Below are 70,680 nucleotides of genomic sequence, written 5' to 3' on the forward strand. Positions count from 1 at the left end.
GCTGTACCAGACACAATGGAGAGTCTGAGCTCTGTCTGCTGCATGGGCTGAACCTCTTCTATCAGCCCCTAACTGGGGCAGGATTTCATACATAGGGCCACATGTTCTGGCTGTTTTGCAGAACAGATTGCTCCTCTAGTTTCCTATATTCAGGGCACAGGCTTGAAGAGGAAAACAAATAAGTAAGAGTAGCACCTCAGGGTGATGTAATACAAAAGGAAACCATGGGCAAGGTCTGAACAAGTGAGGAGAAGTCCTCTTTTGTCTGCCCTTTCACTTGAGACACCCACCCTGGATTGCTTGGTTTTGTGGTGCTGAAGCACTTGCTGTGTCCTTTCAGCATTCACAGTGCTCAAAACTGAAATCCAGATCACCTTTAGATGCTGGAGGGAACACAGCTGGGTGTCCCAGACATGCAGTGACACCGAAAGCCAGAATGAAGCTTCGCCAAATCCTGCAGGACCCCTTCCCCCTTAAAAGGATGGAGGCTCACAGGCACCGTGGCCACTCAGCACCCTGTCAGATGCCGAGTCCAGGGGTTCAGGACCATTCTGCTTCTGACGGCTCCAAAATACAGCACTGCGCTCTACGGCGCATGCGCAGCAACAGACCTGTTCTATAGCGCATGCGCTACCTCCATAGCAACGTGAGGCTGTACAACACTGCAACTCACAGCTCTACAACGCATGTGCAGAGCCCACAGCAACATGCACATCCGTTGCGAGGGCATGGAGAGGCTCTATGGCGCATGCGCCCACCCCCTTTAAGAATGCGCCGTCCCCTCTGCAACACGTTTCGATCTTGTTAAGTCCTTTTTATAATATAGTGGATACTGGCCTATTATTTTAAAAGTCTTTCTTATATGTAAATGCATAAATTTTTAAATATCTATATAAAAATTAAGAGGTATAGTGCCTCACTCCTCACAATCATACCTACAAATTTACATAATTTTTAATCTCTCTCCACCTCTTCCCCTCTCCACTAAGAATTTTCAGGCTTTTCAAGCATTCAGGGCATTTAGAATCGAGGCAGCAGCACGGAGGACTGATGGGGCGGCACATGCCACTGCACTACTGCAGTAGAGACGTATCCACACTGTGGCAGCACAGAGCACAGACAGGGTGGCACACGCAACTGCACAACAGCAGTGCCAATTACACACACAGTGGCAGCACTGAGCACTTCCCTGTGCGTGGGGAGCGGTTCAGCCTGGCCATGTTCAGAATTTTTTCTGTTTAAAAGAAAAAAAAGCCAACACATACACACAAAGGAAAGCCCCTACTTTAAATTTATATCTACCCAAGTTATATTTATATTTCAAACCCCTATGTGATTTTTATTTTTATTCTAAAAGCCCTTCTACGAGGAGATACAGGGGGATTATTTCAAAATCTTTCTTACGTATAAATTAATACAATTCTTCAAAAATCAAAACCTTTTTAGCATTCAGGGCAGCAAGTACCCTTTTTTGGGGGGTGCCCCCATCCCTCACTCACCTAGTCCTCTGGTGCATCATCTCCCTGCACCATGTGAAATCATCACTCCACCCAAACTCTCCCACTCCTTTTGATTCAGCCCCCAAAAAAAGCACAGACTGAGGAAACTACCCAGCCAGCAGCTCATTATTTTAACTCTAACATTTATTCCATGTATATATCCCCTCCCCCCTGCTCCCTACCTGGTGAAATTGAACATTTTCTAACAACGAGGTGCTGTTTTACAAGAGTGTTTTTTGTCGTTTGGTCCCCACCAGCTCACAGCTCTTACGCTGATTATTTCCGACACAAAAGCAGTGTTTACATTGGTCCCTCAGCTCAGACACCTTTTGTTCCTGTCATGACTTCGAGATGTGTGCTACAGGTACATGCTACACTCCAATTCATGATTTTGACTGTTTATCTTCAAAACGTATTAGTGCTGCCTAGCAATATTGTCAGGCTTTTGCACTTGCTCTTCACATCTTGACTGTATATGACCTCGCTCAGGCGTTGATACCAGAAAAGTTAAAATTTATCAAGGAATAGGGGTTGGGACATAGTGGAAATGATGGGGGGAGAGAGACAGAGAGAACGAGAGAGAGGGAGAAAGAGAGAGATGACGAGAACAAGCGAGAGAGAGCAAGAGCGCGAGAGATGCAGGATACCTAGATAGATACAGAAGTGACAGATACATACAAAGAGGCAAATGTATAGATATATGGACCATAGATACTTAGATGACAGATACATACATGATAGAAACATAGATGACAGACACCTAGATGAGAGGTACATAGATAAGGAGAGGCAAATGAACACTAACCTCATCCTAACCTCAACCACTAACCCTAACACTATCCCCTAACTTCTAATCCCTAACGCTTAACCAGCTTGGGAGGGGTGGGAGGAAGGGTGGGGGCAGGGGAAGAGTGTTTAAGGACAGGCTGAATGGGAGTACTGTGCCTGTAAGGGGTGTCTGTGTGCATGGAGGTGATGCATACACATCCCCTCCATATGTACACACATGCATGAGGGATGTGCATGCAAGTGTATGTGCATGCAGGGAGGGGAATGCAAGCGCGTGCACACATGCTTATCTGTGTGCACACGTGGGTGCATGCATGTGCAGGTAGGTGTTCAGGTTGCTGGAGTCAGTTTGGCCTCTCCCTTCCTTCCCTCAGCCCTCTTTTCTGCCAACTGAAGGGCTGCACACAGACCATGCAACTGGGATCACTTTGGAAAGAAAGTCTCTTCTCCATAAAGCCCCATAAGATGTATGCCCATGCTCTCCAATGCTATTCTCCAAGCACTGGCAGCAAGCACCACATTCCCATAGTGCCAAGTGTGGGCACAAGGGTGCCAGATGTCCTCCTGCAAGAAGCCTCGAGAAAAGTGCTGTCTGGTGCCTCAGGGAAAACGTGGCAGCTCTTGAATTCACAAGGGGAAGAACAAGGCAAAAGACAGCTGGAAGGGCTTTTGCCCTGGGTTTTTTTTTTCAGGTCATGTGTGGAGTAAGCAGCACCCTTGTGCCCTTTTGCTGCTGGGCCCCTGTGGGCACTCACACACAGATGGCTTCACTCTCACCATGGTCCTGGCTCCTTGCTGCTGCTGCTCTCTCTCTCCATCCTATGGCCAGGGATAACAGCCAGAGCATCCTTGGTAGGGTGGGGGTTGCGTTCAATTGCCCCCACTGGGAGCCACCTGCACTTCAGCTCTTGCAAGCCCAGGGGAGGTGCCTTGACTTGTTCCTCCATGCTTTTTTACACCTTTCTTAGCTGCTGCTTCCTCCTTAAAGCAAAAGCACTCCTGCTCCAGTGATGTAATCAGTTTGGACCATGTCCTTTTACTGGCTACTCTACCCTAAGAGGATCCCTGGAGATGGCCAGTGAAATCTGGTTGAAACAGGACCATTGATGAGATGTTTGCCATACACGGTGTCAAGTGAATTTTTTAGCTACGTTATAAAACCATGAAAATAACTTAATCATAGCAAATATAACACATTCATAGCTGGAGTGAGCTGAACCCAAAACTACACAGGAAAGGCTGATAGAAGAGCAGCCCATGGAATTTCTCCAAACAGCTATGGCCACTGCTGAGAGCTTGTATACTTTGCTGGCTACAGAGACAAGCCCATGGGAAAAATTCCTAATTAGAGGAGACTAATGGTCAGTCTAAGTGAGACCCTGGTCTTTGTTTCTCTCATTTATCCATACATGAGACTCTGCTAAATCAAAAGTGGCTTTTATTCACATGTAACTGCTTACAGATGTTCTCATGTCTTTAGCCAGCGCACTCCCATTTTACAACTAAGGAAATGCAAGGGGAAAAAAGAAATCCCCACTACCCTGTGCTATATTAAAGCAAATCAGGTGCAACCAGAGCAAAGGCAAAAGCTGCTGTTCCAGCACAGCAAATTCTACAGCTTTGGCCACTGCACAGTGCCCTACCTTCCTCTCACTTCTGATAACTTGGCTTACATAGGATGAAAACCTCCCTTTTAATGAAATTGAGCATTTTAAAGAGAAAAACAAGGCTATGACTGATGCTTTACATCTTAAAGCCCATTACCATGCAGCTTTTCACAGCCTATTTCTAGATTTAATTGTAATATCTCATCTCCTTTATTCATATAAGGCTGTCTGGAAATGGCTTTTTACTGGACACTAGATGAGTTCTTGTGTCTTCCTCCATACTTACAGGCTAAGCTCACCTCCCAGTAATGAATTCCCATCACATGGCTTTACCAGTCATCCATCCTACATCATGGCAAACTGGGTGATAACTCGTGGGCTGAAGAAGGAAATGTTTTCTCTGGCTATCTGTAGGGCAGGACTCCAGGAAGACGCTGCTTTTTCATGGGATCATTATGTGCCCATGGTGATGCTGAATGCTAATGCTGAGAGCATGCATGCTTGTTGAGTCATGTCACCCACAGCTTGGTTCATCTTCTCTTAAGAGGAAAAAGGGAAAGAAAGGCAATTGCTTGGGCATATTAGCATGGGTGGTAAATTATCTCCTTGCAGGCTATAATGGTGCTGAGAGGGATGAAGTGGGCAAGGCATCAATGGCCACCATTTCTGTACTCTCCCACTGCATGGATGGCTTTGTTTTCCAAATCTAGGGTAATTGGACAGCAGCACAGCATGGGTGCCCACACTAGTCTCACTGAGACACAGTCACAAGTGACTTGGAGTCCCTCAGGTATGGAGGCTTCACCCGTAGCACTAGAGAAATAGAAGGCTGCTGCCTATAAGGCCTTTTTAAAAAGCCTTCTCTTGGTGGCAAACCATCAACTCACAGGTCAAGAAGCAGCTGCTCCTGGCAAGCAAACACTGACTGCATGCCTTAACTGGGGAAACACTGCAGGGAGAAAGAGGGTCTGACAGAGCCCATGCCAGTGAAGGCATCAAGAAGCCCAGTACAAATCATGGAAAGGTTGCCAGTGACTTCCCCATCTTGAGCAGCACCTCTCACTACTAACTCTCCCCAGGGTCCACATAGGCTGTTCAAATATCTAAGCCTCCAGTTTTCAAAGTTACAGGGGTCGCAGGGTGAAGGCAGCCAAAAATCTCATGGACATGCCCCTCCTTTGAAAATCCATGCTGAAAACATTACTTGATAACTGCTGCCTTTCACAAGCAGTTATGAGTTGTTGCAGGAGACATCATCTCCTTTTTCCTATGCCTTGTGATTCCATCTCTTTCTCCAGGGCATCCTACAAGGAGGGATGAAACACCTTTTGGAGAGCCAGGCAACCACATGCAATCTCACATTGCCCACACAGAATGCATGTCCCATTTTCTGCCACTGAAGCCTATCTTAAACATGCATGAGAGAGAGGTGATTGGTGCTGCTCTGGCTGCCTGATTGAAGATGTTAAAAACTAATATCCGTTAAGAGTTTTCAAAACAGGAACTATTCCCCTACAGCTTGCTAGTTTCCCCTGGTGTCATTGCTCCCGTCTGTTAGGAAAATGACCAATTTAATTGCTGCTTCTATTAGCACCCTTGTATTGCACATGCAAATACATGAACTACAGACTTGAGTGGAAGAGAAACCCTTTCCACCAAAGCAGTGCATTAAGGACTTGTGCTCTCCCCCTGCAGCTGCTAAGCTCGCTGGGTCTGGACAGTTTGATGACGTTCCTTGGCATGATCACCTTTTAGCAGGCAATTTCAATTTTCAGCCTGCTTTCACCATAACCACCTCGCTGCTGCTGTGATGCATGGACTGAGCAGAACACTGGTGTCTGCACATTGCTGGCTCTGTGCAGAACACAGCTGTTGTGATGCCCTAACTTATCCCTAGAAAGAATCTTTTTGTCTTCTTTCATCTACCTTTGGTTCCCACAGGCCTTCATTATGAAGGTTTCAATCAACTGCTGCTGACGTATACTTGAATTCAATATTTGTGCTATTCACAGTGAAATGCTGATTCAGCTAAATGCTTGGCTATGTCAGGATTATTTTGATCAAACTGAATAAGAGACTTGAACAGGTATTCTGCATACTCCCTGGCCATAAAAAGTAATTCACTAATGCAGGGACCACAGATCCAGGGTTCCAGCAGACAGAAGGAAATATTCTGACAGGGCAAGACTTGATCTGACTTCAGAAGCCTTTAAGGGCATCATCTAAGTGGAAGTCAGAGCAAAGTAGCTAAGTGTATCCAAGCAAGATACTTGTGATCCAGAGAGTGAAATGCAGGCTCATTCATTTTGAGTGTTTGATTTTTGTCCTCTTCCCTGGGGACTACAAAGAAATTAGGTTCAGTATTTTTAACTCCCAGAACTCATATCAATGATGAAGTATCTGTGTTAGGATCACCACTGCCCTACATTCCAATGTCTCCACACCTCCTTTGCTTCCTTCCCATAGGGAGCAGACAGTCCTCTCCAAGCCCTGATGCTTTCATCTAGAGGATGGGGAGGATGGGGAAAAGAAAGGAACAGGCTGTGCAGAGCAGCTATGCCTATGGGCTCCCATAGACAGAACTGCCAGCTATCCCATTAGATAGAGTATCTAGATTCATCAGACCTGGGGCTTGTTTCTTGTGTTCTTATGCTATGCAACAGAGCACTCTCATCTCTTCTCAGATTCTTTGCTATGCCTGAGTAATCCAGTACCCTAAAGCCCTCTGATATTACACTTTGGCTTTTTTTTCTGGCCAGAATAATGCAGAAAGAGATTCTGCCTGCTCAACTTTCTGTCCCATGGCTGCAAGTGTCTCTTGATTCTCCTTGTGGTGTTCTTCCCGTATTAGTGCCTTGCAATTAACGCTCCTGGCTCCTGCAGCCTCCCTTGCTCCATGACACTTTTCCCACTCTAAGTGTCACCTTTCCATGCTGTGAAGCCTTTCTTCTGCATCGACTCCCTTCAAGTCTCCAAAAGTCTCTCTACAGCAGAAGGGGGCACTCTCGCACCATGGTCTCCCCTGTACGGGTTGCATTGCTTCACCACACGCTCCGACTGGAGTATGAGAGCTCTGACCAGGGATGGGTCCTCAGTGGGTGCTTCATTTTCTGGTTTTCATGAGACTGCCTATACTTAAAATCCTTCTTCATAAATGGATGGCAGAGACATGCTCCTCAGGTGTGTGTCCTTCTTTAAAGTTGCTTTAAATGGTCTCCAACTCAATTTTGTCAATGGCTGACATGTTCAGCCTGTCTCATCCTTTTCTGCTGTTCTTTCTGCTTCAGCCTGCCCAGCAGCAGTGACAGTAGATGGATGGGGCAACAGTGCAGTGGACTCCAACAAGGAACTTAAAATTAACCTGTCAACAAAGAGGAAAGTGTGAAGCATCATTTTTAACCTAACTCCTTAACCCACCACCAGCTTAATGCCACAAAGGTGGAAGAAAATGGCACCTGTCAAGGAGCGTGCCACTGCTGCTAAACGTGGCATGACTGCACCATGAAGCCTGCGCTCTTCCTTCAAAGTGTGCGTGCTGTGGGCCGCCAAGGACAGAGCCTGGCTAACACTGCTGCAATTTCATCTCTTTGGGGCAGCGCAAGCTTTTCCCGAGACCCCCGTGCCCAGCCCAGCCCACTGCCCGAGGGCTCTGCTGGCCTTTTACCCTCTGTACAGCTTTCCATCATTACTCACCTCTCTTACCCATATACTCAGATTCTGCTCTTTCTTTTTGTTCCATACTCACCAAGGAATGAAACCGTGTCTGCACTATCTCTTCACTTGGTCCCTTGGTTTCTTTGACTGTAATTCTTGCTGCCAACCATTCTCATTTGCTCTGACTCTTTTGCTGCATAATGCCATGTTTCAGAGGGAAAGATGCGGATAGCAAGAACCATTCCTTTTTCTTTCTCCTAGAAAGATATGGTGCAATGATTTGAAATGTGTATGCTTCCTTAAGTATGAGCAGAGAATTGGACTGGTTACCTTGCTCCTTGGGCATCTGCTTCAGTCACTGGAGTAACAGGGACCTAGGGGAGAATGCTGCTGGATGTCAGGAGCAGTCCAGGTTTGACAGCATTACATTACACCAAGAATATGCCCTGGACTGGGGCCTTCATGTGGCATAAAGAAACATTTAGGATCTAGACAAAGACTGGACTTAAGCTAGCTCTTTGCAAGCTGACCTAGAACAGAAAGAGGACTTTATGGTATGTTCTCACTGCAAAACAAGCCAACGCCAGAAAGCAAACTCATCTTTTGGACCCCAGTCACTGAAAGCCCATAGCTGCTAGTACAGGTGCTAGCAGAGTTTTGGCCTCTGCTGAGCAGCAGTTCATGAGAAGACTTTGGTGTACCACAGAGCAATAGCACATGCTGTGGACCATTAGCAATGGACAAGACAGATGAGACCTTTCAGAACTAGTTCTCTAAACCCTCTGGAGACAGATTCTGCAGATTCATGCTTCAAACCACATCACACAGCCTAACAGCACACTGCACAGCAGGCAATGCACACTTCATGCTTCAAGCACTTGCTTTGTCTCAGGCACTCAGAACTGAAAAAGCACACATGCAAGAAAACCCTGTCTTCCATCTGTCAAGGTCAAATGGTCCTCACAGGAAACCCAGCATAAACCCACAGTTAGGAGTCAGGTAATGGGGACACATCTGGTCTGCACTGCTTGGACTCATGGCAGAAAGCAGTTCCTGGCACTACTTCCTTTGGAGTAGGGATGTAGCCAATGCACTAACCATGCCAAAAGGCCAAACAAGCTGCAAAGGATAACCAAAGGGATTCTTGCATGGCAGTGCAGGAGTCACACCTGTCACTTCCCTTCTGTCTTTCCTCAGCCACCAACAGAATGTGTCCAGAAAAGGGCTATGAGGATGATCTGAGGGCTGGAGCTCCTCTCCTACAGGGACAGACTGAGAATTGGGGTTGTTTGGTTTGGAGAAGAGAAGGCTGCAAGAAGACCTTTTTGTGGCCTTGCAATATCTGAAGGGTGCCTACAGGAAAGCTGGTGAGGGACTTTTTAGGGTGTCAGGTAGTGAGAGGAGCAGGGGGAATGGATCCCAACTGGAGAAGGACAGATTTAGATTAGGCATTAAGAAATTCTTCACCGTAAGGGTGGTGAGACACTGGAACAGGTTGCCCAAAGAGGTGGTGGAAGCCCAATCCCTGGAAGTTTTTAAGGCCAGGCTGGATGTGACTCTGGGCAACCTGATCTAGTGGATGATGTCCCAGACCACGGCAGCGGGGTTGGAACTAGATGAACCCTGACAATTCTGTGATTCTGTGATCTCAGCCACGTCCTCACCCCACAAAAGGCAAGAACTGAATATAATACTCTATAAAGTTAACCTGAGAAAGGTAACCTGTATACTCTTACAATCAACTTATCTAATATAACAACTTTGTATTGTTTAAATAATATATCAAACCACTTTATAAAGTGTAACATGCAATAAATACTGCATATATTAAAAATTTATATATGTTATAATATATTTTATGACATTTATACAACATCACCATTATCATCATATTTAATGCCTGTATTGAAAGTATTATAATTTCCTTATAATTACATACAGAAAACATCATTATGAAGGTGGGGAAACACTGGAACTGGGGCCCAAAGAGGTTACGTGGGATGTCCATCCTCCATCTCTGATGTCAGAGAATCTCTCATCCTCTCCATCCTTGAGATGCTCAGCACTTAAATGCTCTGCACAACTAGAAAAGGCCATGAGCAAACTGATGTGACTGTGCCTGCTTTGAGCAAGAGGGCTACACTACAGTCCCCCCAGAGGTCCCACCCCAATGTATGTGACTGATTTTTGACCTCTGGTAGCATTGCAGCTACACAATAAACTACAATATGCACACACCAAGCAGATTGGAACTTGCTTAAGTCTTTTGGCATACATGTTCCTCTGGTGCTCCTCAGATATTTTGTGATACCAGCTGTAAATGAAAGGAAGAAGAGAGAATTAAAGATGAACGATGGCAAGAACATCCTGCCTGTTCTGTTGCTGAACTGTTTGTAACTATGCATTCACCATTAGGAGCAGACATACTTTGAGCCACTGTACTCCGCAAACAAATAAATCATCGGCCTAGCCAGACATGACTAAGGTGGCTTCTCTTTGGCAATATTTAGAGCTTAGTAGCTCTTGAAAGAAAGGCAAGTCTCCAGCTAGATTCATAGGACTCTGAAGTACAAGATGAGGCCCTCTGTTAGCAGTACTAACCAAACGATGAGGTCAGTACAGCATAATAGGGAAAACTGAACTCTGCTACAACTAAATGTCATGTTGATAAATGCAACTTCACCGTTTTTTATAAACAAAATTAAACTTAATTTGCCTCTCAGTAGCTAAGGTGCTGTTAATACAAAACCCACAGAATAACTCACTGGACACAGTTAATAGTCAGCAGACCACATAGGCCAGGCTTTGAAAGCATTTAATATTCACTGAAGTGCTGCTTGTATCCAATTATAACTCACTGCTTGCCATCTTAGTAATTTAAATCTGTCCACTCTTTAGAGAGAAAAAAAATGCACTAATAAAAGACATGAATGCACCTTTTGCTTTTGACAACATTAAAACTAAATGGTAGATCTTGAATGAGTTACTCTGCAAGAATAAAGGTATTAATGAGGTAATTTCATTATAAAGGCTCATCCAAGCCTATGTGAAAACAAGGGAAGTAAATGGAGAGGAAAGCTGCTGAGGAAATTAGGGTTCCTTCCACACTAATTAATGTTTTGGGCATTTAGTACAGGCACCAAATTAACTGCTCCAAAGAACTCCATTGAAAAAAAAATACATTGTTGCCCTGCCATGTAATTAGAAGACAGTACAAGCAGAACACTTAATGAGTATAAAGCCAGCCTTTAACTTACTCTGCCCAGCTTCTGAAAACATGCCATTGTGGAAGCCTAAGTTTAAGGCAGCACTAGGCATACAATATAGGATTGTTTAGGTCCTTCTGTTCGGTGAGCTGTAAACAGGTAGCCCTGAATGAGAGACTCTGAGACTCCTGGGAGGCCCAGATTCCCAGAAAAAAAAAAAAAAAAAAGGAAAGTCTTAAATGCATCCAGAGAAAAGAAAAAAAGGTGAATAGGCCCCGCACAGCTAGCACAGTGAATGCTCACCGCTGTCTTAAGTGATTACATGATGTTGTGCCACCCCCTCTCATTGAGTTATCTTTACACTGCTTTTGTCTCCTCTAATTGGAGCTGATGAGGTGCTAATTGGTTGCTTTTTTTAAAAAAGGACTACTTAAGCACTGGCAAACAGAGTAAGACAGCATGAGTGGAGTTAATGAGGGCTTAGCAAAAAAATAAAACAAAACCCACAAAAAACCCCCACCAACCCAAAAACCCCAACCAAAACCAAACTCAAAGCCACAACACCCCTCCAACAAATACATGGATATGCGTGCGTCCTGTCAGTGTAAACGGCAATGCGAGGGGAACGATGGCATTTAGGCAAAGGGTTGTGAGGATCTGAGTTATGTCAGCAAACAGGCAATACCAGCAATAAACAAATGTCCACTGCTCTGGCTGGCACCCACCATACCTGGCAGGACTGCTTACAAGCCCTGTGCCACAGCACTCCGTGTGACCGGGTCCCCTGCCTGCCTGCCCCAGCACCACGCTGCCAGCACTGCCAGCCAGGCCCTCCTGGATGGGACATGGCCCGAGGGGCACCACTCAGTTGCTGCCTGGCCAGCAGCAGGCACAGAGACCATGCCACTAGAGGTGGGTGCCCAGCATGGGGTGCAGAGCTTGCAAGGCCAGATGCAGGCTCCCACAGAGGACCAGCAGCAGCTATCCCAGGAAGCAAGTGGGAAGCAAAGAACAAATTCTGAGAGATGATCTGTCTGGCCCATCACCAGGCAGATACAGCAGCACAGAAGCTGCTCCTCAAAAAGCTTTTGCAGAGACACCTCGTTTTCTCTCTCCCCCAGGTACTCAGCGCTTGGAAAAAAGTCAAAACTCTTTGCCACCGTTTAAACCCATTATTTATTTAAGGCCTTCAGTTTTGGTCTTTTTTTTTTTGCCCCTAGCTATCTGTGGACACAGAAGGTAAATTCCCTCCTGTTTCTTTCATTTTTTTAATACGGTTTGGGTTTTTTGCAGGATTAACAATCTTCTAGGTTTCAATGGCTGTGCTGTGCCCTCCTTCATCTAACATCTGCCAAAGTAAGAAAAGTCTGCCTTTGCTGACAGGATGTGTATTACATGTCTCCCCTCATTCCCATGCCCTCCTTTGCTTGCAACAGCATACAGAATACTCACTGCAGACTTACTTGGGCTAGCGCCTGGCTCAAACTGTCCCAAGAGGCTGTTGTTATAGGCTGTAACTGAGAGCTCCAGTGTGTTTGAGACAGGAGAGTGTCTGCATGCCCCCAGTGGAAGCAGAGGTGGTCTAATGAAAAGTGGCCTGCTTTTATGCCAAGGCTGCAGACAAAAAAAAAAAAAATTGAAAAAAAAGAGATAAGATGGCATCAAAAACTGTCCCAAGTTATATATCCACAATGGATACGCATTTCCAGGAAGCACGGCACAAAGTGTGAGGTACCTATATTCCAGACACAAGAATGACCTAAGTGCTACAGCAGACTGAATTACATTAATGTCAACTGATTGTGGCAAACAGCAGAAAACATTTGTTTTAGAGAAATATTTGAACAACACCTGCACAATTCATCAGAGATCACAAGGGATAGTTGTGGTCAAGTGAAATGAGAAAGTATTTGATATCCAGTGGCTCATTCCACCTTTTGTGCTGTTATGATGCTTTATAGCACAATAATCTGATTTTCTAATGTCTCTCACGTTATGTAGTGCCTGCATATTAATAGAAAGCATTACCTTGTTCACTTGTTAAAAAGCTCCTTCCACTGCGAATTTTATGTATTTCTATAGGAATAAAAGATGGTGAGAATAGGAATGTCTGAAATTAGGGGAATTCATTTTAAATGAGACAGAAATCTGAAAATTTCTCAGGAAATAAAAACATTGCTCTGGTTTTGCAAGGTTAAAAATGCTTAATGTTCCTTTGGCTTTACAAATTACATTAAAATCCTACACATATAGATAACGTTATACCATCGAAAAGTAAAAAAAAAATCTATTTCAAAATGTTACAGTGCTAAAAGATGCGTTGCTGTCTAGTGAACTAAGAATATTGTTCCTATCATCCAAACTATAGCTGAAATAAATTACCTTAAAAAAACCCAACAGCCACCACAAAAGAACAACCAAACACACCAAAAAAAAAAAAAAAGAAAAACCACTAAACTACACCCACACAAATTTTGACAGTATGAATTTTTTTTTCCTGGAGAAATTATGATTAACTCCAGATGAAAATATTTTTCTTCCCCTAAGTCTAATGCCTTGTTTGTACAGAGAATCGTTGCTCCTTTGGCTTAGCTATCTTCAGAGAAAGATTAGTCAGAAGTACTGAAAGGAAACAAAAAAATTTACATCAAACTCTGCAAGCTGTAAAGACTTACAGGCAGTCAGATATTCATACCTCTTATAGATAAATTTAAGTCCCTGAAAAAAGAATTCTGGAAAAGTCAATATGAGCTGCAGCTCTCAAACTTTTCGTAGATGCCCAGTTTGGAGGTGTGCATTTGGGAGTTTTTAAACAGAGGAGGAAGAAAAGTACAGCAGTGTATCGTTACGGGAACATGCATTTTACTTGTCGAATCCTGCTGATCATCATTAGGCATCAAAAATAAAGTTTAACAAATAAAGAGATTTGAGGGGGGGAAAAAAGGCATGACCCAACGTTTAAAATACCACCGTGTTTTAATAAATCAACCAATGTTCACTACGCAAGAGCCACCTGGACACTTCAACCACATCTATGATGTTTGTGTGCTTACCCTGTCAAATTTTCCATGAGCTTAGCTCCCACAGCCTAGAGCCCTAAGAGCTCTTGGAAGCCTAGTGCCTTGTTTTCCAGGGTGCTAAATCTATCAGGCTGGTTTCTGACAGAATTACACAAGTATAACCTTGGTCAGGACTAACCTCAGGAAGAAATGAGCGTCCAGCATGGAGTTCATGCCTTGGCAGCGGCAGCTTACGCAAACACTGACAGCATCAGCTGCAAAATCCACAAATGAGGACTAAAGTAATTTAAAAAGAAAGAGGTTTGTCCAGCATCGTTGTTTTGGACTTCTTGTGACCTCAGCGGAACTGTCCCACCGCTTTACTGCTTCTAACTTTTGTTTCCAGTATTTTCTGTGATAACTAGCTTTGCAGGCATTTGTTTTCTATCATCAAATCATTAAATGGTAATGCAATTGTTAAGTTTCGTTTCTCCAGTTCTAATACATTTTGCAGCCTGTAACCATTCCCAGTTCATTAACTGACTGACCTCAGCATTAACACCCCCTCTGCTGGAGTTGCCTTGGAAACAAAGCTTCCTGTGCGTAATCCAAGCTTATCTAGCTCTTTATCCCACATGTGACCCTTAATTACTTGCTAAATTAGAATGGTTTTCTGAAAATCACAAGAGGAGGTTAATATGTTCTTCCAGAGCTGGTCAAGCTAAGATGACACTAAATTCACAGGGAATTCAAATTACATGATCCCTGAAGGCGTCTCTTTCAGAAGGAAGATGAATTTTCCCAATGGGAGGCAGTGTGCCATGATAATGCTCCTGTCACTCACTTTCCTTGTCCTGCTTGTCCCACTACAGCTTAATCCAGTATGAACAACACAGTAGGTAAATACCAGGTTGATTAATTACGGTGTGAGATTCGGTAACCACTTGTCTTCTGTAATTAACATTCTAATTGAAATTAAGTAATACTCTTCACCCACAGATTTCAGGACCAGGAGGAGGAACACGAAAGAATCCTCGAGGCTGCACCAGAGAAATTAAACTAATAGTAACAGGGGTCAAAATATTAATTGTCTCTTGAAAACGGTGGTACATTTTCAGTCAAAAATTACTTTATTACTTCCAAATGACTTGGAGTAGAGATGAAATGGGGCTGATTTGTCAAAAATATGGCTTACAATTTCAGAAAACAGACCTTTCTTTCACCAATTTGATAAGCCACGAAAGCAATGCTCTCTAGGATGCCCAGCGGTTTCCCTCTCCCACGTTTCCAGTGGCATCTTAGCCCAGGACAGTGAGCCTTTCGCTTGCGTGCCCAGCCGCAGAAAACTGTGCCAAGGCTACAATGCTGTTGTGAAGCCTCAGAAAAACATAAAACCAAAAGGCCTTGTGCTCCAGCTGGAGAACACAGGCCAAGCCCTGGGAGAGCCCAAAATGAGATGAATGCAATTTACCTCTGCTCACTGTCTGCTCCTAGCCCAGCCCTCAATGCCTCTGCCTCAGTCCAGAGTCAAGCTCCAAGGGTGACTCTCCCAGGGAAGGCACTCTGGTGTTATGTACATGGCTGACAGGGCACACATCTATCTGGCACTGGTTTTGTACCATTACCCAGTCCCTAACAGCTCTTTACTACTGCCTCACACCTGGGGCACTGTTATTTCTTTACCTTTTACCTCTCAACTTGCTCTGGAGCTATCTGCTCTGAAGGCACAGTACCATTTACTTTGCTTCTTTTAAGGTAGCCTGTGTTAACCTTCAGCCTCTCTAGGGAATCTCATCGGTCCTGCAGGTAAGAACCTATTAAAAGAAGGACTCTGAGGTACCATGTGACAATAACAGAAATATGCCTGTAGCACAAATGCAGCCTGTGCTCTCTATCTGCATCTATCTTGCTGGGTCCTCTTCATGGTGTGTTTGGGTGAATGTGCCAGGTCAGCTGCTTACCACATTTCCCTTACAGGAATAACCTTTCTTGTGCAGGTCTCCAGGGAACAGCACTCTGTGGCAGTTAGCTAGTAGAATGCCTCGGTTCCACAAAGCTCACTGGAACAATGTGATTTAATGGTTCTTTTCCATCTGACATACATACTTCCCCTCCATGGAGCAGTAGCATACTTGGGGCCTTGCAGATCCATTTTCCCCATACAGATGTCACACAAAAGGAGAAAGGCAGCTTGAGGTTAGTAAAAACAGCACTCCTGGAACATTAGTATTAGTGGTAAGAACCGCCAGGTTCTGTGTTCTGGAGATGTCAACATCTTTATCACTACTGATGTAACATTTTCACTACAAGTCTAATGCCTGGTTTAGCAATGATTTGTTTCCCCTGATCAGTTACTTTTCAACCGTTCACTACACAAATTTAAGTTCAACCAATGCAAAACACACAGATGGTTTCAGCATGTCCTGTCTCCTACTGTGAAACATGAAGTAATTTGGGTCTGTGTACGAATGCTTGCTTCCATACAAACCTGGAAAAAAACTTACATAAGTAACTCGGATTAATCATTAACATTAGACGGGTAAGAACAATCTACCAGTTGTACTGCAGATTTCTCTTGCTGTAAGACATATTTGTATTTTACACATTAATTACAGATATGGTCACCTGCATTTCAGCTCAGAATTTCTAAGTTCAGCCAAGGTACCTCAGAAGTTTGTCATCATGATAAACAATGGCTCACCCAACACCTTTTAGAAGGGTGGCCTCATTTGTTTTCTTCCTTTTCTTTCTTTTGCCCACTTTCAATGTGGTCTCATTAGCATGTTCAAATGCTCACAAGACTGGAGGCTGAAATATAGTTTCATAGGTACTGAATATCCATTGGGTCTTTGATTTCCCTGACAAGGCCTCTGGAAAATATGATGGCATTTTCCTAAAAACAACAACCATAAAACAATAGCTTGGAAGGACCCAAGACAGTTAAAGTTTATAGATTTTAGAAAATCTATCCAATGGGTCAACGGGTTTCCACGCAAGAAACCATCCTTTGAAGAGGCATTCTGGATGTGCGAGTGATTAATAAGCCTTAAGCAGGTTCACAAGCTCTTGGGTGTTTCTGCAAAGCTTTCAGCAGATACAATTATGCTTTTCTGAGTGAGCATTTATCCACTGGTAACTGGACTGAGGGAGGCCACTATTTTCTCTAAGAGAAAAAGCTGTTGGTCCCTGCTAATCCAAGTATATTTCAGATCAGTAGCCTTTTTTCTGCTCTCTTTGCTGGACTATCATTTCCCTGTTACGGTATTTTAATTAAAACTACTTTTCAGGCTGGAATTTAATAAAGTTCTTACAAAGAGGAAAGATGTTTTATCTCCTATAGCAACCTCATGTAGCTGAACAAGTAGACAGGATAGGGCTCTGTGCTGTTCTCTTTGTGTCTTTTGACACACGTCATTTTATCCTTTTAAAGTAATTGCAGCATACTGTATTGCTCCAGTGGTCTAGAATTTTACCTGAAAAACTACTTTCTAGATTTTTAAAGAATAAAAAAACAGCAGAGTTTTGGGTGTCTAGTTAGCTGCAAAGAAGTTCTTAAATATTTGAGAATACAGCTGGATGGAAGGCACTACACAAAACAAAACGTCAAGTAGTTCTCTATTAACGAGTACTACCGTATCAAGAATACTTCAGAAATTTCTAAACTGTAGCTTGGCTCAGTCTCACCTGATAAATGTATTTGCTCTGTGTCCTAAAGGGAATATGTTTTTCCCAGTGAATGTGTAAGGTTTTACTTTCATCTATGATGAAGTAGATGTGTGTCATTTTGAAAAAAGGACTTAATCTCTCCTGAATGAGCCCAAGATCCTCCTCTTCAGCAGCTTCTGAACCTACTTACTGCCTCCTAAATTCTGCCTACTCACAGATTAGTTAAGAGCAAAAGAAGGGATGTCAGCAACAAGCTGATATGAAAGGAGTAGCACAAAACACAAGGATGGAAAGAACCTTCAAAACCCCACTCCTGATAACTATTTTCATCTGTAATGAGGCTGTAAGACAGAGCAATAGATGGTATTAGAGAACAAAAAAGATAGTTCTAACTGTTGGTTCAAGTCACCAATTTCACGGGGGCTTACTCTAGTTAGGTTGGTCTGTCCCTCCATAGAAACAAAGCTAACATCTGCCTTGCTCTGCAATGCTGCACACTGACAAACATCCATCCGTATTTCTCACCTTTATAAATCTGACCCTCTCTGAAGCAGTGTCCGGAACACTAACCAGCTGTCACCACTGTCAGCTCACACAATCGAGGGCGTATCATCAAGGGTTTGCTTTGCTTGCTTCCACGGAAGAATGTTGATCTCCTGTGCTGAGAAGCAGCACTGCTTTTTTGTCAAGATTTCCGACTACCCTAAAAATGAACAGACAGAGCCTGTGTAAGCAGGATCTTTGCTAAGAAAGTAATATTGAGGGGAAAGATCTGATCATTCCCCCATCTGATACGCTGCAGGCTGTCAATGGCACACAGCCTTGCCACAGGCCGCCGTGCACGAGGGAACGCCGCAGGTCCGCCGAGGCCCAGCTGCCCCCAGGCTGTTCCTACAGCCGCTCGCACCGCCGCGGCCATGCGGAGCCTGCCGGCCACCCCTGAAGGAACGGCGGCTCGCAGGCACCCGGGGCTGCTCAGAACCCTGCCAAGTTCCTCCGGGACCCCTCCGTTCTCACGGACGAGCCGTGCCGGGGAACCCCACACCGCGCACCACACCCGGATAGAGAGCGCTGACCACTCCCGAGCGCAGCAGCGCAATACACGAAAGCCGGGACCGGCTCCGAACACTCCACCCAGACGCGGCGCCCTCCCACCGGCCTTCGGAAGCGCCCCGGCCAGCGCCGCCCTCCCCGGCCGGCCCCGCCGCAGCGCCCTTTGCCCGGCCAATCGCGCGGCGCCCTGTTGGCGGTACCCAGCGGCCCTCAGCAAGGGCCAAGATGGCGGCGCGCACGCAGCGGGGTGGCCTGCCCGCGGCCCTCCTTGCCGCTGCACTGCTCGCCTTCGGCCATCTGCCGAACGCCCTCGGGCAGGCGGCGGAAGACGCGGCGGCAGCTCTGCCGCACCGTCGCTTTGAGTACAAATACAGCTTTAAGGGGCCACACCTGGTGCAGGCGGACGGGACGGTGCCGTTCTGGGTTCATACGGGCAGTAAGTGCTGGGCGCGGGATGCGAGGGGCTCTGAAATGGGCACGTTCCTTTCGTTACTTTAGGAGGTGATGCGGGAATGAGCCGCCACAGGTCGTGGCCGGGGGCTGAGGGACACGGTGAAGACAGAATCTTCTAATCGTTTCTATGATTCTGTCATGGACTATGGAGTCCAACTGTCGACTAACACCACCGTGGCCGCTGCACCGCGTCCCCAGGTGCCATGTCTACGCGATTTTTAAACGCCTCCAGGGACGGCGACTCCATCACCTCCCTGGGCTGCCTGTTGCAATGCCCGAGCGCTATTTCAATAAAGATTTTTTGCCTAATAGCAAATCTAAACCTCCCTTAGCTCAACTGGAGACCGTAAGGATGGGGGGCGGCAGGACCTGTCAGCCTCGGTTGGGTTCCGGGGGGCCGCCAAGGCGCCGGGTGAAAGCTGCAGGGCCTCCTGCAGCTGCCCTTGCTTGTGGAGCCGGACTTGCGCCCCCGGCTCTCCCCATCGTCTCCCGAACCTTCAGCCTCCCTCGGCAGAGCTCAACCGCGGTCAGAGGCAGACCGAGCCTGCAGTCAGCGCCGTGGGTACCCCTCACCCCGCGCCCCTTCGTGCGGATTTCCACGTTGCCTCAGAGGAACAGAGGAGACACCGGGATAGCGGTTAAAACGCCAGCAAATCCTTCTCCAGTTTCTTTGGCATGGGGTTGGAAGTTACTCACCTGGTGCTGTGGTAGCTCCATTGCTAAGGGTGACGAAACCACGTGAAGTGATGATGTGTCACTGCGAGTCGACATGAAAGATGTGTGTGCTGGACCGGAGACAGGCTGCTGATGCTTCTGTGTGCCTGGGAGTCCTGTTGGAATCCATACATTAAAAGCTTGAGACAGAAAGTCTGCCTTGGCAAATGCAACCTTATTGCAACAATTTATGCAGGTTGTGTCCTCGGCAGTATGGCTTAAGGATTTGATGGTGCTCAGGCACCTAGTCTTCCATACAGTCCCTTTCCAAAATGTATTGATATTTACTGTGCATAAGGGCCTGCCATACTGTGAGCTTCTCTGCAGTAGCTTCTGTGCATTGTTTGGCTTCTTAACAGATTTCAGTTTATATTAATTCACGAGTGCTAATTCTTTCCTTATTTGACGCCATGCTACAGGTGGCACAAAGGAAACTGTCTTTAGATGAGCTTTTTTCCCTGCTTTTTAGAGCAGATAATGACAAAAATAACTGTTACTTAATACAGATTAATTCCTCGCTCTAAATGCAAGCTTATTCTTTCAAGCTATTAAACAGAAAATTACAACATTCTTTTAAAATGCAGATCAGAAATCTGTTTTATGAAAAGTCAAGGGATAGAGGAGAAAGCTGGGGCTTTAAAAAAAATATTTAATACTTACCTTAACAGCAAAATCAGCATTCTGTTAAGCTGTACATTGTGGTCACAAGTGGAAGGCAATTAAATCTTCCATAAAGCAGTAATGAGGTTCTTGAAAGTAAAGACTGGGGAGGTTGGCAGGGGGGAGCGTTGGGTTCCACACACCTCCCATCTCTCCTCCCAAGTGCTTGAGTGCTCCACTAAAGTTATTTTGAAAGCTGTTCTGTAGTTGAGGAGACCAGAAAGTTCCATGAGTTTAGGAGACCTGTTAATTGACTGGATCAGCATTCCCAGTACTTTCATATACTCACTTGGTTCCTTTCCTTTCTAGATGCCATACCCAGCGCAGACCAGATTCGTATAACAACATCTTTGAAAAGCCAAAGAGGGTCAGTGTGGACAAAAAACAAGTCAATATTTGAGTACTGGGAAGTCGAAGTGACCTTTCGAGTTACTGGAAGAGGCCGCATTGGAGCTGATGGATTGGTATCCAGAATTTGATCTAACTGGAAAAGAGATATGCTGTAAAAAGTGACTCCTGACTTACAGTTCTTGTTTTCTGTAACAGGCAATCTGGTTTACAGAAGAACAAGGCTTGGAAGGTCCTGTCTTTGGGGCAGCTGATAAATGGAATGGTGTTGGAATTTTCTTTGATTCCTTTGACAATGATGGAAAGGTTAGTCAAGAGGCAAACTCTCCTAGCAAAGATTCTAAAGTAATTTCCTGCCTGTTTCATGCACATGCCTTTGTGGAAAAAGCTTCAGAGATGAAGCATAGCAAATAATGTCTTCTCTCTCTGAACATTGACTTATATGTTAAGTTTGGAGGGAAGATACCCTGTGTATGCGTACAAGCTGAAACTTGGAATGTTCATGTACAGTTTGAAATGTTGATGTATCTAAAGATGTGTGCTTTGGAAGGGGTATATTCATCTATGTTTAGCTCATATCTGGACTAAACTACAGCAGTTCCTCTATCACTCAGTGACCCCTCCCCAGCAGAGAAGAGGGATGAGGAAAAGGAGGAAAGACTCACAGGCTGAAATAAAAACAGCTTAAATGAAATAGCCAAATTAGTAGCAATGTCAGTACAAGATACATATAATTATGCTCACCCCAGAAAAAAGTACAGCAGTCACAATATTCAGGAAGGCAGTCCTCAAGAGCAGGAGAGGAGTGAGGAGGAGCTCTCCCAGGAGCCTGTCCTCCTTCCCAACTCCCTCTTTTATATTGAGCGTGATGTTCATGATACAGGCCACACCTGTAGCCCACTCAAGTCAGCTGTCCGGGCTGCCTCACAGCTGCTAATGGCTTGCAGCCCATGGCTGGTCTGTGATTGTGTCCCAGCAAAACCAGGACAATACTGTATCAAAATAACAACTGTGGAAACATGAATTTCTATGTCTTCATAGATGCTCTTTTTCTTGGAACAAATCTGCCTGGAGTAGTTCTGCAGCAAAAATTCTGTAGCAGATGGAGGTGACAGTTGCCATTTCAAAGCATTCACAAGTGAAGCCCAAGTCTAATTACCTTGGAGCATAGCAGACAAAAGTGTTCCAATACTCACAGTTGATGGTCAGTCCATTTTCTGCTGGGAGTCATGTCTGGTTGCAAGCACACTTGAAAGGCAGTGGAGAATCAGTTTTAACATCAGCATCATAAGCAGTGTGTATTTAGTTGGCAGTACTAGATGAACTCTCTGGATGATACCTTATTAGGCTGAGGACATAGCCCCACAATCTGTTATGAAGAAATGTATTGCAGCCAACAGCAGTATACTCTGGGAGAAGATGTTTGGAAATGCTGAAGGCAGAAGGGAAATGAACTCCCAAATCCAGTGCTGGTGTAAAAACCTGGAGTTCACTTCTTACATCACAAAGACAACTGAAATGGTCCTGCATGTCTGTTCTGCCAGTAGCATTTTAGCTTGTTCTTCGGCAGTGTAAATAACTACAGATGTGTTCAACAGGCTTTGTTTATACTCTGATGTAGCTCCTGAGGTTTTTCTAATGACTGTACAAGGTCATGTATGTGATCCTGAGGTACAGATAAAATAAACACGTCTGTGGTGTGTCTGTAGTGTAATGACTTCAGGTGCTTTATCACAGAAAGGCTATCAGTGATGTTACTTACATTTCACTTTGGATTAAGCTATTCCATTTGTTTACTGTTTCTTCTAGAAAAACAATCCTGGAGTGATTGTTGTAGGCAACAATGGAAAACTTCTGTACGACCATCAGAAGTAAGTGTATTTTCAGAGTTTGTGAGGCATATTTGCTTTGGAATGATGATTTGTTGTATGAAACTCTGAGAAACATTAGAAAGGCTTATTTCATATGAAACTTTGATGTCTCCTTTACATTTGAGTTTTCCTGTATGTCAAAGCACTGTTTTGGCAGTAACAGCACAGAAATTGAATATTTAAATGGCACGTGTCCCTTGGGATGTGCAAACTCAGGTAAAGGGAGATACAGACTTCTTACCTCTTCATTGCTTATGAGCGTCTTCCACGCGACTAATAACTGACAGAAGTGACTAACCAAAAGCTAATTGCCTGTTACTAAAATTAATTGATTTAAGTTTCATTTCTGATCATTGATTGTCAACAGCACTATTGACATCTTTTTGAGCTCCCTGAAAAGAGAGGTGCCTAGCTTAGCTGACACAGTCTGGACTGTGGGTTGTTTCCATCTCGACTCACAGGTGCAGGAATGTATCTTAGAAGCAAACAGATCTCCCCATTACTGCATTCTGTCCGTGTTATGTCCCATGTAAAACATCTTTGTCTTAGCTGATAAATTGTGAGATCCAGTTCTGTGCAAGCTGTCTTCTTGCGTAGTGATGGTTCCACACAAGCACTGGCATCCTGTCAGAGGGACTTCCGAAACAAGCCCTATCCTGTCCGAGTGAAGATCGTGTACTACCAGAAAACCCTGACTGTGAGTGCTCTGAAAGAACGTCATTGCTCTTGTTCATCAGTTTTCTGAGTGTGACATTAGGGAAGCTGTTTGGAAACCCAAAGACCTCATATGGTTAATTTCAGTACTCTTGAAAATGTTGAGCGTAGTAGCAGAAGTTGGAAGGAGGTGCAGTATTTAAAGCTGGACAAGTGCTTTGAGCTACATTAGTGCAACTCTCTGTGGTTTCCTGAGCTGCCTTGGCAGGTGTTGCTTGGGAGTCAGTTGTGCTCGTGTACTCACATGTGCTCAGAGCCCTCTGTGGCCGTTAACTTGCCTGCAGAAGTGTCCCAAAAGCCTGTATGGGATCCTCACCTTCCAAATACCTATTTGAGCAGTATTTCTCAAGCTGATCTGAGAGCCGCATAGGGTTTTGAAGCTGATGAGGAGAGGTTCTTGAAACATGACTGAAAAAACAAAGCTCAGTCTTTGACAGTAGATGGAAATTCACTACTTGAGGCATCCCACCTCCAAGAAGTGGCAGAGCTCAGAAGATTGGAGAAGATAGAAAACCACAGGCATAAGGAAGTCTTTAAGACTTCTTAAGTACTAATCAGATGACTGTGAATTGGCTTCTGATTTCTTCTGGAAAGAGGCTGTTCATAGCTATTAACCATACAACTTTTGCAGTAAAAGTTTGTCTAAAAGTCAACATGTGTGCACCTAAAAGAGGGTGAGCCTTGCACTGTGTTGTAATGGTAAAAGCTCTCTGTAACTCCGGAGTGAAAATTCTGTGTCAGGCCCAGAGCTGCTCTCTTTTTGACTGTGACTATAAACTGACAAAGCAATTAACACAGAGATTTATATGGTAAAAATTGTGTTTATCCTTCAGGTATTAATTAACAACGGCTTTACTCCAGATAAAGAAGACTATGAGTTTTGTGCCAAAGTGGAAGAGATGGCGTTGCCGTCACAGGGATATTTCGGAATATCTGCAGCCACAGGGGGCCTTGCAGGTAGCAAATGTTAAAAACTGTGGCAAACGGTGTGGGGACGTGCAGGGATCATGAGCGAGGGGGTTTTACAGCTGATGTTGGCCCATTACACCAATCTTTGGCCATGTTGATGTGGTTAATCCACTCCCATTCCCAAATTACAGATATGCTTAGGCCTTTTCCTGCCCAGAGCAGAAGGACTTTCATTTTGTCCTGGCAAAGACATGCAGTCTCATTCCCTGCTGCATAAACCATTGGGAGGATGCTGCTACCTGAATATCCTTTGCAAGTGCAGGGTTGACTTGAGAAGTACAAGGATTTGTAGCATATAGCTGTTGCAATTACTAGTGGTTTTTTTAATTTGTTGAATACAGATGATCATGATGTCCTGTCTTTCCTGACCTTCCAGCTGACTGAGCCCGGGAAGGAAGCAGTAAGCATCTTTATTCATCATTTATAAAATATGTTATGGTGTGTGGCTTTATATGTAGCACTAGGTTGTGGCATTTTGTCTTAAGACATACTTGGCATTTCTGTTCCAGGATTTTGGCATGTAGCTGTGCTGTTACCTGTTTTAGAAAAATTAGACTAATGCTGTAATGGATTTTAATTAACATTTCCCAGACCAGAATTCTTAAAGGAACGCTGAATCACCCAAAATCTTGATATTAAGTCAAAACATGCAGAGAAAACAAACTAAAATGTACACTGTTAGGAAAGCAGACAAATAATCTGTTCTTGCTTTCAGCTTCCCACACCTCTAGAACAGTTCTGTACTAAACAGCATCTGTGCTTGCAAGACTAGATTTCTTTTAATCACAGAAAGTACACCTGTGACAGGAAAAAGCTGTGGGTCTCCATAGGGATGTCTGATTCCTCTCTTCAAAATATAGTAATGTGCTTAACTAGTCGTGTTATGTCTTCAAATCTGAAATCTAAACAGCCTTGCTGAAGAATAAGTTATATAGGAGTGGTGGAGAACATAAAAAAGTATCTCCTCCCCTCCTCCTTTGATTATGTTTTGAAGCCAACAACAGGGGCAGAAATTCCTCAACAAGATAAAGAGAAATATCAGGAAGAGTTTGAGCACTTTCAACAAGAACTGGATAAAAAGAAAGAAGAATTTCAAAAGGAACATCCTGATGTGCAAGGACAGCCAGGCAAGTTATTTCAGTGATTTTTCAGTTGTCAAGGAAAACTTCTGCTTTCTGGGATATTTAGAAATAGGACCCAATCTCACAGAGCTTCTACTGATGCTACTTTATTTAAGAATCTTTGATCTTTCATTTGTGAAGACTTTTCTGAAATACAAAATCACTTTTGTGATGCCTAGACTTTTTTTAGAACTGTTTATTTGAAAGCATAATGGAAGCCAGACTCTTTCTTACAGTTGTGGATTGAATTAGTTGTATTTGAACACACACATACCAGGCACCTAGGCCTGAAATTTTTGGTTGTCATCTTCTGCAGTGATAAGTTATGACTGTTGTAAAGGTCCTGCACTATTTTGTCTTCACCTATGTTTTTGAAATACTGTCCAGCCTTCCACTGATAAGAAATAATAATCTTTTTGCCACAGTCTTTTGGAATTTCTGATGTTGTTTAGGCTGTGGAGGAACTCTCTCAGAATATGCAGTCACTTGTCTATTTCAAGCTTACTTATTCTAAAAATTAGCTGTTAATGCCTGCACATCTCTTCTGACCGTTGGTAATACAATGCCAGCTTATGCAAAGGTAACTGCCTCCTAATAATGACAGCATCCTGTTTCCATTTTATGTGGCACATTACCCAAGTATTGAAATAGGAACTCCAAGACAGAGCCTGGGTTTGAGTATGTGGAATATGTGTGGATATCTCTGTGCAGTTGTTCTGGTCCCACTCAGGTATTCTTTGTCATGGCAAGGGTGATAAATAAACATCAAATACATCAAATGATGGGGAACAAAGTACACATGTTGGGAACCCTGGAGGCTGCAAGGAAAAGGATACAGCACAACTCAAAACTGGAGGATTGCATATATAAGCAAACTGCCTGTGCTTTTGTCCTGTCAGCGGATGACCCTTTCGAAACTGTCAGCGATCGTGAACTGAGGCAAATCTTTGAGGGGCAAAATCGAATCCATCTTGAAATCAAACAGCTGAACAGGCAACTGGACATGATCCTGGATGAGCAGCGGAAATACGTCTCTGTGGTCACAGAGGAGATTGCTAAGAGAGGAGCTGTTATTCCAGCTCAACAAGGACAGGCAAGTGAAACAATGCATCGTGATTGATACCTCAGCTTGATTTGCTTTTGCCAAGACCATGCTGATCTTTTTCTCACCCCTACTCTCCACTGCCAGGTTTCCCAGCAAGGGTTTGAGACAGTTGTGAAAACTCAAGAAGAGGTCATTAGACAAGTAACTGAAATGAGGTAAATGCTTTCTAAACATTAAGGCTGTGTTTTGAATTTCATATTGTTTTCCAGCTTCTAAATCCTATTTATTACTTCAGTAGGAGGATATTGACAAACTTGGAATTTCTCTGCTGTGTTAGTTCTTTAATGATGAAATGAAAATTACTCTGCATGTAATAAAAGTTGCTGAGAATTATTGATTATTCTTCCAAGTACTCCTTTCTGAGTTTTGTTAAAGTAGTCTGATTCTTTCTTCAGCATAGACATACATTATCTTTAGGGCTTTTTCCTAATTTTGCTATGATTGTCTAAAGCTCATACATTGATTACTCCTCCATAGTGTTAATTATTTTTTTAATACCATAAAAAATATTCCCATTTTATGTCAAGTGTCTCAGAATTCCAGGCCTTGGATAGGCCTTGGTTTGTTGTTTTGTGTCTTTTTTTTTTTCCTTTACTTTCCATTGTAGATTAACCTTTTTTATCAGTAGGACTAGGGCTATGCCTTAAGAGATCATTGCAGTTGAAATAATGGCCATATCTGGAAAATACATAATGTCCTCCCTTGGCCTGAACTTCTTAAAGTAAGGGGACAAGAAGCACAGTTTCCTTCACAAGCTACATCACTAAATTAGGTAAAAGTCTTACCTTGAAGGTGCTATACTGCTAAAATAGATGTGAGAAAATTCCTGTGCTTGATAGGGATGTTTGTGTGCTGCTTCAAAGATGCTCTGCAATTTCTGTCTTTAGCAGCAATGGCTTTAAGTTGCTTTAACTCTTCATTTATAGTACTTAAAACATGCCTTACCTTGGGCTTAAAAAAAGGAGAAAAGCAATTACTGCAGCTGAGGGTTCTCCCTGTATTAGCTCAAGGGCAGCTCTTGTTATTTATCTAAGTAGGTCATTTTTTTGTGGAAGGAGGATTAGAGTGCTTCCATTTTTGCACTTGTTCTTCCACAAAAGCTTTTATGTTAATATTCTTGCCAAATCTTTATGCCTTGCAAGCAAATTAGATTTTCTTGTTAATATTGGCAGTCTGCCCTTTTAGTGACTACTTATTAGGTATGGGTTTGCGTAACATCATCTTAATATTTTTCTTAGATTAAAGAAGTGTTTTATTTATAGATAGACATGAACAGCCCGCTGTTGCGCCACTGGTCATCCCGGCGGAGAAGGACTTACTGTCTAAAGCAATTTTCTTGTCAAGATTTGTGGATTTCTTAATCATCTGATTGCAGAGGAATCTTGCATGTTCATACAATAGAAACCATCAGCATGGTATTGTTCATGCAAAAGCAAATGTAAATTAAATTTGATAGAGACCACGTCTACTTAAGGAGGTGGTTCTGCTTTCAACAAACAGTGCATCAGCCTGGGGGAAGGTGGGGGTGCAGACCTCTGTTAATTACATAGAGATTGGTGGTATTAGGGAGGGAGTGGAACAAAATGGGTGTCACAGTTGTGCTCCAGTACTGAAAGCAGTGGGGCAAGATAAACGGTGTGGTGCATGTGGACAGTCAGGGTTACTATCAGCAGGTACTAGGCAGTGGCCATAACAGTGGTTTCATGGCTCTGCATTTAAGAAAAAGATCTTCCAGTGAAAAATTTGCTTCTATCATAGATGATTATAGCACTGATTCAAAGCACAGGAAAATATTAGTCCATCTTAAATTATCTATATACTGACAATATAAAGATATAAAATAATTCCTGTCATATATGCTAATTTGAGTTGTTTCACAGGAAGTTCCAAAGTAGAAATGCACAATGAGAGAAAGGAACAGCTGCTTTGATTAGTTCTGTTTGCAGTGGCTTACAGAAACAAAGGACTTGGGTTTGGTAGCTCATTTTGATGACTTTGCAATAGTATGAAACGTGTTATTGAGGTAAATACTGAGAGTTTTGCAGAAGTCCAGGGCTAACCCCACCTGGCCTAGAGTACGCTATGTTATCTGGAGCAACTGCAGATGTTATTGTGGAAAGCAATTGATCTTCTAACACATGCTGGAAGTGGGATTGAGCTTTTACAAAGGTGACAGCACAGAAAGAATTCTTGGATCTTTTTGTTACTGAAAGTGAAAAACAGGTGGGTTTTTCTGGGTGGTGTGGGAAGTATGTGGGATACTGGTTTGCGTTTCAAAGTGGATTTTTTTAAGGGTAGCTTGTAGTCTTCAACTTGAAGTATACTGCTGATCCAGCATTTAGGAAGGGCTGTAATTACTGACTGCATCTCTTAAGGTGGTGTGTCTGCAACTCAGTGTGATTGTGTAGATCAATTTAGTGCATGGCTTTGACTTCGTATGGAGCTGCTTCGAGTAGTTTAAACATGCTGCACGGTTCTTCCAATGACGCAAAAGCTGCTGTGGCACTAGCTGGTCTATGCTTGCTCTTTAAGCTTCCAGGGACTTGTCACAGTGCCTTTGAACAGGATATGTACAGTACTGCTTTTCTTGTTAACCTGCTCATGGGGGCTTTTATTTTTAGTTCTGGGCTGTTTGAGTTCTAACGGCACGAAGAGCAGCTGATGCATAGCTTTATCTTCATGAAGACTACTTGTAAACATTAAAGTTTTGACCCTTCATTATACGTTGTTGCCAGGTTTCTAAATTAATAGTATTCAAGCCAGGTTTTGTGGTTTGTTTTCTTGCGTAAAAGTTAAAATTGACAGTGCTCAAGGTCAAGCTGAATGGGGATTTGGGCAGCCTGATCTAGTGAAGGAAAGATGTCCCTGCCAGTGGCAGAGGGGTCAGACCAGGCAATCTTTAAAGGTCCCTTTCCAATCCAGACCATTCTATGATACTATGATAAATTGCTAACCACTGTACAAAGAGGACTGCACCTTGAAGGCATTGAAACTCTCATCTGAACGAAATGTAAAGTTTTAGGTAAATTAAAAAGAAATCCAAAGACATACATTGTGATTGTTTATTCTGTTAATAATGAAGAGATTAACATTCACATGATAAATATTTTAGCTGTAAAATAATCCTCTTTGCAACTGAAAAGAAACATCAGAGTAGGGGGAAATTATATAAACATATTAATTAGAGATGAAGGGTTTTTTCTCTCATTGACTAATTTACCTCAAACAAAATTAGTTACAGAGCCTCAACTTTTTAGGGATTTAATTTGGTTTGTTGTAGAAGCAAAATGAGTTCACAAGAAGACAATGTTAAGTATTATGACAATGCATGCAGGAAATGAGTTTCTCGTATAAATGATAATCATGAAACAAGGGTGTATCTAAATCTTTTCTTATCCCTAAAGCCTCTTCCTAATATTTATTTCTTACATGACTGGGTTTATTTATTTATTTTTTTCAAACAGCTTTTGGTTTTCTTCAAAGATTGCATTAAACTCTACTTATCCTAAAGCCTTGGCAAGAGCCTCAGATAAAACTCTTGTTTTAGACTTCATCAGTCAGGCAAAGCAGATGTCTAGCCAGATCTTGTTTTCAGTGTGCTTGTGGGAGGTGGTGCGCTGCACAAATTCAAACTGAATACAGAATCAAGCTATTTTTAAAAATAATTGTTTGATTAAGGAATTATTTCTTGATAGGTATTCTTGGAAGCTACAAAAAGTATTTTCTGCCTTTTTAGGCAATTATGTATTTCAAATTAATTTAAACGGACTAAAAACTGCTGTTCTATGCAGAGATGTTTTGTCATTGTCTCATTTCAGAAATTCCATGGCTGATACTCTGAGGCTGATCAGTGGAGCTCAACATCCTGGCTCTGCTGCAGGAGCCTATGAAACAACTCAGCACTTCAATGACATCAAAGAACACCTTCATGTAGTAAAAAGGGACATTGAGCATTTAGTACAACGAAATATGGTAATTTATGTGCTGGAAGTGTAACACTTCTTTACTTGGCTGTTAGTGAAAAGCTAGGATGAGCCAGCATGCAATTTATGGAGCAATTAATCCTTCATTAAGCTGCTTCGCTAAAACTGCACTGCCTTGACCTAACTGCATGATCTGTGTCTTGATGAGAAGTTTTCCACAAAGAGCATGATTTTTAGTCTAATTTCCTGTGGAAACAAGGTCAAGCAATTAGGTTTTCTGGGTGGGGTTTTTTTTGTGTTTGTCTCCCTGCTTCACAGCTTTATACAGAGGAGATTCTCTATTACTTCTGCACAAAAGGGAGAGCTTTAATCAGGGGAAGCTCAGGCAGCTACACTTAAGGTCTCTAAGTGTGAAAGATGACCGCATTCACGTTCAGGAACGCCTTAGTCTAGCCTAGGTAGCAGTTAAGCTGAATTAGTTTGTGTTCCCACCAAGGGTTCTTTATTTCAGGGTTGATTTACCAGAGATTTACTCTCTTCCCTGTAACCCTCAAATGAACATCGGTCAGTTTATCTGAGAAATACAAAGGCGAAAACCAAAAGATAGAGTGAGGTTATGATTTTTCAGAGTACTGTTATTTCTGTCTATGTTTTCCACTCGTGTGGTTGTAAAGACCTTGCTTTGTTTCTTGCATGTAACAGTCTTTTGATGGCAGATCTTGTGTGCTTTTTTTTTCTCAAACACTGCTTTTCTTGGGTTTTAGCCATCTAATGAGAAACCAAAGTGTCCGGACTTGCCTCCGTTTCCATCGTGCTTATCTACTGTGCACTTCTTCGTATTTGTGGCAGTGCAGACAGTGTTGTTCATTGGTTATATCATGTACAGGTAAGTATGTTCTGGTTTGAAGGCAACAGGGCAAATGATTTTAGAACTTCTGACTGGAAATGCATTTGCAATGGGATGATTACGTTAATCTTTAAAAGAAGCCATCATTCAGAGCTCTTGGACGGTCTCTAGTTCAACCTTCTGCTCAAAGCAGGGCCAACACTGAAATCAGACCAGGTTCCTTAGTATTTAGATTGATCAGGTCTTAAAAATCTCTAAGAATGGAAAATGTACTGGCCACAGACCTCACTGGGAATGTTTAATCATAACATGTTTTATTCTTACCCCATCTCTACAGTATGTCTAGTGGGAACCTGCCCAGTTGCAGTTTGACTGTTGTCTGCTTTCTGTCATGAAATTGTCCTTGCCTCCTCACTTGAAGCCTTCTTTTGTCCAGCTATGTTTCCTCCCCCTCTCCTCCTGAGGCGTGTGCTTCGGCTCTTGACCACCATCCTTGTGGTCCTCTGCTGCACTCAATTCTTTTTGATGCCCTTGTAACTGTAGCATCTGTGTGGTTGATCCACAGTATCTGTATCCACTAAGAAAATAAATATGTTCTGTGCCAGAGGGAAAAGGAAATCCCATCTTATGTAAATTCTTGTGCTGCTTAGCTGCCTGTGTTGCCTTTTCTGTGATGATCCTTAGGCCAATCAGATACTGAGAAGCTTGATTCAGATGTTCTTTCAGTTTCTGGCTTCTGTCCAGAATGTTTTGTTTCCTTCTGTGTCTGATAGAAATTGGAGCTATAGTGATGTTACCAATGACTTTGTAAACAGAAAAATTCCTATTCTGTTTCTGTGATGCCACAGATATTTGATTTACCTAAGTCTCTGCTGACAAGGAACGCTATCTTCTCTTCCCCAAATGAATACTGACTTTTAAAACAGTTAACTAGCTTTATACCATAAATACTTAATGAACTCTCTTCTGCTTTTTCTTTCAGAAGTCAACAAGAAGCAGCAGCCAAAAAGTTCTTTTGATGACCTGTACCTGTTGTGTGTACATAACAGCAGTATGTATGCACAGAAAATCATACATTTCTGCACAAGGGAAATTTTAGTGTTTTATATAGTTCAATATTGAAAATTGTTGAATTTTGTTAAACAAAACGAGTTCTCATTTAAACTGTTAAACTGGGTAGCAGCAGAGCAAACACTCTAGATAGTCTAGATCTTCCCCTAGATAGGGGAAAACTGCAGACCCCATCTCGGTCTATGTTTTCATCCAGATTTCTCATAAATACTAGAAGGCCATATTGCTCTTCTTTTGTTAAGATTTCAGGACTGTGATGGTTTGATGGTTGTTCCTGAGAACTGCACATGGATGGCTTGTGCAGAAAGCTTTGCCACTAAATGTCCTGACATGCAAGTTTAAAAAAAAAAAAAAACCAAACATAACAGACAAAAAAAAAAAATCAAAAAATCCAAACCCCAGACAACTGTTCTTCTCTATTTTCTTTACCATTTGGATTTAACAGCTTCAGACTTACAGTTAATTCTAACTTTTCATGAAATACAGATTTATAAACATTTTGTAATCTGTGGACACAGAGACAGCCTTTAAGTGTCTGACTGTCGATGCCTGATGTGGAAAACAAACCACAGAGAACAAGCAAAGTCCTAGCTCCTTATTTTGAGTTTTGGTTTATAGGCTGTGAGGGAAACCATGAAGAAGTAACTTCAAGTATATTGTGGGACTGATTTCATTTTTGTAGTTTCAAAACTGTCTGTAATTTTGTTTGGAGATTTGTGGAACTTTGTCAGCAAAGATACCATTGTTTTATACCTCTTCACATCTGATTTTATTAAGGATTTGTTTATTGTGTGAATGTGTTCACTTTTGTAAAGCTGTCCTGTCTTTCATCTATCAAATACAGATGGTTTAAGTCTTGACATGGCAAGTATTCTGAACTACAGGTATTGATTGAGTGTCAACCCATTTCTTCATAAGCTGGTGCTTCAGACACATTTGTTAATCCTGCAGCTATTGTAGTGTGTGTCAATTCCTGCTTTAATATCAAAAGTGTAAGACTGAACATGTGTTTTTGATACTGCTTATCAGGTGAACGTTTACTTCAGGGAAGAAACAAAGCAGATACCCCAAATTAGGAATGTGAAATGAATTCATTTTGCCTTGTTTACATAGCTGTGGTAACTTTGTCCTTGAGTTGTTCGCATGTAGAGTTAGAATGGGGGGGTGGTTTTTCAATATTCTCTACAATGCACAAATACATCAGGATATATCACTTTTGATTATTAATCTGTTTGCCTGAGTCTACAGATTCTATTTGGAACCCAGCATGCTACTACTACATTCTTACAGTCTGCTCTCTTTGAGTGTAACACATGCTGCCAAATTTGCTGTAATGCAGAACACTTCAGTATTGTGCCTGTCAGTTTGGAGAAATGATAAATCTATGCAATGTATTTTATTACTTAGTGTCCAAAAAGCAGATCTGTGCTATACCCATAAAACAACACCACTTACAGACCTATTTACAAAGCTACAGTATGTGATACACTGTAAGTGGTATAGCTTTATAAATTAATTACTACATTTGAGAAGATTTTGCTGTACTAATTGGAGACACTTGTGCCTCAAGCTCGTCTTGCTGGATAAATACAATCAATTGGGAAAAGCTTTTTTTAAATAAGCCAGAATAGAACAGGAGTTCATCCATTCAGTTCCTTCAACACCAGCAAATATTTACAGGTGCCTTGAGTCTAAGCTGTTAGAACCCTGACTCTTCTAGCTAAATTAATATGTTTTCTTGAATCATTCTGAACATGTACAGTGTTTTTCCTCTCAGTTCCAAGCCTTCCTGCATCAGTGCAACACGTACGCAGAACTCTCTTACACAGCAGGCTTTGCCAAACCCTTTCTAGAGCAAGGCTAGCAATTGTGTTTTGATAAGTCAATGCATATATCTGGCGTAATGAGGAGTGGCTTTCTAATAGCAGTTGGAAGCCTGTCTTTTTGGTTACTGTGAAATTATCCAGCCACAACTTTGTTTTAAAGCTGGAGCAGCCCATGCCTTTGTGTCTTTTGTTAGAAAGAAGAGAAGGCTGGGGATGGTGTTTAGGGGAAAACTACAGTTGTATCTTCCTGTGAAGCTCAGTTTGTGTGTTGATGCTGCTCGTAGATCTGACATCTTGCGTGTGCAACTGGGAAACTTTGGTATTAGAGAACAGAAATCTAAAGCATAACATCCAAAAAGTGGTAACTTTGCTTCATGCTTCCATTTCACAGTCGTCTCTCCTTGGAACTTCGTAATTGCCTCATCACTCACTGCATCAAGGGAAAGCTGCCAATGGCCCAGCTCAATAGTCCTGTATGTTGCTGAAGTAGTAGCAACACATTGGAACTGAAGAGTATTTGTCAGTCAGTGTAGCCTCCTGTTATGTCTGGCTACTGATAGGGCGTTTGATTCTTGTCAAGGAAAATTTCAGGAGTAGGAGAAGAAGACACCTTGGAGTCCAGTTTGACAATATGGGGAAGAACAAGTCTAACAATTGTGCTTGAAGTGTGGATAAGTAGCAAATATTTGGCAGTGCCAAGAGAATCTCATTGTACTGGTCAGGGTCTGTTAAATAAAGTCCCACCCACATCTTTCAACAGTCAAACTCACAACATGGTTTGTAAATTCCTGTCTGAAGAAAATCTGACATTTATCAATGCATCGATTACTGTAACACTGAAGACTGTCTACTGTTGGGGTTTTTTAATTCAAACAGATGGCATTTTCATATGTTTCTGACTAATGTAAATTGACACTGGGAGTTCAGAGGTAACCTTATTTGAATAAAGATGCATATTTTAGTAAGCTTTTTTCCTTTTAATTTGGTATGTGCCTGTAAAACCCAAGAATGCCTTGCCCCTTTGTTGTTCAGAGAGCTTGAACACTGAGATCTGGGCTCAGTCCTGCCTGATCCTCGAGAGTTAACAGCAGTGGGAGGCTGAGGCTCTGCCTGTAGAAAAGAGTGAGAATCATAGAATCATTTTGGTTATAAAAGACCTTTAAGATCATCAAGTCCAACTGTGACCTAACTAGTCTGATGCTAAACCATGTCCCTTTGCACCACATCTCTGCATAATAGGGATGGTGATTCAGCCCTGTGGAGTCTGTTCAAGGGTTTGAGAATGCTTTCAGTTAAGAAGTTTCTAATACCCAATATTCAATCTCTAGGGGTTCTTACCAATTAAAGTATTTTCAAGTACTTGAAGATTTCATCTGAAATTCAGGGCTGCATTTAGTCTTTTCATACAGCTACCAAAAGAAGCAGGGGGAAAGAAAGTGGCAGCATGCAGCTGGAGTCAGACCACATTTACAACCATTCCAAAGCAGAATGCAACTAAGCCAGGTCTCTAGAGAATGCTGAAGATTGTTGTATTAATGCCTGGTGAGTACTAGGACACATCCACACCTTTACAGTTGAGGAGGTATTATCTGGGGGGAGGGGGCTGGTTACACACTGCCCCCTGGTAGAATATCAGTGTATTTTTACTATGTAAAAACTGGTGACAGCACAGTGGAATTGTCAGCACCGGTGCCCAAAAAATCCAGGAGCTGCAACACTTGCCTCACTGCATGCCTCAACTAAGCTGCCCCTCAGCAAGTACAGAATCACAGAATCTTAGGGGCTGGAAGGGACCTCGAGAGATCATCTAGTCCAACCCCCCTGCCAAAGCAGGATCACCTATAGCAGGCCAACAGAAAAGATACTCATCAATGACCTGGATGAAGTGCTAAAGTGTACCCTCAGCAAGCTGCTGATGATTCAAATGTGAAAGGAGTGGCTGACACATCTGAACACTGTGCTGCCATTCAGCAAGAGCTAGATGGGCTGGAGAGTTGGACAGGGAGGAACGTAATGACATTCATGGCAACCTAAGGGCAAGTGTAGAGTACTTCATCTGGGGAAGAACAGCTCCATGTATCAGTGAAGATTAGGGGATGGTGATCTGCTGAAAAGGAGCTCTGGGGAAAAGAACCTGGCAGACCACAAGCTGACCGTGTGCCAACAGCATGCCCTTATGGCTGAGAAGGTCAGTGGTGTCCTGGGGTGTGTGAAGAAGTATGCGGCCAGCAGGTTGAAGCATGTTATCCTCCCACTCTGCTCTTCCCTAGACCACATCTGGAGTATTGTGTCCAATTCTGGGCTCCCCAGTTCAAGGGGGACAGGCAACTACTGGAGAGAGTCCAGTGGAGAGCCACTGAGATCATTGGGAAACTGGACCTCATGAAGAAAGGCTGGAGAAAAGCAGCCTGGAGAAAAGAAGGCTGAAGAGGGATCTTAATGCTCATAAATACCTAAAGTGTGAGCATCAGGAGGATGGAGCCAGACTCTTTTCAGTGGTGTCCAGTGACAGGACACAAGCTAGAACACAGGAGGTTCCACATAAGCCCAAGCAAAAAGTTCTTCACTTAGAGGGCAACAGAACACTCGACAAAGCTGCCCAGAGCAGCTGCGGAGTCCCCATCTCTGGAGGCACTCAAAACTCCTGCCCAGAGAGGCTGCAGAGTCCCCATCTCTGGAGGCACTTAAAACCCACACAGAGTTTATCCTCAGATACGGAGCCTCAGAAGATGTCTTTCAGCAATCCTGCTTCTAAACGCAGAGTTGTGCATTTATTAATGCAACTTGTGTTAGTGTCTTAAAATCCAGTCATTTGCACAAGATGCTTCGGTAACAGGCCTATTACTGGGGCAGTGGGAAGGGAGGTTTTCTGAATCACAATACAAAGGAATACCCCAATGAGTCTTCTTTCCCACTTTACCTGCAATTACTTCCGGCTGCTTTGTTTCTATTTAATGAAAATTGTGCAGTGAATAGACTGTTACTGTCTCCCTCCCACACCAACAATGACCAGGCTAGCTCAGTCTGGAAGCAAATGAAAGCTGTGAGAAGAAAAGACCATCTTAAAACCATCACATAGACCTATGCAAACCACCAATACAGGAACAGAAACAAGGGAAGATCATGTACACTCACTGACATCTTGAAATCAGTGAGAAAGATGTGTGGGAACCAGACCAAATTCATTCTGGGGGGGGTGGGAATTACATCCTCTGTGTTGCAGTCTCACGCAGGAGGGACATAAGAGATTTGCTCAAAAGCTTGTGTAAGAGCATCAGGCTTGCCTTGAGCATCAGACACTTGGGGTCAAATGTGAAGCTGTCAGCTTCTAAGTCTCTTAACAGCACAAAGAATTGCTTGGTGGCTGCTCTAAGTATACAAAGCAGCCCATTTTTCTGAGCTGAGGACTGCCTGTATCTTTGAGGTTCTTCAAATAAATTACTCTCACCTGGGTGCTCTGCTCCTGTTTGTTGGAGTACAACTTGCTTACCCAAAACAAGTCAGTGTGTGTCTCTCCTTGGGTGTGCAACTGCTGTGTTTGGTATGCAACTTTTTTTTTTTTACTGTTCTGGTACTGTTCCAACATCAGCTGGTTGTCAGCTCTCCTGTCAGGTGTAAACAGTTTGTTCTCCTTGCAACTTATGCATAGTTCTGAAAGCACACAGTGATCACTGAAACCAGCTTTAAGATGCTTTCTAGGTATCTGTAATATATCAAAGTGGTTTTATTGTGATTTGGAATTCATGCTTCTGATTGATACTCTACTTCAAAAAGAAATTTGAAGTTTAATCAGTAATAATCCAGGACTACAGAACATCCTGCCCTTTTTTTTTTTTTTTTAAATAGTAACAGGTCTGCTTTAATTAGAAGCCTTTCTAATACAGATTAAGGCATTAGGCAAACTGGAATCCTCCTCAGTGAAATCATGAGAGTTCTGGGAGGCCCATTTAGATAATCAAAATTACAGAATGTTTCATGAAGGCATGCGCAGTCAGTTGGAGTGGGATAAATGCTCAAAACCCAACGTCATCAACTTTTGAGACCTAGCAGATTATTTTCTTTCCCAAAATAGTCTATGATCCTGCACATATTCACTTGGATAGACCTGGTGAGGCTAATGATGGGAATCAAGTTTTGAAAGTTGAGGACCTCCACGAGCACTCCACAAACAAAAGATACTAAGTTAAACAGAACAAGTCAGATGCATTTCTCCTTCACCCATTCAAGATTAAGTCCGTCAGGTGTTCTATGCAGTACCTGTCAAAGTGGTGACGCAGACAGAGACGGCCCGGGGAAGAGTTGAAATAAACCCTAAAGAATGAAAAATAGGAACATGTTATTTGGGGTTTTGGTGATAGCTGTCTTGAAAAGAAAGTAACAGCCACACCCCATTCATGTGTGGGACAAACCACCCATATGAAAAGGGGTCAAACTAAAACCATTCCATCTATTTTCTGTCCAGTGGATAACAAGGACTGGGGGGTCAGTTAGTGAAGAATTCCAGTTTTCAAATCTCGTTTGCTTGTTTAAATCCAAAAGGGTTTTTTGCCCAGGAACCTGAATTTTACTATGGCTGTTTGGTCAACCTTCTCTTGAATTCAGATTTGTTGTGTTTCAGGAAATGTTTTTGTCTCTGTGAGAGTTTCAAGACTGAAAGTCAAGATGCTGCTACATACTACGACTGATTTTTGTGTGTCTATGTACAATTAGCTTAAGATATTAATACAAAAAGTAGGTAGCTTCATCTGATTTTTTTTTTTTTGAGTAATCTGAACCATCTGCCTCTAGATATTAAGGAGTTCACTCTTTAATCCAGATTATGGCTGACAAACTGGTTTTGGCATTCACGTTTCACTCGCATTGTGCCCTTGAAGAGCCGATGTGGCTGTAGAAACTCTCCTGCTTACAACTGTTGGTTTGAAAACATTTTTTGGTTTGCTCAGGCTTTCTTCTAGCTGTTTGCTTATAGCTCCTTTTTTTTTTTTTTTTTCCTCCTTGAGAAGATGGCCTTTCTAATGAAAACTATGTTGAGTAACCAGGTAAAGAATTTGGGACTTGGAGGTGGAGGGGAAGAAAGCAAAGAAGAAAGCACTCCTTCTGATCCAGCAGCAGCTGCAGGAATGACCAGAGAGGAGTATGAGGAATATCAAAAGCAAATGGTTGAGGAGAAGTGAGTACCTGTTCCCTTATTATCAGTATGGGGCTGATTCTTGGTACCTCTGTGCAGATAAAACAACCCAAGAAAAAGCCAGATATTCAACTCTCTTCCCTTTTCTTTTAAAGCAGATGAATCTTTGCTAAAGAGATTTTCTAAAGTAAAAGCTCACCATCTGGAAATTATAAAGTACTGTGTTCCCCCTTCCCCTCATCCTGCAGTTCTCTCCTACACTTTCCTGCTATCTCCACACCTTCATATGCTGGATTCCTTCCTAGATTATCTCACTTTGTCTATCCAGATTTTCTATGAGTACAAAGCTGCTTGTGGTGCAGGAGTTAATTCTAAAATATGTGTGATTTGTTCTCCTAGAACTCCATGTAGGGTACATGTTCAATACATAATTTTTCCTTTGTCCACATTTACTATGGCAGACACAAAAAAGTAATGAGCACTAAGTTAAATGGATGATATTTGTCTAGGAAAAGGATTTAAGGTTGTTATTTTTTGTAGCTGCATTTTCAGTTATTTTTTCTAAAATCTACTAAATAAAGCAGAAATTTCAAACCTCAATTTTATTTTACCTGTGATTATAATATTTACCACTTTACTACGTTTAAATATCAAAACCTAAGTAAAATAAAGGACTGCACATGTAGAAGTTCAACTCATGCATAATTTTTAATAAAACGATTGACTTTTAAACCTCAAATGTATCTGTTCCTCTAATGGTCAATTACATAATGGTTGTGTAAATCCTTCATGTAAGATGATTATAGGTGAAAGGTTAATGACTGATGGAATTTGAGCTATCCAGGTCTGTATTTAGCAGCAGCCATTTCTATCATAAAACCTCAAACAGGCATCATTGGTTTGGAATAAAGCACAATGTTTTGCTGTGAATTTTGTCAAGGAATATTAGAAAGAGAAATAATCACCTGCCAGCAAGAAGATGCTTTACTGAGACTGAAGGAAAAGGGGATTCCTGGGATAAGGAAAATGCTTGGAAAAGGAATTATTTCTATCATGTTTTTGTGTGGCATGTATTGAGGAATTGGTGCAGGAGTACTTCTGAAAGTACAGTTTGAAACTACAATAGGAACATCTGAAGTTCTTTCACACACAGCTTTCCTGTTCCTGCAGAGCTTCATGTTGCAGGGCATAATCTGAGCCTCCAGAATAAAAAGGTGCAAGCTCAGGCAATGCTGGGAGGTTGGCCAAGTGAGTTTTGCCAGGCATCCTCATGATGCCAGGACAAGCAAAAAGCCCAGATCTACCTGAGCAGAAAATCCTACCCCTCAGCCCCACAGAACACCTAAAGGGATGTCTAGTGATGCTCTGTGGGAACACATCCTGATGCCTGCTGTGGCTGCTAACAGCTCCTCTGGAGGAGAGGGCAACAGAAGAGGAAGATTGAGAAAGAGGGAGACTATGTCAGAAATGCTAAAAAAAAAAAAAAAAAAAAACAAACCCAAAACTCTAAGCTTCCCGTCAATGACTGGCTGAAAGAAGTCTAAGATAGCTTCCAGTTAACATGAAACTTTTTTTATTTTCTTCTTCTTCTCAAGAGAGAACCCCCAATAACTCATTTATGGAAGCAGAGGAAAAACAACATTTCATCCTGCAAGTGACTTTTATGTGACAAAATATCTATACTGGAATGAAAGCAGTTTTGCCATAGAACATTTATGACCATGCTTCTGGAAAAAAAAAACTAAAGAAAGAAAGAGGAGAGAAGGTGAAGGCTATCAACTGTTACCAAAAATCTTTGAGGAGATACATTTTGAAAATAAATACATAAGTAATCCAACCAAAAATTCCACTGAGCACTTCATAAATCTAATTAAAGCATTTTATAAAATCACAGATAAAAGAAGTATTTTCCACACAGTGGAGCTGTGGAATTCATCACCCTGGGATGTTCCGAATGGATGCAGAAAAGACCAGGAAAATTCATAGGTGACAGAGGCCATTGCTTTTAACAGCAATTATGTAGGGCCAGTTTCTGGCTCCAGTACTCTACACTGATTTTTGGAAGCTGAGCGGTTTTGATACAGGATGCTTATGTTCCGTCTACTGTTGGAGATGGGATACTAGGATAGGCATACTATTGGTCTGACCTAGAAAGACCATTCTGGTGCTCTGTGTGTGTGTTCTTATCCCAGGAGAAGGTCATGTTTGTAGAGTAACAGCACTGGCAGGCAGCCACCCCTTTTTAAGTGCCCCATATAATAAGAGAGGAATAAGTGTAACTTTGCTGTCTGTAACAGTGAATAATGCCAATGAGCAGACCAGAAATAACAGCCAGCAGGGTCCAAACTCCAGACGTGGAGTTTGTCTTGTCCATTCTTCACAGGACTCAAAGGAATTGTTCTGAGAACAAGCTTGGGGTGCAGAGAGTCTAGCATCACTTCATTGGTATCACCCATTTCATGCCTTTGGACAAATTCTGTAACAGTGTGAATAATTCCTGCATGTAGCTTTTCACAGTTGAGCAACTGGTTCAGGCTAAAAGACCACACTTCATCAGTCACTTCAAGAAACATTCTTTTCCAATTTCCAGGATGGAAAGAGATGCAGCATTTGCACACAAAAAGGCAGAGCGAGCCTGTCTGAGGGTTCATCTGAGAGAGAAGTACAGACTCCCAAAGGTAAGCCTGCAGTCCATGGTCTCCTCTAGTTCAGTGGCCAAGACTACAGCAAACACAGAGACAACCAGTGCAGATTTCTGAACACGCCAAGCTGTCCTATCTGAGGGATTCCCTCTGCAGCTCAGTACAGAAATGGAGGGGCCCAAGCCACAGTTTTCCCTAGTGACTGCCTCTCTTAGACTCTTTTCGCTCTGCTCAGTAGATGGATCTAACAGAAAGATTCTTATAATCCTCTTCTGTGTTGTCATATCAAGACCAGGTGACAGGACAGGCTGAGTACCTGGCCTGACTGTATCTGACAGCACACGTTTCTTAACTTAGCCACAACCAGCAGCTATAGGCAAAGTCCCTGAGAACTCTCTGCAAGCTGTTTTTGAGTTACGCTAGACTTCTGAAGGGTCATTGTTACTGCCTTCTACAGTGTGCAAGTGAACTGTCCGATCCATATTCTTTACTGCTCCTGACACTGTCAAACATTCCCAGGAAAACCAAAATACAGACAGTAGATACTCCAAGGAACAGAGAAATCTGGAAGTTTGCTAACAGCAGACAGCAGCTGCAATAGCTTGCGGGTAGTGACAGAAAGCATAGTTAGTGTTTGCATTGATGGTATCTTCCTGACAAAAACAAGGATACAAACAAGGACAGCCCAGTGTTTGGTTTAGAGGGAAGACTTGCTCCTCATTTGCTCGTCATCTTTCACATTTTCAGGGATTTAACTGCAAAACTCTTGTTTATCAAAGGCTTATCAAAGTACAGGCCTTAGCATTAAGCCTGTACTGAACATCCATATATCTTGCCTATTAAAAAAGTTTTGAAGCTTGAATCTTCTGCAGAATGTTTCTTGTTTCAAGATGGTATTCAGATGCTGGACTCCAACAGGTTTCAAGGAAGCTAAGAGCCTATTTGACCCTGTGTGCGTGAGCCCAGGTAGACAGAAGTCTGATTATTATATCAAGTGTAATTAAAATATTCCAGCAGTACAGGGCTTGCATTTCCCAGACCCTTCTATCCTGGGATGATGGCCCTAGTCAAGGTTGAGAACTATCCATGCCACATTTTGGTCTATACTAACTAGCAGTAAGGAAATGAACTATCAACAGCGAGTTCCACACATTTAAGTTATGGTCAGCTAACAAATTAATAATGCCCCAGGGTACTTCATTCATAATTGCTCAGGGTGACTGTCATGGAGATTACCAAACAGCAGGGAACCAAGAGTCAACCTGAGGCCTGCAGGCACCTTAACTTGTTAGAACCCAACTCAAAGGAGGGTTGAGGGAAAAGCCTGCCCAGGAGCTGTCACACCTTGTGATTTTAGCTCTGTAACAGCAGAGGCATTGTGAAGGGATTGGCTGAAATCCCTGTCACATCTTCTAGCACCTGCAGGAGGAACGAGTTATCCTGAAGCTAGGAATTAAACGGGAAGGCTGCAGAGCTGCTTGGCCAGCCCCAGACACCAGAAGACTGCCGTTAGCCTGGTTCAGGCTGTGTGCTTCATCAACGACCTGAAAACTTTCTGCAGTTGTTATCTCTTCAGCATTTACCCAAATACTGGTTCTACACACACACACACACACATGTATATACACACATATACATAACACTATCATATTTAAATAGTCAGAGCATTTAGATATTGTCAAAATCATGCCAGGTTATGAAATCTAAGGGTCCAGTGGGCTCAGACCAGAACTCTGTTAAGGACTGCCAAGTGGCTTAAAGACAGGGATGATGACACTCTAGCATCAAAGAGCACACCCCAGCACCAGTTTGTTCAGGGTTTAGATTTAGTACCAGGTTCACATAGCACATAGATTCATAGAAACGAAAATACAATTGAGGAATTTTAAAACTTACCTTACAACCTACAAGCAACAGAATTCAATGCTGCTGTGTTTTCTGTGGCAAGCACAAGTGAACACCAAAGCATCTGCAGCCATCTCTGCTGAACTGTCTAAAGGATTTCTCACTGAAACATCAGGAATGCCAGAAGGAAAGGATGCAGCAGTCACACAGTTACAAGTGTAACGATGTCACCTTGGCTGAGAAAGTGACTTTCGAGTGGAAACACAAATTATAAACCCTGTAGATTTACCACAGTGGTTGGTCCGGTGCTACTCCTAGCCCCGAGCCGCGACAGGCCCCCTAGTGCCACGCTCCTCACACCGCACCCCTTCTTGAAAGCCTTCGCCTGAACCCTGAAGGCAAGTTACAATCTGGATGGAATGTGAATGAACCTGGATAAAACAGTCCCGTCTGCGCCGCTCAGAACCAGGGGTGACAAACGTGGTTTTCCCTAACTTCGAACACGCGGCTTGGATGACCAAACCTTTACTGCCTGCCTTTCCGAGCAAGGGAAGCGCTGTCTAGGCAAGTGCGGCAGAATGCTTGAGACGGGTACTGGGTGCGGGGCAAGCAAGGGGGGAAACCCTGTGGAGAAAGCTCAGTTAAGCTCCCTCTGCCTGCCAACGGGTCCCTGCTGAGCAAAGCTCCTGTAAGCGAACTCAAGCGAATGCAGTTACAGTAATCACTCCGAAAGGACAAAGGACTTACCGCTGCCGCCTCGCCCTTTGCGTTTCAAGCTCCTGGACGTCCCAGCAACACCCCAGCCCCGGTACCCTCGGACCTGCCCCGCGAAAGCTGCCGGTTCCCGTGAGTTCTGCCTACGCCTTCCCGGCCACCCCGGCTCCAGAACAGCTGCTCTGCTCCAAAGAGCACGCAGCTGCAGCACTTAACCGACACGGGGTTCATCAAACCAGGCACCACCAGCTGAGGTAAAGTAGTCATTGTCCCACTCAGTGCTGGTTAGCCCACACCTGGAACACTGCCTGCAGTCTTGCTCCCCACTGTACAAGAGTGTGGACAGGCTGGAAAGGATCCAAAGAAGGGTGACAAGAATGGTCAGAGGACTGGAAGCCCTGCCATGTGAGGAAAGGCTGAGAGAACTGGGATTGTTCATCCTTGAGAAGATACAGCTTAGGGGAGACCTTATTGCCATGGACAAGTGCATAAAGGGTGACTTACCAGGAGGATGGAGACTGTTTTCACAAGGTGTCCAGTGGAAAAGACAAGGGGTGATGAGGACAAGTTATTGCTGGGGAGATGCCCACTGGAATCCATGAGAACAGTCAGACCTTGGAATCATCTCCCAAAGGGAAGCAGTGGATTTCCCTACACAGGACAGTTTTAAGACTCAGCTTGATAGGGTGCTGGGCCAGCTCAGTTCAACTACACCATCACCTAGAAAGGTTGGACCAGTTGATCTTTGAGCTCACTTCCAACCTGGCATTCTGTGATTCTTTGGCTGAAGGCACAGGTTTTCATTTTTAAAAAGGAAGCCTACACCTATAGTTTCTCATTCAAATGACCCCTTTAAATGGAATGAGACTTCTGCAGGTGATTATCAAGGTGACACACTTGAACTTTGGTCTCTTTTTGGGCTTCAGATTCTTTCCAGACAGAATATCCATCTGGAAGAGAAAGGGAAATGCCTGAAGAGACACAGTTAGTTATGGCCATATGTAGGGGTAGTATCCACCAGCTGCAGCATGCCATTTGTCCTGGGCTGTGGGTGCTCAGCACAGTGACAAGAAGAGGAAAGCATATCTTGAGAGCAAGGTTAATTACAGAAAGATTAATTATGGGGGAAAAAAAAAAAAGAAGAAAAAGAAGTGTAAGATTTTAAATGGTTGATTGGATTGTAGGCCTAAATCTCTAAACAGTAGCATTTTCATTGACACCTGAGCGGTAAAATATCATTAGGGCTTTGTTTGACTTTTGGAGGCATATGCCCAGCCAGCTGCTGAGCAGCATTTCCCCCTGGCCTCACTGCACTCTGCAAGGTCCCCGCTTTACATCTGAAGAAGGGGTTATTGCAAATGCCTCAGGACACTTAAGTGCCTACCTCTAAACTAAAAGTCAGTGGCAGTGGGGGTGTCTCTGTGATCATGAATGTCTGCCATCCATAGTGCTGCTTTCAGTGCTGAGATGGTGTTCAAGGTCTCCACAGCGGCCCTTGGATGACTTTGGACAAGCACACTGCCACCTCGTAATGTCCAAGAGTATGCAGTGGTGATCTGCCCCATCTCCATCTGAGTCTTAAATCTGGTATGCACTAAGTGCTCTTGAGGAGGTGGGAGGAGGGAAATTTCAGTAATTTCAGTGTAACGGTAGAGGACTTGCTGCCTAAGTAAGAGAGGAGCTCTAAGACAGCAAAGAAGATAACTAAGCATACGAACAGCTCTGCTGCTTTGCTGTGGTTGCAAGTGTACCTTGCATGATATGCTTTTCTGCATTTGTAGTTAACTGTATAGCATTTCTTGGTTGAAGGTCCACTTTCCTTCCATCAGCCCTCATGAAAACATATGCCACATCAGGAAGAAAAGGAAATTATTGTGTGCATGCTGTATGTCTCTGAAAAAAGTCAGCTCTATGATACAACATTATGGCAGCAAAATACTCTCAGACCTGTGATAGTACATTATTTGGTTTGAAAAACAGAAGTCATTCCAGGTAGCTAGAAAGCCTGAATATTACCAGTATCAATCACTACCACACATTGTAAATGAAAGCATGACATTCAGAACTAACCAGGGCCCCCTTTTCAGTGCAAAAATCTAAAGCTCCATGCGATCTGGGCCAGATTTATAAGAGAAAGCCATCCCTTAATGAACCTAATCCTATTAACAGAATTGTCAACTTAGGTTTGTCATCAGAAAGGTGCTTTTAGCCACGAGACATTTGATCTGCGGACAACTTTTTCATCTTTGGAGTATTCAATGCATAAATAAATATTTGAATTTAAAAACACCACATATAACTCCTTCCTTCACTCACTGCCTTTTTCTTGAACCAGGATCCAGCAAACAGCTTCTGCAAGGTCTAAACACCGAGGCTTGAGGTAATAGTGCCTGTGATGCAGGAGAGGAACATCTGACCACAGGCCTGTCCAGCCTGTTCAGAGACCTCACCTGCAGCATGGCAACCTCTTCCCATGGGCCCCACCACCCCTTTCACATCACCGTTTTGCACATGCATCCATCATGTCAGCTCAAATGCCACTACTCTCTGTCAGAGTGTTGCCACATCTGCACTGTTCTTCCATCCAAGTGTTAGGGGTTCTGTTGAATTCCTAATGCCTCAGGAAGGGACTATGTCGTCAGGGAGGTGGATCCCTTCCCCTAGTCAAAGCACTTCTGTAGACACTGCTCTACAAGGCTCTTGGTTCCAGCAGGCTGGTTTCGTTTCACTGATACTGAGAGAGAGAGTATTCAGATGCAATCAGGTGTCTTTTCAATAACAAATGCTGCTAAAGACATTAAAAGCAAAGCTCTCCATGAAAGGGACATGTCCTCACCTCATCTCAAACAGCTCTTGCTCTCCTGTGCTGTGAGCATTGTTATGACTTGATTCAATGAATAGTACCATTCCAGAATTAAAGGAGTTTTTACTTGTATGCAGCTACTACATAAGCTCTAGCTATGCATATAGAGCAAGCAGAAGGAGAAACTTGTCTCCAGAAAGGCTCTTCAGTGCCTGCAAGCTTCAGAGTAAAATCTGAAAACAAGTATTTGCCAAGCTTGAAGAATTCTTTTGCTGATCTGTTTTCTTGATAGGCCAGACTGAAACAGCTGTGGATCTGCTGTGGAAAAAAGGAGTGACAAATTGGATGTGAGCACGCAGCAGGATCAGGATTGCTCCCTGACAAAATCCAGGCCAAGGCAATGACAGACCCCAGCAGAAGCAGTGTCCTTGTCCACAGGACAGTCTTGTGGGCTCTGAACACAGCAAAGAGCTGGGGCTGACAGCAGGGTCCAGCAACAGCCCAGTGGTTGTCAGGGAAGGCAAAGCATGGTCCATGCTGGAAAACCTATCATCAAGTCAGGCTCAGCAGGACACCACCTTGGCACTAGGACAGCTGTAACCTAGCTTAGAGCAGAACTGGGGACTTGGCATAAGCTGAAATGGAGTTTCTGCGACCTGAGGCTGAGAGGGTTCTCATTTAAGCCATTTTGGGCAATGAAATGACGCTTCCTCTGAGGCCCTGAGAGCTGGAGTGTAAAGCAGCCTCCACACTGTGCTCCAAACTGTGATCTCTGTAAAAAGGATAGGATAAGAGAGAGGTTGTAGGAGAACAGGTTGGTGGTTCCGACCTGTGGCTTCTCACACTTGTGAGGTACCAGCACCCTCAGATGGCATAGATCAGCATGAGGCTGCGGTACTGCTTGTCAGAAGTCCCGCTTGCAGAACAAGGCAAGACGGGCTCTGGTTCTACAGGTAACTGTGCCACTGCAGGTGCTGAGCTGGAGGATCAGGGCTGGAGTCACCTGCCCAAGGTGAATCCGATGCAGGATGAGCGAGGCGCCAGGAAAGCTGTGCCTCACACAGTACTGCCAGCAGAAAGCTCAGCTGCCCTGCAGAGTGGCCTGGGAGCTTTGATTGCTTTTATTTGCAACCAATAAGACTTCACAGAAATAGATGCTGAGACTGTCTCTTTCCTTCCTACACCTGCATGTCATGTACGTGTGAAGAACTCCGCACGACATCGAAACAGGTCTGAGTTTGGCTACATCAAATGCATCACCAGGGCCAAAGAACATCACCAGGGCCAAAGAACATCACTAGGACTGCTGAATTGTCAGAATGGTGCTTGACCCAGTTTTGGCCTGGGCACTCTCCCAAGAAGTTCCCTGGGGCTGTTTGGGAGTTCGGACAGACATGCCCAATAGGCAGTTAGATGGGACCACCCTGTTTGGTAGGGTGAGAGAGTTCAATAGCATTGCAGTGGGTTGTTCCAGGCCAGCTGGCCTTGGGGCAACAGACCAGTGCCAGGCATATTTAATTTACTATAATAGATGTTGCTTCTTGTTCTCAGAGATCCTAAAAGGGTAGCTGAACACCTGCAGAGACATGGAGACTATGGCGATTCAGGTCATCAGGAGAGTCATCATCTAGTCCAGTGCAGGCTTGGCAGAGTCCAGAGGGGCATTCTGCATGGGGTTGTTGAAACCCATGACCTGTCCATGAGGTCTGCCTGTTTCAAACTCTCTCTGTAGTCCAAGCAGGGTGTATCTGATGTAGAGTAGTGCCTCTGTCACTGCCAGAGCCATGGCTGGCCTTGGGCAAGTGACAGTCCCAGCTGCATGTGTGCTGGAATAGCAGGAATCTTGCACACCCTGCCCACACCCAGCTGCAAGCTGCCACCTGCAGCTAGCAGATAAGGTGCATTTCCAGCACCACATTCTGACTGTGACCTTCAGAAGTGAGTGCTCGGGGCTGCAGGCTCACTGTGCAATTGAACACTTGCAGCATTAGCCTGGCTTTAAGAACATCCTGTAGGAAAATCTTCCGGTCCTCCCTTGTGAGAAAACAAATTGTAAATTATTTCCACCAGCCTTAAAAAAAAAAAACCAACAGGTGGTAAAATCAGAAACTTGATTATAGGGTCATAGAATTGATTTGAATTTCCATGTGAAATCTAAGGAACAGAACCAGATCTGTCAAATTTTACAAGATGAGGCCATACAAGATCTTCTGTGCTTCTTAGCTTATTGTTGAGCTCTTCCCTGTTGAAGCTCATACTAGGACAGGCTAAATGCCAAGTGAGTAGAGGCAAGTGACTTGGGCAGGACTGCTTTAGACTACATCTGAATAAGTTTTTCTTTGGTCAGAGAACACTCTGAGGCCCCAAACTGTGTTGTTCATCACATCTCAGGCTTCAGTAGGACAGGGAGCTTCCATGCAAGAACACGTCAAATGGTTGTTCATATCAGCAAAGTGGCCTTTGTGTGTGCTGTGTGGGCATCTCTTCACATCATGTGCAGCAGTGTGCAGTGATGATGTCTTAAATTCTAAATATTTCTAAAGAAAAGGACACATGTGATTGTCTGGTTAGGGGGACTTTTCCCATGATTAACCCAGTATCTTTTTTTATCATCCTCTACTGCTACTTGGGAGAATTTCAAAAGGGTCAACTCCTCCAGCAGCCAGCACCTGCTGATTAAAAGCTTAATACATGTTTTCCTGCTACACGATCAATAAGGAATACTCCTGCCAGCTGGCATGTTATTTCTAGGTTATTTCAGATCTGGTAGCAGCAAACCTTACCTAAAGGAGTCACCCATTTCAGCCTTGAAGTAGGAACAACCAGGATACACCTCTCTATTTTTCATAAGAGGTATGGAACACAAATAGACCTAACAGTAAATAGTGGCTATGCAGTCAAGCATCCCAGCCTGCCTGTCCTTGCTAGGGCCTGGAACTACACAGACATTGCCCAGATACACCCTTCCATTCATTCTTGCCTTCATTCATGCAAACCCAGGACCCCTCTCACTCTCAAAAACACCTCCTGCTGACAGCATTGCTGCTTATTCATACCAGGCCTTTGCTGCTGTCATGCTTCATTTTGGGGATATAATGAGGCATTAATGCTTATCTTTGATGTGTGAACTGTGTCAAAATACCCTCTTCTTCTGAGCTCTGGATCCATCCGAATCCCCCATAAAATGTGAACAAAATCACCATTGTTTGAAAAATTGACATAGCCCCACTGACAGTGTTTCAGCGGGCAGGCAGGAAGCCTGCGCAGCCCTTACTGCTTCTCAGCCCTTTTAATTACTTTAACTAGTTCCTTCTGCTATCTCCTTTTGCTTTCTCAAACTCACATCCAACCTCCATCCATCCTCTCTTTTGTTGTCTAAGTCCTCCTATTACCAGCACTTCAGCACTGCTCTGATTATGCACCAGGCAGCCCCTGCACTTCAGCACAACTCAGAGCTACCAACCCAAGGCCCAGATATAGTTTACAGATACGGTGTGGGGAAGACACAGTATTTCCCCAGTAATTCTGCCCTAGATTTAACACACCTTTCTTCAGGAAGGCTTCAGTTTAATGCTGATACCTAAAAATACCCACCAGCAAATGAACAGGCAAAGGCAGCTACATGGTTGTTCTAAAGCTGCAGCTTTATTGACCAAACGGCACAGCAGGTGACAGCTGTGGCAGCGCCACAGCAGGGCTTTAGTGGACACAAAAAAACTTGTGGTAGATTTCCTGCAGGATCAGCAGGTTACCACAGTGAACACAGCACAGATTTCTACAACAGCAAGTGACACGGGGGGCTTCAGTCCTGACACTGCTGGATCTCTCTGTAATTGACATCACCTGCAACATCCTAGCACTTATATTGGGGCTGATAGAACCTCTGAATTCACAAGTTGCATCTAAAGCCTTTGACTGGAAAATCTGTGCATATGTTTCAGTTCTCCCCAAAACAAACAAACAAAACAGACTCGGTAGATCCTGGAACAGCAGAAATATTCTCATGTGCTGTTTTTATTGTCTGCTTTTTGTGTCAGAGTGAGTTGGACGAGAATCAAATACAGATGGCTGGAGATGATGTGGGTTTGCCAGAAGACCTTCAGAAGATGGTGGCAGAAGATCAGGTGGAGGAAGAGGACAAGGATTCTATCCTGGGACAGCTGCAAAACATCCAGAATATGGACATGGATGCAATCAAAGAAAAGGCACAAGCCACCTTCACTGAAATGAAACAGGCAGCTGAGCAGAAATGTTCTGTGATGTAGAACAGCTCTGCCTAGGGGTTGTGAAATCAGCCTTGTGCCACAGTGGCTGCAGAGTGAGGGCAGGCAGAGGGATGCACTTAGCTCTAGAGCATTAACTGTAAATAGAGAAAAGCGAGAGAGAGGCTTTAAAACCCCAGGGAGGGGGTCAACATTTATGTGCTGTGACTGCTTAGTGCAAAGTTAGAACTGATCCTAATTTTTTAACTTGACATTTTTCCCCACGGAAAAATTATGGCTTCAAAAAAGCCAGTACTGGGGAAAAAATGTGCCTTTTTCCCTTTTGTCAGTGATCATAACGCTATTAAATGTGTATTTTTTCTAGCAAAATTGTGCTGCTAATGCATAACATATAGGTAACCACTCATTTAATGCTGCTTTCAGAAATAAATGCATATATTTTCTAAAAACACCCCATTCCTATTTCAAACATTCTGAACCAAACTCGGCATTCAGATGTCAGTATTTTCTGCAAGAATTTGATATTAAAAAAAAAAAAGGTTTTGACCCTTTCTGTACTAAATATAGCAAGAAGCAAAAAGTGAAGCCATATAACTCTGCAGCTTGGGACTAAATTGTCATCTTATTTAGAACTGAATGGGGACTTGTAGGAAACCAAGGCTTGGCAGCTATCAGCAAGCTATGGTCAGACAGCAGCAGAAACCTCTCTAGGCTGCTTTAATTTCACAGCCACTCAGTCTCCAAATGCAGTTCAAACACCAGGTGACAGCAGTGGCCCTCTGCTGGGCTGCTATGTGTGCCAAATTCTGGGGACTGGAGAATCAGCAGATCACTTGTATAGGCCAAAAGGAGACATTTATTCCAGGAATCTCCATACAAGGCTGAATATAAATCTAGCCCACCTGGGAGATCATGCCAGGGAAGGGCACCTAAGCCTTGAGAAAATGAACAGCTTTAACTGAGCCTGTGGGACAGGGAGGACCCCCTTTAGTGGTTTTAGATTCATCACCAGACAAGATTTTCTTTGTTGTTTTTCAAAGTTCTTTCCTGGGGAAACCCTGAGCAGACGCTGGCCTGATTGCCTCCCGCTCCTCAACAAGCAGAGCTGATGTTGGCTAACACTTGGAGGAGCGTGGCCTCACACAGAGCAGCTGGCTGGTTGAGGGACGGCTACTTGCTGCAGTCTGCAGTGCTGCCAGGGCCACCAGCAGCCTGGGCAGACAGTGATGGGGCTGGAGGAGTTCGTCTCCACCAGCCCTGTGGAGCAGGGTCCCGTGGTCAAGGCAGACGTTATTGTCGGTGTGGGACGGGGATTTCAGCTCTCTCACTGTTACAGTAAGTCTCTTTGTCTCTGTCTCCACCCAATCAAGTAAAAATATTAATTTTAAATGAATAAATGCACTAAGTCTGGTTTGACTCTTTCCTTTTTTTCTTTTTCCTCTTTCTTGTCCTTCCTGCCTTCCCACCTCTCTCCTGCCTTCTCTCCTCTTTCTGTCTTCTCACTCCTTTGTCTCTTGTTTCTTCTTCTCTCCCTTTTCCCTTCCCTTCTCATGGATCAATCCATTTCCCTCTGTATCCATACAAATCTGGCAGGTGTCTCCACACTGTTCTGTTACTTTACAGACTGAATTGTTTCACCTATAAAACACTAAAGTAAACAAGCCTAAGACTTTCGACCTTTGAATGAAAATGTGCCTGGGACATCCTGAAAGTCTTCCTGAAAGCATCTGATGGTTTAAAGGAGCTAATTAACGTCGTCAGCACATACGGGATCAGCATTTGCACACTTTAAAGGGTCAGAGAGAAAGTGCAGCCAGAATCACCAAACAAGCAATTAATGCGATTCCAAAAAAATGCCAGGGTTGGCTAAGGCAAGTGAGGCTGGGGGGTGGCTGTGGGCTGGGGTCCCTCCAAACCACGGTGTGGGACTTCCCCAGCCCTGGCGCTGGCCACAGCCATGCTGAGCTGCTGCTGGGAGGGGAGTGGGCTGCTTTAGGTGCCATTTTTAGAGCCAGAGACTTAAAAACTCTCAGTCTGGAGGGGCAGAGCTGGGCTACGTCACAGAAGGTGCTGCTTTCTGCCCTGAACTCCTGCATGCAGGCAGAGTTTCCCTGGGGTGACGGGTCTGGGATTTGTACCCACCCTGGGGTTGGCATTGGTCTGTGCACAGTAGTAGTGGGGCACAGTGAGTCACAGTCCCACGGGTGACCACCACTATTGCCCCAGATGCCCCTGAGAATCCCCCATGCAGGGCAGTACGATGGCCAAGACAGTTGCAAATTTGTTCTGCCCTCAGCAGGAGCCTGATCACCACCACACTGGAGGTGGCTGTCCTGTGCCCTACCAGCACCTGCTGGGCTCATCCCTGCAGCACTCACTGTCCCTGTCCTCAGGAGACCAGCTGTTGGTCCAGGGAAGCATGCAGGTAGGAGGTAGCAGGGCCACATGGAGTACAAGTCACCAGGCATGCCACTCTAGAGATGCTTAGCCCTGGGGACAGAGCATGGAGGAGCCTGGAGCAGAGTGGGCAGGCAGACAGGCAGCACATTGACTCTGCTCCAACTCTTATGTAAAAAAAACAGAGGGTCTTCCTCCAACATCCTGCACTAAACCTTTCTCCTAAGCCTGCTGGGACTTTAAGAGGCAGTAAAGTGTCTGTGTGTGCATGTGGGCTGGTCTGTGTCCATGGGGACGTGCTTGTGTGCAGAGGTGCATGCACCTGTGCACATGTGTGCATGTGTGTACGTGTATGTGTGTGCACCTCTGCCTGTGCCTGCATGTGTGTGCTGCATGGAGGAGGAGCAGATTAAAGTGTTAGGTCACATGGGAGCTACTGCTGGATGGACCCTACCCCTACCTGGGATTTGGGTTCTTATAGTTAATAGGATCGCTGGAGCTCAAGGCCGTCATCCCATCAGGATAAATGTCTCTAGTGCCCACTTTTAAGCAATCCGAATTCAATTAGGCTAATTGGAAAACAAGTAAAGAAGGATTGCATTAATATAGCCTTATAGCATGAACCTCAACTCCCTCCCTCCAGAGGCATGGCTGAGCATGGTGAGCTGCAGTGTTGGAGCCTTTGCACCCAGCCCATGCTGCTCAGTACCCAGAAAGGGCTGCCCTGCTCTCAGAGAAGCTGCAGCTGATTCCGTGCCCAAAGCTAGAGCAGGCTCCATGGAGGCTCAGGCACTGCACTGCCCCGGGCCTGCCCAGCCCTTTCTGCAGGATTCCTAAGCACCGTCGTGCAGGTAATCAACCAACACTCCAAGGGGCAGATGAAGAAAAATGTCACCAGAGCAAAAGGAGGAGGTGGCTGTCAAGGTGTGATGCAGTGACAGGAGGAGGCAGCAGCTTCCTCATACACCATGCTTTCAAGAAGGTTCTTTAACTGCACACTTAGGATTTTCTGGGAAGAAAAAAAACAAAGGCATTTTCTTTCTCAGTTTTTAAGCACGTGTTGATGATACAGAGTATGCAAACTGCAGCAGGGCACAGGTTCCCATGTGTGAAGATTTCCCCCCCTTTATTCCCCACTGCCACCTTGCTGATTTGCTGTCTGACCTTGAAAGTCCCACTTATCTTTCAGGGAGGAGCTCCCTGCTGCACATCACTGGTCTGGAGAGTGATGTCCCACCTGCAGAATAACTTCAGCTTCAAATGCAGACATGCTCTGCCTTGCTCTGCAAGGCAGTAATTATTACAGCCTGACACGAAGAAAAGACAGGAGGAAAGGAAGCAAGAATCTGTAGCATTTATGGTGCTGATTTCATTGTGCAAAGCCACAGCCCATGTATGTGTCTCAACAGCACCAACAAGATCAGAAGTATTCCCATTTAGTCTTCACTATGCATGCAGACAGCTGCACTATAAATGTTGTCCATTCCAGACGTTTGTTAGCTTCCAAACACAGTCGCAGCAGTATTGTTGCAATAATACATTGCAGAAAACTGGAAAAGGTGGTGAAGTGGGAGCAATCTTTTGGAAAGGCTAGGAACAAATTCCACCTATTTTGGCCCCTAATGAATATTCTCAGTTTTAATCCTAATTGTCCCTCTAAATTTCCAAAGGTTGTAAATGTAGTTCTGTAAGGCAAATGTAACTGTAATAATCAACTGCTGAGGCAAAGGGATCCTGATCCTTCTCTATTAGGGAGGAAGGTTTTTCACACCCTGTGTGCATATCCTGCTTTGGGGTGGAAGGATTTTTTTGCTGTACATTTGTATTGTGATGAACAAGAAAAATATAAGTCTTGTCCCCTGTATCTGGCAATTTTGACAGGTGCCCTAAAAGCAGCATCTATGCCAGGACCCATTGCCATTTATGGCACTTACTGCCAGACCAGGGTCTAGCTAAAAGGTTTGTGCTCTATCAGCTCATCTTGCTATCTTTTTTTTCTACAAGAAGCAAATGATTAATTAGAAGAAATTAGGGACATTGCACAGTTCATTCATCTTCACTAACAGAGTTCTTGGGAAATACACATGTAGATTAAAGGAGCACAATAGCCCCTGGCTGATTGCTTTGAGTAGCCTCCAATGCCCCTACAATGGTATTGACTTGCTTTTCATATTGTGCACAAAACCCACACTAACCTTTTCTTGTCTCTTCTGTTGGCCTCTTCCCTCTTTGCCAATGGATGGTTGAGTTCTTTCCACCCCAGTCCCCACCCCACCAGACATGGTCAGTGAAGGTAAACCTCACCTGGAGCTAGCAGGAAAAGCTAAGCACTTCCAGAAAGAATTAACCTAGGAACACCAGACCATAAACCTTAAAAAGGTGTGGGCACTGGCAGAAGCAGGCACTGCCAATCTTCATTTTGAAGTAATTGCTCTGAAAAAATATAGACAAAATGCATCCTGTCAGGGTTGGGGGGAAGCAGAAATGAAGATTTGTTGAGAGAGGTCACACCTTTTATTAGACCGGCTAATACATCTGGAGGAAGAAGAGGCAGTGGTGTTTTTCATTCACATCCAGTTTTCTCAGGCTTGAAATGGAAGCATCTTCAAAGCTAAGTGCAGGCTGAAAACCATTTTGCACGTTACTGTGTTTGTCACTGGAACTAGCTGAGAGAGAAGATAGATGGTGCCTCAGAGGAACTGGCAAGTGCTAGCATAAACAGTGATAGAGTGATGGAAAATCAGGAAGAATAGTAATGAAGGAACGAGTATGCTGAAGGCAGGTGTGATGGATGCCATTGCCTGGTTAGTATCCTTCTGAGTCCATGTTCTCCACCAAGCCAAGAACAAAGCGAGGTGCAGCATTTGGCTCTCGCCTTACCTCCAAAAGCATTTTGCAGATCTTCTGTGAAGCCATGCCCTACCCTCTAGATTCCCAGCCCCACTCACGCTGTGGAGCACAGGCTCACAGAATCAGCTCTTCTCACAGGGTCTGTCCTATGCCAACATCTTGGAAAGTTTCCTCAGAAGTATGGCCTAGTGCTTTCCCCGGGCTTGGCGCAGGATGAAAAGCTGAACCCACCTCCTTCAAATGTCTCCAGAGTCCATCCTCCCCAAAAGCCTGCACACACTTTCACCTTGTCTGTAAGCCTGGCTGTGAAGGCGCTGGGCAGCTATCCGGACGGAGCACCACAGCACCAGCTTCTGCCCCCGAAGGTTTGACTCTACGACACCGAGCAGCGCCGCGGCACCCTCCTACACGGCAGCGGCGGAGGCCGCTGATGTAACCGACGCACTTACAAAGTGCGAGTGACGGGCGCGGACTGGAGCTGTCGAGGGTGAGAACTTTGAGAGGTTCCGAGACTCGCAGCACAGAGCAGGGCACCAAAACGGCCACCCACAGTCCTCTGGTACATGACCCCGGGGCTCCCGCTCCCTCTGGCTCCTCCACGGAGCTCCCTTTCCAGGACCCATCCGCCACGCTCTCGAGAAGCGGCTCAGGCGGCTCCCGCCGTCCCGGGCACTGCCGTGCCGTGTCGATCTCCCCGCACCCAGCGCTCCGGCAGCCGCCTGTACCACGACGATTTCCGTCGGCGCTCGGCCCGGGCACTAGTCCCCGGCGCCGCGGCTCCGGTTGCGGGACTCAGCGGGGACCAGGGCTTGGGCCAGCCCCGGGGGCCGGCCTGCCCCGCCTCAAGGGCCCCGGATGGCAGTGCCCGTCGCCGTCTGAGGTCGGGGCGGGGCGCCCGGCGGGCGGGGGGAGGTGTGGGTGTGCAGCGGGCGCTGCCGGCGGGGCCTGGGGGATGCCCGCCCTGCCTCCCCCGCTATGGCGGAGCGGCGCGGGGGCCTCGCCTTCCCTCTGGCCCACCGCCCCCCGGCACTCCTCCCCCGCCCCAAGGAGGCCAGCCCGCCCGGCGGCTCCGTGCCAGAGCTGCCCGCGCCGCCCCGGGGCCGGGCGGGACCGCAGCGCCGCGCCGGGGCCCCGGGCCGGCCGCCCCATGCACCCGCCCGGCGCCCTGTTCGCCATGGCCGAGGGCGCCTTCTCACTGTCCGCTCAGGCGGCGCGGAGCCCCGGCGGGAACCCGTCGAGGCTCCACAGCATCGAGGCCATCCTGGGGTTCACCAAGGAGGACGGCCTGCTGAGCCCCTTCCCGCCCGACGGCAGCGCCGGCGGCGCCAAGGAGGCGGACCGGCGGGGACCCCGGCACTGCCTGCCCAGGATGCCCGGAGAGCCGCCGCTGGACGAGCCTCAGGGCCGCGCCGAGCGCTTCCAGGGTGAGCGAGGTGGGCGAGAGGCGTCGGATCGCGGGCGGGGGTTTCTCCGCGCCCTCGGGCGGGCCCCGCGGGGAGATCGCCCTCCCGGTGACCGCCTGTCTTTTCCCACGCAGAGCCGTTCTGTCCCGGCAGCACCAGTCCCGAGCTGCCCGCCGGCAGCGGCGGCGAGGGGAAGCCGTCGGACGAGGAGCAGCCCAAGAAGAAGCACCGGCGGAATCGCACCACCTTCACCACGTACCAGCTCCACGAGCTGGAGCGCGCCTTCGAGAAGTCCCATTATCCCGACGTGTACAGCCGGGAGGAACTCGCCATGAAGGTCAATCTCCCCGAGGTCCGCGTGCAGGTAACGCCGACCCGGCCCGCCGCTGGGAACCCCCCACAGCACAGCGCACTCCGACCCGGCCCGGCGCAGTTCCCGTTTCCGGTGTCCGAAGCACCACGGCCGCGCTAACGGCCCTGTTGCCCCGGCCCCCGGTCCCGTGGACCCTGTCCGGCACCGGCACGGCTGTCCCCGGCCGGTGCGGGGCTGAGCGTCCCCATAGGGCCCCGCTGAAGCGACGGGCGCGGCGGCAGGAGCCGCCATCCTCATGACCCCGACGAGACGGCCCCAGCTCCGGGCTGGGCCAGCCGGCGGGACACCGGGGAATCTGGGGCTGTTCTCTGTTCGGTACTAGCCCCTCCGCCCGGCCCGGGCTCGCTGCCAGCTCCACTCCCTTTGAATAACGTGCCCCGAGCCGGTGCAGCCAAAGCCGCCATACACCGGTGACGGGTGGGCTTCACCGCGGGGCTCTCCCTGTGCCGCGGCTCCCCGGCTCTGCTCGCACCGAGCTCGGGGAAGCTGGGCCCGCGGGGTAATGCAAGGCAACCTGCTCCTGTCCTGGCGCGGTACAGCCTGGCCCGGCCCACTATCTGCTCCTCCGTCACAATTCACTTGCTCCATTTCATGAACCCAGGAGCAAGCCTGTGCCCACCATGGGGACGGCAGGGCTGTCCTGCGGCCTGGCTAACGCCGCTCTGCTTGCAGGTGTGGTTTCAGAACAGACGGGCCAAGTGGAGGCGGCAGGAGAAACTGGAGGTGACCTCCATGAAGCTACAGGACTCTCCCATCCTCTCCTTCAACCGCTCGCCACAGGCAACACCCATGGGTCCTCTCAGCAGCAACCTGCCCCTGGAGACATGGCTCAGCCCACCTGTGCCCAGCAGCACAGCCCTGCAGACCCTGCCCGGCTTCGTGGCGTCACCGCAGAGCCTGCCCAGCAGTTACACGCCACCACCCTTCCTGAACTCTCCAGCAGTGACCCATGCTCTGCAGCCCCTGGGTGCCATGGGGCCACCGCCACCTTACCAGTGCGGGGCCACCTTTGTGGACAAGTTCCCCTTGGACGAGGCAGACCCACGCAACACCAGCATTGCCGCCTTGCGGATGAAGGCCAAGGAGCACATCCAGTCCATTGGCAAACCCTGGCAGACAATCTGAACTCCCTCTTCAGCACCTGGGAGAAACCCACTGGGAAGGCTGGTCCTGGGGTGCCCAAAGGATGCCCTTGCCCTGCTCTGGCTCCCCTGGATAGCCAGGGAAGAGAAGGCTGTCCCTCACACCAGCCTGTCCCCTACGCCTTGACTTGCTTTGTATTTTGTGGTCCTTTTAATTCCCCTTTCCACTTGCCCTGCAGAGTGAAGGCCCTGATCATAGCTTAGGAAAAAAAAATATCTTTTGCTCTCTCTCCTTGGCTGGACACTTTAGTTGCAATAAAAGCTGCAGTAGGGCAAAGAGCTGTGTAGGGTGGCTGGGAACCAAGGCTGGCATTACCTGGGGAGGGCTTTCTGCTTTTGCACCATTAAATGGCACGACCGTGTGGAGGCTCTGCATTGTGTTTCTGTACCCAAAGGGGCTAATCAGATCGACCCTTGGCTGTGTGTGATGGGCAGAGTGGTGGGACAGGCCTGGCTGTGGGCCCTCCTCCCTCCATTTCCAGCAGCAAGACCCTGCCTGAACAGGCTGTGAGTGCTCCTATGCTGGGGCTTCCTGCTTGGTGACTGGGGCCATGGGCCTGGCAGCCTGTGGGGCAGGCAAAGAATCCCACATTCAGATGGGTTTTGCCCACTCCTGCCCCAGTGGGCTGGGGTTGGTGCCAGTCTGCTGGCCCTTGCTGCCCCTTAAGAGAAGGGGACTGGCAGGTGCTGAAGGGCCCCATGGTCCCACAGCCCAGCTGCCCACAGGAGATGGGTAGTAGCTGATGGGCTGGTGACCAGAGCTGTCTGCAGACCTCTGGGTGCATCCTGCCCAGTGCCTGGCACGGTGCTGAGCCATGCTCGCTCCCTCACCCACCCAGTGCCCATTGCCAAGCTGCCGAAACTAAAACTGCGACATCTTTATTTTCCATTATCTCCGTTACTGGCTGTAATGGGGCTGAGAAGCTGTAATGAAACACCCCCTCTCCTCCGCTGGGCACGGGGCACTCTACACACTCTGGAGGTTGTGGCAATTAACGTTTCTCATTAGGGAAGAGAGAAGGATGCACAAGCGCCCTCATTGTATCTTGGGGATGATTCAATGCAGACTGGGAGACCTCTCCTTTCACCATTTCCCACTCGTTGTGGCCAGACAAAGGCTGGCGTCTAATTATATTTTCGCAATCTGCGCCTATCTTTTGAGAATGCTGTCAGAAACAAGCATGTCAGCCTTGTGTGGCTTCACTTCAGAGAGCTTTTTAACCTTAGACAGCAGTTTCTAAACATCCCTCCACAGCCTTCTGCGCAGGCCCCAGCTATTGTCTGGAGAGCTTCTTTAACAGATAATAACAGGAGTCCTTCTATTTGGAACGTATTTTCCTCCCTCCGGGCCTCCCTGCAGTTGCTCTCAGGACCAGGAAGATATTTTGCTAACTTCCAGTAAGGACACCTGAGTAAACTTCTTGGGTGAGAGAAGAACAAAAAGTGTACTGCTCAAATCTTATTCCAGTGGTCCTTTCACAGGTGAGGTTCGTCTGCCTCCAGTTCTGTATCCTGTAAGACTACTGCAAAGACCTCCCCAACTTGCTGAACAGCACTGTAACCAGCACTGGCACTTGGCTACTTGGGCTAGTCGAAGACTAACACTAGATAAAAGCACAATGACAGGACAACAGAAGCAGCAGCTGAAGACACCTGTTCACTTTTATTAAGCTCCTGATCCAACACCTACAAGCAAAAACTGAAAGATTATGCCAAGCTATGATGATTGTTCTTTTATGGACCTATTAAGCAGGTCTTTTGTTACACATCATACATGTGCAGCCTGCAATGGATGAGCTCTGTGCAGTCATGTCTTTCAAGGAAAGCTATGAGTTTATTGCTAAAAATAAATATTTTAGCAAGTTAAAGACAAGTGGACACAGGCAGGTAAATATTTTTCAAATAAGGGGACAGGCACATGGCAACTTGTATCTTTCTTGTCTTCTGTGTCTTCCTTTCTAGTCTTCTGTGTGCCTACACTTTATTTCATTCCATTTTAAAAGCTCATTTGTTCATTTTGTTGTAAATATCTTCTCCTTCTTAATTGGGTGCTGAGTCTAATAATCCTGCCTTGGCTTGTTAACTGTGCAATAGCAGTCAGAGTTAATGACCCATTAGTGATTAATTCCTTAAACAGCATCTAATTGCTCACTGTAAAACCTTTTCTTAAAACTGGATTAAATCATCTAGATCCTTAACCACTTCTTTACTCTGACTTTGCTAAGGCTATTAGCCTGTCCTCTTCTGAGTGATCTGTTTCTCTTTTTGCTTAAACAGTATTAGCAAGGAAGTATTTTTAGTGCCTATATTTGACTTCTTTGCAACATCTGAAGTTCTAAGGAAGAATAATACAGATAAAAGACTGCCAGTTAACAGAACATTTATCCCCTTGCAAGGAGACAACTGCAGACAGTGAATGTTGTTATGCTAACTCTGGCATGCCACCTTTTGGGAGAGGTGGACTGGGAGGACAGGGCTTGTCAGTGGTGCCAGCTACTCATAGAAGTGTGTGGGGTTTGGCAGGGTAAGATGTAACTACTTTAAGCTTAGAGTTTTCCCAGGAATTAACTTAGTCTTTGCTCAGTATCTTGAATAGGGGGCAGTTGGTGAGTACTGCCCCAAAAAGACTCCTGGAAAGAACTGCTATGCTTCCATTGGCACAGATCCTTGCTCCTCGGGCTACTGCACCTCCCATCTCAACGCAGGACAAACGACAAGCGAGGAGGGGCAAATCTTGCTGGGAGTCAAGACAAGTTGTGTCTGCTACCATTCAAACCAGACTCCCCCACCATCAAACAGACCTTGGGGAGGGCACCCAGTGTTAGAAGCTCTTTTGCCTTGCCTCCCCTTCCCTGCTGTATTTCACTGGGTGAATAAGCTGAACCAGGATGTTTGCAAAACCTAATTCAAGGGGGTTCTCTTCAGCTACAGTGCTTGGGGGTGGTTCTTCCTTCTATGCACTCAGCATCTTCCTGTGTCACCGAGGCCTTGTGTTATAAACCTTGGAACTTTATCAGCTGCCTTCAGTAGTTTATCAACCAGAGAGTACCCATTTACAACCCTCTATCAGGAAAAAATGATGAAATAAAATAAACAAAAGACAGCAGAACACAAAAATGGTTAGACCAGGGTGCTGGCCACTCTGAGAACATTACCAACTTTCCTGCTAGAATGAATAGTGTCTCTTGTCTCTGAGCATCTGTCTTCTGCCAATGTATGATGTGAAAATTGGCTGACATGGGGCTGTCATCCCTCTGTCATATATCTGCCCCACTAAGAACTATGAAATCAGCTCTGAAATGTTTGGTTCTGTGTAGAAATGCTGTTAAAGTCAGCTAGACAAGACATTCAGGAGTCTAAATGGAGGCAGCAGAACTTTGGATGAAGGCAAGAAGAGGTAAGACCCGAATTTTTGGCCACAGATCCAGAAAGGCGTGTTGGAGTAAACTGCAGTTCCAACTGCTAACCAGTGCAGGTAGGTCAGATATCCCTCCTTCGACTTCATCTCAGTGAAGAGGCAGGTGCAAGGAGTCAGAGGCCTCTGAGTGAATTCTGAATGTCAATGCAGAGATGCTGGGTTTAAAGCAAAGCTTTTAAACAAAGGGCTCCTCGGGAAGACTACCTCACCAGCATCCTGCTGTTGCTCAAATGCCTCTGCTGGCTGCAGCACAACCCCAAAGCAAGATGGCTAGTGTGACAGGCAAAACTGGAGCTGTTCATGACTTTAAAGTTCATGATGTTGGTCATAAGCATGCTGCTGCCACATCTTTTCCCCCTAACATACCAAGAAATAACCCTTCCAGCTTATTTGATGTTGCCTCTGTGGGATAGGGGAGTCCCATTTTACATACAGATAAACTGAGGCACAGAGAAAGTGAGGCACACTGAATCATGACTTACTCAAGTTCAGTCACTGCAGTGTCCTTGGCCACACAAAGACCAAAGCCAGCTTCTGAAGCAGCTTTTTCTGGTGCCTCTCTTATTTTGGTCAAAGAGAAAGGCAAAATCAAAAAAAAGATGCATTTTTAAGTTATAAAAATCCTGGGACAGCAATGACATACACTGGGTATTCCCTTTGGCATTGGCTAGGATGTCGACTGGGATGAAGGAGTTACCCTGGAACTCAGAATGCCCACGAGGTAGCATGCAGGTCCCACAAGCTGGCCCTGTGGTGCCTTCTCCTCCATAGCTCTGGCTGAGACCTGCGGGGCTGAATGAGAGGCTGACAGGCAGCCGTTCGGACATCCGCTAGTCCTCGCTCAGGTTACCACTGCTGTGGGCACGTCAGCGCCCAGCTGCCACCCTCGGAAACGGGAGACGGGATCAGAATGGAAGAACCGGGCAGAGACGGGGAGGGAAGGGACGGGGCCGCTGCCACGCGTGCCTCCCGGAGCGGCACGGGCCTAGGGCACAGGCACGGTGCCGGTTCTGGCAAGAAAAGGACACGGGCGACGGCGTGTGTGCCCCGCCGCGTCCCTCTGCACGGGGCAGCTCCCGAACCCGCCCGCCGCGGAGCACCGGCAGCTCCCCGGCGCAGGCGACTGCCGGCGGTGCTGCCGTACACCGGCAGCGCTCCCGGTGAGCAGCCGCAGCGCCCAGCTCCCGTGGCCGAATTAGCAGGCGGCCCGGCCCCCCAGCACGCCGCCCGGCCCGCCGCAGCCCCCTCCTGCCTCTCCCGGTCCGTCCGTGAGCGGAGGGCGCCACCTGCTGGAAACGATGGGGCTCTGCGCCCTGGGGAGCAGCGGTGCTCGGTAGGGCTGTCTCAGCCCGGTGGATCTGAGGCCGGGACGGAGCTTCACCTTGTCTGGGAGCGGCAGCGCCTCGGTGTGCCCTGCACTGCGTCTGACTGACTCATCCCTTCGTCTGCTCTCCCTTCCATGGAATGCCCGAGGTTGAAAGGGACCTCTGGACGTCAACTGTCTGACCACCTGCTTAAGCTGGGTTACAGAGCACTGGCTGCCCAGGACCATGTGCAGACGGCTTTTGAGTATCTCCAAGAAGGGAGACTCCACCACCTAGCCCCCCGGGCAGCCTGTGCCAGTGCACTGCCATCCTCATGGTAACAAAGTGTTTCCTGATGTTCAGAGATGCCTGTTGCTCCTGGCCCTGTGTTTGGGTATCACTGGAAAGAGCCTAGCCCTCTCTTCACATCCTCCCTCCATGTATTTACACACATCAGTGAGACCCTCTGAGACAGCTTTTCTCCAGACTTTCCTCCTAGGAAATGTGCACTAGCCCCTTAATCACCTTCTGTGGCCCTTTGTTGGACTCTCTTCAGTTTGTCTATGTCCCTCTTGTACTAGGATGCTCAGAAGTGGGCACAATACTGGTGGCTTCACCAGCGCTGAGCAGTGCCACATCTTTATCCAGATGTGCTCTTGTTGAGCCATTCATGGAAGAATGCCTCTTGTTCTCTTTACAGTCCAGACAAAGAGCGTGTTTCTTTGAGGAAAGGTGGCAAGATGTTACCTCCTTGTCTGGGCTTCTGATGCTGTAACTGCTCAGGACAGAGAACTACAGCTGAGCAAAGGAGCATTGCTTGGCTATGGTGCACTGAAGCCCCACAAGAGGTGTTATAAGCTTGTTCTTTTGAGGGACAGTGTTCTCCCTTTGGTGTCATGTAGACATGTGACAGTACTGGACCTGCTAACACAGGTGATGGGAGCATGCTGAACTGCCACACCTTCTCTGAGTCAAACCAAGAGGCAGAGCCTCTTTCTCCCTGCCTGTGGAAGTCCATAGCATGCTTGGAATTGTCCCATTGATACCTGGGGAAGGCAGGGTCAGCTTCCCTCCATCAGAAAAAAATGCCAGACTGGGGAGTTGTTCAAGAAGGAGAAGAGCTTCAGTGGACAATGAGCCACTCTGTTGTTTTGTTGTTACCAGTCGTGCCACAGCCAGTTTCCATTTTATTAACTGAAATAAAAGTGTAAACTCAGCCTTTTAATCAGTACTGTTTATTGCAACTGTTGAAATGCCATGTAGCTTGGAGATTTAGTGATTAGATAGGTAAGTCACACAATTAATTGGAAGACCCTTCCATGACAATTACGAGTATCAAAGCCATTCTAGTGAGAGAATGCAACCCTGAAAATGAAGTAGAGTTTAGTCATTGCTGAAACACACAAGAGTATGTGTATCTAGGTATTTGACACCAAGGAAATCTTGTTTACAGAAAAGAGACCTTGTTGATTATCTGATACAATCAAGTGCTTGTGAAATAGTCTCTTGTGAAAAGTATTCCGCTTCTTCGTGATTTAGAGACCTTCTTTCAGCTCGGAGCACTCTCTTTCGTATTCACAACTTGAAACAGATAATCCATCATCTAATAAAAGGAGAAAAGTATTATTTATGGACCGGTTCTGAAAAAAGTCATTCACTAAGCTAATAAGCTTAATATATATCAGCTCTGTGCACTCACAGAACATATTCCTAATAATCTTTCCAAAACAGCCCTCATTTGTCTTGGTTAGTGGCATAACTGACTGCTTTCCTGAATAGCTCTGACTGCCATCTCATTTATGCAGTGCCTCATTAGTGGGACAAAAACAAGCCCCAGAAGCAATTCAAAGATTATATTCTAACTTACTTTTACTCCCAGCCCAACTTGCAGAAGGCATTTCCCTTCTGATCTTTAACTGTGGCTTATTCACAGAATACAGAGCAGGCAACACTTTCATCTGCCTGGTGCTAACTGAAAACAGAAGATGGTAATTTAGGTCCTTCACCCTAAGCCTAATTTGCAGAACTATTCTGCTCATCTCCTTGGAATTTTTGGCTATTTGTGTGCTACAGCACTTTAGCACCTTTGGGTGAGTCTTTTGGCAAGAATCTTTTTATTCGTGAGAAGCGTGCGGTAGCACTGTGTGAGCTTGAGTAGGGAAGAAGGCCCTGAATGAACCAGAGCCTATAAGCAAGGCCCTAAACTGAGCAACCCTACATCAGTGCTCACTTCTGCAGCCCTTTAGCTTTGGGGATTTCTGATCTTAAATTTAAAACTCAAATTGAAAATTAAATCAGCTAAATTTGAACAAATCCCTGAAACAAAGTCCTCATAGCACATTTCTTCCCAGCACTGCTTGTCTTTGCTCACGTTCAGCAGATGGGAGCACAGGACAGCACACAGAGACTCCTCGTGGTCAGTATCTCCGCACCAGTCTCTGGGAATTACAGCCCCTGACAATGGTGACAAGGTCTTGGGACAGCTATTCCGTCAGCTGACAGTAGGGTTCACGATTTGCCTTGGTTTTGACCACATTTCAGTACCTCAAATAGGCTGTCCCTCAGCTTCTCTTTCAAACTCAGACACAACGGGGCTGAAGAATTGTTTAACGCCAAGCACAAACTTCTCACAGGCACTGTGTCAGCATTGCCAGTTGACTCTACCTGGCCATCTTCCACCCAGGCAGGTAGCCACATTCATCTTTCCACCCAGGAAAGTAGCCACATTCATCTTTCCACCCAGGAAAGTAGCCACATTCATCTTTCCTGTGCGTGGACACCTTCGTTAACTGTGATACAGCAGCAGCTAAACAAAGGTGTTGTCTAACCACAGCTTGTGCAACATGGAACCCCTCACATCCAGAAAAATCTACAGAATCAAAATCCAAAGGTCATCCAGAATCTTTTATCATTGTGTACACAGATGACGGAACTGTACATCTACATCAGAATTCCACTTTTATAAACAAGGTCTCCTTTATAAAAAATAATGATTAGCATTATTTAAATGCTCAGGAAATTATCATTTCCCTCAAAAATGTAAAGGATATTCCTTTCAGTCTTCAGGTCTTCTTCACCTGGAAGGCAGATCTCAAGAATATATATAGCTTAACCTTGAGGTGCTGAGCTTTTACCTTTTGAAGTCAAACAACACACATCTGATCTAGGCTGCACATGGTCAGATATTTATGTCCAGCACAAGCTACCTTCTGGTCTCATGATTCTGTTTTACTTCAGCGTGGAAACGAAGGAACTGCTGAATGCTGAAAATCAAAGTTTCTACAGAAACATGAGTTTCTGTGGGTTGTCATAAATCTCAGCCATGGTTTTTTACTAATCATTGAAGAAATCTGGATGTTTAAGGCAATAATCTCATTATTCACATGTATGTTCAATCGCTGATCATAGAAAAGTGGATCTTAATTTAAGGTAAGAGTACACACATATGGATATGCTTCAACTTACCGGAGGCTATTCTCAGTCTTTGTAGGTATGATTCATTTCCAGATACTTTTAGAAGTCAAAATGTTTCCCTCTTTACATAGTGTAATGGTATTTGTTCACCTGATTTGATTACAAAGCTGCACAAAGCAGAGCTGAAGATAAGATAGTTTCCTTTTCAGATAGCACTAATCAGTCATAATAAGCATCACTTTCACAAGGCCACAGCCAGAAAGAGACCTATGGGCAGCATTCACATCATCAGTGTATGGTACTTCACTGTGGCTTAAGTTAATAAGTATGCTTTGGCTCATATTCAAGGCAAGCCCAAAGTATTCATTGACTTCACTGTACCATCCTGCAGTTAGCCCAAGAATATTATTACATCATACTACAGAACAAAAGAAATCTTCCCATCAATGCTTTTAGAGGGGTATATTAACCTTTTTATTGTGTTTCAGGATCACCCAAAAGAATTCTGCACAGAATGCATGAAGTGCCAGAAAAGAATGGAATGGCCAAGCCACTTGGGGGGAATCCAGACACTAGAATCTGCTTCATGTTGGCTGAGGTAATGTCCAGCAGCAAAATAATGCCCAAAGTATACAATCTGTGAGTGATAATCTGTAATCAGAAGTCAATCCTTACTTTACATTCATGACTAGTGTACAAGATGCATTTGTGGTGCTTTTCTGAATAACCCACGTTAGCAGAAGCTGATCTTTACTGCAAAACAAAATCTGAACATAGGCAGTGCTCCAACAGGTTTTATCTTACTTACCTCTTTCCAGCTGCTGGTGTCATCTCTCTCCCAGCTCTTCCTGGCATACCAGGGAAGCCCCCTTTTTAAAAAGTGAGCGCTTTTGTTTTCATTCCCTTCCAGCAGCCGCAGCAAGTATTTTGAGATTTCTTCCCACTGCATATAGTCTTCCAGCTGCTTGATATTCTCAGGTAATGCTGAAAACGGGGGCTGGTTGTCTTCCTCGTAAACATAAGGAAAATCTCCCGTGCTCTTTTTCCCCATTAAATGTCCTGTAACAACCACGACAGTAGCACGAAATTAACAAAAACAGGGAGAGAAATGATTGTTCAGGCAGTGGACAGAGAGAAGGGGTTAGGTGATGTCAAAGCTGAAGCACAGCTGGGACTGGAGGTTTTATCACAGTATCACAGTTCATCCCCTCTGTCTCTTATGCTACATTGTCAGAGGAAATGTTGCTGAGAAGCATTTTGCCTGGAGCTGCGGAGAGGCTGGAATAAGGAGCTGTAGGCTTCAGACATTCCCTGTCTTGACATGGGATACACCCATGTACCAGTGCCCTTTTAGAAGCTGAATTGGATGCACCTCTGATAGACCCAGATTTACTACCATGAAGGCACAGCGGGCTCTAGGCTGACAAAAGGGATATAGGAAAAACGGAGGGGGAGCGGCAGCTCCAGGGGAGCCTCCTCCCGTCTGTGCGGCCAGGGCCCCGCAGGGACTGGAGCTCCCCGACGTGTCGATTCCGTGGGAGTTGGTGGGTCCCGTCCAGCTGAGCCCGGGCTGCCGCGTCCCTAGGGCAGGCAGCGGTGAGAAACACAACCGCCGGGTTCACATGCCACAGGGCGACCGCGGTCCGGACGGGGCGCGGGCTGCTTTCGCGGCAGCACTGCTCCGCGCTGGCAGGACAGGACCGGCCCGGGCCAAGGGGGGCAAACCGGGCGGCTTCGCGCCGTGACACAGCCGGGAGCCCGGTCCCGGGGCCGTCCACCGCACGTGGAGCCGAGGGACCGGCGGCTCCTCCGACACCGGGAGGCGGCCGGCGGCGGGCGCAGCTGCTGCGGGCGTAGCTGCTGCGGGCGCTTGCCGGGACAACGCGACGCGGCCGTGCCGAGCAGCCTGCTGCCAGTGCAGCAGCCATGGTCCGCCGCCCCGTTCCGGCACCGGGGCCCTCGCCGGCAGCAGCTCGTCGGTGGGCACAGAGCAACCGGCACCGGGTGTCCCGGTGGGACGTCGATCTGTCGTAACCCTGTCCCCGTGGGCGAGGCTGCGGCGGCGTGCCGCTGTCCCCAGAGGCACGGAGAGCCGTCGAGCCGGACAGAGAGCGACGTGGCCAGGTGGGGCGCGGAGGGAGCTGCCGGTGGCCGGGCAGCGGCGGGGACACCGGGACTTACCCACAGCCCAGTGGCTGCCGCGGGGGTAGATCTTGGAGATGGTGGGGGAGCTGCCCGGCTGCAGCGGGGCCGCGCTGCCCTGTGCCGCCAAAAGCGCCAGCGCCAGCAGCGGCAGCGCACCGAGCCGCCGCGGGCCGCCTCCGCCCATCCTGTCGCTGCCGGGGCCGATGCCGAGCCTCTCTCCCTTGCGGGCCGGCTCTGCCTCCGGCTCCGTCTCGACGATGCGCTGCCGCCACCGCCCCCCATTTATACAGAGTCGGGACCGGGTGCGAGTGGAGCGCCCGCGCCTGACGCCCCCTCACGGGGCCGAGGCTGCGGCCGCCCCCGGGCCCCCAGGCCTCCGTCCTGCCTCCGGCGGGGGAGGGGGCCGCTGCTGGCAGCCTCGGTCTCCCGCCCGCCTCCCCGCCCAGGCAGGCTCCCGCCGCGAGGCAGGATTGGGGGTGCAGAACGCGGGGCTCGACACTTCCCAGCCGCCCCCGCGGGCACTCCGGGCCGCCACCGCCTCGACGGGGCTTCCCCGGGAATAGGGAGCCACTGATCGTTTCGTCCTGCCCCTCGGCAAGCTGGCCCGGGGCCTCAGAGCCTGAGGGAAGGGTGCTGCTGCCGGTAGGCTTCAGGCTGCGGCCACAGGCTGCTGGACCAGGGCGCCGGGGTGACCCAGCTCCATTTCTGCTGCAGGAGCTCTAAAGTAGTTTCTGTTAAAAAGAATCTATCGTTTTATGGAACCGTCCACAGAAGTTCTGTAGAC

The 70,680-nt window shown here is 45.8% G+C and overlaps 4 protein-coding genes across 4 annotated transcripts; 3 read left to right on the forward strand and 1 right to left on the reverse strand.

Annotated features, from left to right (window-relative positions):
* The first annotated feature begins 18,698 nt into the window (after positions 1-18,698).
* LMAN1 (lectin, mannose binding 1) lies at positions 18,699-32,479 on the forward strand. Its single transcript, XM_054398490.1, has 13 exons — positions 18,699-18,909; positions 20,610-20,764; positions 20,847-20,954; positions 22,458-22,519; positions 23,117-23,216; positions 24,067-24,190; positions 24,544-24,602; positions 25,197-25,329; positions 26,223-26,416; positions 26,513-26,583; positions 30,247-30,400; positions 31,116-31,237; positions 32,181-32,479. Exons 1-13 carry the CDS (start codon positions 18,699-18,701, stop codon positions 32,215-32,217), a joined length of 1,530 nt encoding a protein of 509 aa, XP_054254465.1. The 3' UTR covers positions 32,218-32,479.
* Positions 32,480-39,098: 6,619 nt separating this feature from the next.
* On the forward strand, positions 39,099-51,492 carry CPLX4 (complexin 4). Its single transcript, XM_054398492.1, has 3 exons — positions 39,099-39,265; positions 41,814-41,901; positions 51,265-51,492. Exons 1-3 carry the CDS (start codon positions 39,099-39,101, stop codon positions 51,490-51,492), a joined length of 483 nt encoding a protein of 160 aa, XP_054254467.1.
* Positions 51,493-57,844: 6,352 nt separating this feature from the next.
* RAX (retina and anterior neural fold homeobox) lies at positions 57,845-59,598 on the forward strand. Its single transcript, XM_054398491.1, is given in 3 exon segments — positions 57,845-58,077; positions 58,140-58,464; positions 59,146-59,598. Coding segments are annotated over 3 exon segments (1,011 nt in total).
* Positions 59,599-65,886: 6,288 nt separating this feature from the next.
* On the reverse strand, positions 65,887-70,080 carry GRP (gastrin releasing peptide). The gene is made up of 3 exons (XM_054398493.1): positions 69,933-70,080; positions 68,560-68,810; positions 65,887-65,940 (listed from the first exon to the last, which is right to left on the reverse strand). Exons 1-3 carry the CDS (start codon positions 70,078-70,080, stop codon positions 65,887-65,889), a joined length of 453 nt encoding a protein of 150 aa, XP_054254468.1.
* Between the last annotated feature and the right edge of the window lie 600 nt (positions 70,081-70,680).

The sequence above is a fragment of the Indicator indicator genome, unplaced genomic scaffold (genome assembly GCF_027791375.1).
Source record: "Indicator indicator isolate 239-I01 unplaced genomic scaffold, UM_Iind_1.1 iindUn_scaffold_57, whole genome shotgun sequence".
NCBI lineage: Eukaryota > Metazoa > Chordata > Aves > Piciformes > Indicatoridae > Indicator > Indicator indicator.

Coding starts and splice junctions, on each gene's coding strand:
- LMAN1 (XM_054398490.1), top strand. CDS start 18,699: ATGGCGGCGCGCACGCAGCGGGGTGGCCTGCCCGCGGCCCTCCTTGCC. Junction 22,520..23,116: donor CTTCTGTACGACCATCAGAA/GTAAGTGTATTT, acceptor CTTCTTGCGTAG/TGATGGTTCCACACAAGCAC. Junction 26,417..26,512: donor TTCCAGCTCAACAAGGACAG/GCAAGTGAAACA, acceptor CTCCACTGCCAG/GTTTCCCAGCAAGGGTTTGA.
- CPLX4 (XM_054398492.1), top strand. CDS start 39,099: ATGGCCTTTCTAATGAAAACTATGTTGAGTAACCAGGTAAAGAATTTG. Junction 39,266..41,813: donor AAGCAAATGGTTGAGGAGAA/GTGAGTACCTGT, acceptor TCCAATTTCCAG/GATGGAAAGAGATGCAGCAT. Junction 41,902..51,264: donor AGAAGTACAGACTCCCAAAG/GTAAGCCTGCAG, acceptor TTTTTGTGTCAG/AGTGAGTTGGACGAGAATCA.
- GRP (XM_054398493.1), bottom strand. CDS start 70,080: ATGGGCGGAGGCGGCCCGCGGCGGCTCGGTGCGCTGCCGCTGCTGGCG. Junction 68,811..69,932: donor CGGCAGCCACTGGGCTGTGG/GTAAGTCCCGGT, acceptor TGGTTGTTACAG/GACATTTAATGGGGAAAAAG. Junction 65,941..68,559: donor ACACCAGCAGCTGGAAAGAG/GTAAGTAAGATA, acceptor TCCTTTTATTAG/ATGATGGATTATCTGTTTCA.